The sequence below is a fragment of the Marmota flaviventris genome, chromosome 8, assembly GCF_047511675.1.
Source record: "Marmota flaviventris isolate mMarFla1 chromosome 8, mMarFla1.hap1, whole genome shotgun sequence".
NCBI classification, from domain to species: Eukaryota; Metazoa; Chordata; class Mammalia; order Rodentia; family Sciuridae; genus Marmota; species Marmota flaviventris.
The window spans coordinates 36,896,138-36,968,226 of record NC_092505.1 but is presented as its reverse complement, the minus strand read 5'-3'; positions in this window follow the sequence as shown (position 1 = coordinate 36,968,226).

Below are 72,089 nucleotides of genomic sequence, written 5' to 3'. Positions count from 1 at the left end.
AACTGCATGCAAATTTCAAAGTACCAAATAAACATATCATGTTAGTCAACTTTATGTCACTGTGACCAAAACACTTGCGAGGAACAATTTAGAGGAGGAAAAGTTTATTTTGGTTTATGATTTCAGAGATTCAGTTCATGGTCAGTTGACTATTGCTCAGGGCCCAAACTGAGGCGGGATATCATGATAGGAGGGCATTGCAGAGTGAAGCTGCTCAGTTCATGGAACTCAGTAACCAGAGAGAAAGAGAGAGAAGTCAGCAGAACACTACATAATTTCCAATGACATGCCTCCAGTGACCTAACTTATTTCAGCAACTCAACATCTGCCTATCATTACCATCCATTTTGTCCATTCAAATTACGATGGACTCATTAGGTTGCAGCTCTCAGAATCTAATATTTCCTTTCCTGCATTAAAACAGGAGCTTTTCAGGACACATATATTCAAATCATAACACACACACACAGAGAATAAATATTTAGGTAGACAGTAATATGAAAACACAGGAGAATGAGAAGAAGAGAAGGATTGAAACCAGATTTTGAGATGAAATTTGCACTTCTGTTGGTGGGTAGGGTCTGTATAAGATGGGCTGCTGCCCTGAGAAAGCCCCTTTTAGTGTTAGCAGCTAATCTCAGCAAGGTATGACTGATGGTGTTATCTCCCAGACTCACAGTCAGCAAAGCTGGATTCTTTTCCATTACCATTGAATGGTGTGTTGCAGCTTTCATTATTACAGGTCTAAATGATGGGTTATGCCCTCCAGTGATGCAGTAGATCCTAGAAGTTCACTGCCAACTTCTTTGCAGGTTCTTGTCTTGCAAATCTGAAGAATAAAACTCATGGGGCAATAAAAGGCAAGAGTGAGAGGAGTAGGATTTATTCAAGTTTGAAGAATAGAAACAGAACTCTCAGGGGCAGGAGAAAACCCTCACAAGGATTGCTACTTGAGTGTGCTTGTCTAGGGGTTTTATATAGCATTTGGGTCAATGCTGTTTTTCCAGATGTATGCTAATCAGGGTTTGGAAACATACTAACACCATTGGTTAACCCAGCAATCCCATTCAGGTCTGCCCCACTTCCATTTTCCCATGCTGTTTGGGAAGCTGGAGATTGAGGTCTTGAGATGATGGACGCTGGGTGTTTCAGGCTGCAGCACTGAGTGGAGTGGGCACTGGTACCAGGCCTGGCTGGGCTCAACCAGGTTGTCACAGTGTGACAGGTTTGCACATCCTGGCTTGCTTTGGCCCTGGCTCAGGAGCCTAATGCCCAAGCTGGCATGGAGGGCTCCGCTTATCACCTGTGCTCCAGCCAGCCCTGGCTGCCACTATGAAGCTCCACTCCTGCTTTTTGTTGGGGATTAATCAGCTGACACTAAGGCTCGAAGTCAGGGAGCCATGTCAAGAGCAGGGGGAAGAAAAAGAGAAAATTAAATCAAGAAAAATGAAGAAGAATACAAATAAAATTTGAAATAGTAACATAAAATTGAAAATGTGTAATATAGAGATTCAATGAAGCCAATTTTTCATTTTTTAAGGAGCTAATAAGTTCATAAAATCCTGTCAAGACTGGTTAAGAACAAAAATTACATAGAAAATCTATGTTTGTAATGAAAAAATGGGAACATTATTACATATAATATAAATGTTATAATTGTAATGAGGCTCAATGAACAACTCAATGCTACAAATTAATAGAAGAAAGTTCTTCCAAAACTTATTTTTACCAAAATGACACAAGCAGATATTTCCAAAAATTTAGTGTTATATCTATGAAATAATTGAATTTATAATTTAGAGTTCTTTCAGTAGTAAAAACTGAATAATTAGGTAGCTTCACTGATAAATCTGACTAACCATTGAATGAATAATAACATAAAAAATACACACATTCTCCAAGGATAAGAAAAAATCATATGGTTTTGTCAACCTAATTTATATAACCAGCATGACCAACTTAAAATTTGATAAGTACATTACAAGAAAGGACCAATCTTACTCATAACATGAAGTTAAATATCCAAATAATACTGTGTAACTAAGTCTACAAATATTTTAAAAAGAAACATGTAATAAAAAATAAAATTTGAATTTCTGTTGCTATCCATAAGAATGTGGCTTAATTCCACATATACAATGGTTGAAAGAAATTTGCAAGAAAAATGAGTTGTTACATATGTGTGATTCCAATTACATAAAATATAAACATAGGGAAAACCTATCTGGGTTTTTTGTCATGAGAATTGTGTTATCTATGTGAAGAAGTAAGGGATAATTACCAGATATGACCACAAAGATGTTCCTAGAAATATGATAAATCACTTTTGTTGACCTAGGTCAGTTAGATGAATGTAAACAGTGGTTGCTATATTACTTATTCAAATATTCTAAAAATAAAATATATAACTGGGCCCAGTGTCACATAAGTATAATCCCAGCAAGTCAGGAGTGTGAGGCAGATGATCCCAAGTTTGAGGCCAGCCTCAGAAATGGAGTGAGGATAAAATAATAAAATAAAATAGTATAAATGGGGTACGCAGCAAGGGTTCACTTCCCATGGAGAAAAACTGAGTCAAAGATACATTATGCTAGGGAGGTAGTGCTAATGAGAGAAATGATATTGAGAAGAAAATGAGCTTGGAAATGGGATGAGGAATTCAAATGACTTTAAGGTGGTATTCCAGTATCCTCAAAGAAAATTTGTTTAGACTGTTTGATATTAGCACTTAAATAAAAACGAAATCCTGCTTTTGGCATAAAGCAATTTAAATATATAAAAATTAATAAATTATCCTTTGGACTTCATATTTCAGGGCAGGACAAAAGCAAACCAGCAAAAGAAGCATTTTAAAAAATAAATTAAAAGTAGGACAACCACAATTTATTTCTCCTTACTTAACATTGTTGTCCAACTAATGATGTTGAGTTTAACAATATCTCGTTATAATATGGAATATATACATTGAAGGGTATGTGGAGACGTGAGTCCCTGGTACTAGTTGCCCAATGACTGGATCTGGCAGGGTATAATATGCATTCTAGAGGAAGAAAATACAGTCTCTGTGTTCCCAAAAGACCTCTTGAAAGATTAAGGAATGACTAGAAAGGAATACTATTAAGCATATAAAAAGAAGTAGAAGATTATGCATACTGATGTTGCGTCAAATGTTATTTGAGGGGCAATAAGTGGTACAATCTTGCTGGCAAATGTAATTCATACTGAGAGTGGTGGAAATCAAGTTCACAAGAGATTATTAAAGACTGATGCTGGATTGTACTGTTTTAGCAATTTTCTCTTTCACCAACCTTTTTTATTTTAGGAAAGGTTCAATTACTTATTAAATGGTAGGCACAATGGAACTGACCTTTGCAAAAAATGTTTATTTCTTTTAATTAATTTGGTCTTTTTTCCTTTTGTATATCATAACTGATAGTGTCTATTTTCTCACTAAACATTCAGAAATCTTAAATATCTTTAGGGTACAGGTGGCAGAATGGTGTGGAAAAAATATGAGAAAAATAACAACTTGTCTTTGTAAGTTTCTTGCTTCCAGGACTAGAATATCTCTGAAGCAAGTCTGCTTTCATGAACAGGGATTAGAGCAAACCTTTCATCTTCCAGAGGCAGAGAGGATGGGCTGCATCCTGTTCTTTCAGAGTCTTATTATTATTGGCATCTGTTGTGTTCTGGTCACTGGTTATATTTGATCAAATCTCCACCAAGAATCAGTAGTTTTTCAAGTAATTCTTCATTTTATTATCAACATTGCCACCTACCAATTAGACTCACTTATCAATATGATTTTTAAACCTAGCCTCCCTTTTTTATTATCCCTGGACCTCTAGCTGAAAGATCACAGTATGAAAAGGCCTTCATGCTTGTCTTCACATTTTCCCAAACTTCTTCTTAATACCATCCCTTGTGCGAATAAGATTGACGTTTGTCCAAAATCACTACAACAGATGGATCCTGAAAAGCTTTCTAAGTTTAGACGTGTTTGTTTGCTTTTTTTATTTGCCATATAAACAGAAAGGGAAAATATGAAAAAGAAATCTCATTTTACTAGCATCACAATATCCATTTTATTTCTACAAAGGACTATTTAATATCACCTCTTCTATGGACTGACTAGAGGAACTTGCTGTTTTAGTCAGCTTATTTGCTGCTGTGAGTAAAAGACCTGACCAAAACAGTTGTGGAGGAGCAAAAGGTTATTTGGGGGCTCACAGTTTTAGAGGTTTCAGACAGCCAGTTTCTGGGGGCTTGAGATGAGGCAGAACATCATGGTGGAAGAATGTGGTGGAGGGAAGCAGCTCACATGATGATCAAGAAGGAGAGAGAGAGAGAGAGAGAGAGAGAGAGAGAGAGAGAGAGAGAGAGAATCCATTCTCCATATACAAAATATATACCTGAAAGGCTCACCCCCAATAATCTACCTCCTCCAGCCATATCCTACTCCTTCAGTTACCTTTTTTGTAAATCTTGTCAAGGGATTAATCCACTGATTGGGTTAAGGCTTTCAAAACCCAATGATTTCTCCCCTAAACCTTCTTCCATTGTCTTACACATAAACTTTTGGGGAACACCTCATATCCAAACCACAACACTTGCTAACATTGCAAATGTTGCCTGACATATGCCATATTTACTTAGTTCCAAATCTGAGCTTAAATAGTCTAATAATTTAACTTATGGTCCTTTTGATAAGCATGTTGCCCTAATTCAGATTGACCGCAGTGACTTACCTTTTCCAAAGCCCAACAAAAAATGAATGTAGACCTCAAAATATAAGTCAGTTTCATGTTTCAAGTCATCCTTATTGTTTAATAGAATCAGTAGTGATTTTGACAAAGAAAAGCCTATCTATTAAATTGCAGATGATATGGGTAAAGTGCAGTACATACTTCAACATCAATAATGGAAATATTATAATTTGTAATATGAAAATATGATTTTGAAATGTGAGTGATGTTAACTATATTATATCCAGAGTTCTCTAAAAGAATAAAGAAACTGATGAGGAGAACAGTAGATACCATAAAGCATGCTACATCATAAGATCAAGATTAGTGTGTGCTTCCTTCTACTTATTCATTTATTCAATATATGTAGTGGGAGGGAAGATCACATAAATGTGTTGAAGTTTGCTTCTTACAGACAGGTGTTCCAAAATCAAATCTGTTGCTTTCTAGTTTTATAATCTTTTTCAGTTACTTAATATTTCTCTGCTTTAATTACCTTATCTGTAAGATGGCAATAATGGTTTTATCTTAATGTTACCATAAAACTTAAAGCAAATACTACAAAAATATGTAGGAATCTCCCATTACTGCCATTATGCTTTATGTTTTTACTCCATTAATATAAGTTTATCTAATCTCATCAATAATGTTCCTAGCTGCTGTGGTTTGGAAATAGTTTGGGCATACAAGGATATCTGTACTAGACTCTTGGTCCGCAGTGTAGTGATATGACCAGTGGTAATTTTTCTGTGTACCTAATTAGTGATATGTCATAAAGTGAGACTACCTCACATGCTTGACCCCTTCTCCATAGTAATTTCTCTTTGCAATTCTCCATCATACTGTGATGCATCCAAACAGATAAGGGCCACCTGATTTACTCTTTGAGTCTCTAAAACAATGAGCAAAAACCCCCTCCTAAATAAACCTCCAAAATACCAAGCCTAAAGTATCACATTATAGCAAAAGAAAAAGGACAAATACACTAACTGAAGCTGATACATGTTTCTTCAGCCCATGTATTTCTGGACCTGTTTACTATTCCATTTGAGGTATTATGACATTGCAATCTACATTTTTACATGTCATCTTTCTGTCTATTCTTTCCCCTCACTTTTGTCTCCTTTATAGGATTCTATTCCTTCAATAAAATTGCACTCTTTCATTGTATAGTTATTGTGATGTAGGCTTTCTGAGGAATACAGTGATAAATACCCAAGTCTCTCCATTCAAGAGGCAGTTTCTCTAGTGGTATATATATATATATATATATATATATATATATATATAGAGAGAGAGAGAGAGAGAGAGAGAGAGAGAGAGAGAGAGAGAGAGAGAAGTGAACAAAGATGAAAAACCAAGAGGCTGTGTAGAATGTTACAAAGAACAAATAAAAAGATAATGGGTCCATCCAGACATGTCAGATGAGATGAAAATATCAGTGATGAAGTGAGGAGGTTAGCAAAGAGTATGCAGGCATAGAAAGGATGGAAAAGCGTTTAGAGGCAAAGAGAAACTATTCTGAGTTTGAAGGACTAGAGGAGACTAAGCACGGTTAAATTTTTGAATACTGTGTTGGTAGGCAAGTAGGAATAAAGGTGGCATAAAAAGGAGTCAAGTTTGCACAAGTCTGTAGGTGGCCAATCAGTTTCTTTTTCTTACCACTTTAAAGCATCAAGATTGTATTCTAAAAGCCATATGAAAACATTGAAGTGTTTTAAAAACCATCACTGTCTCTGACTTGAGTTACTGCAATCATTTACTACTTCACTTCATTGCTTCCTGTCAGGCCAGGATGATAAATTTAAACATCCAAGCCTGGCCATATTGCTTTGCTGTTTAATAGTTTTCAGCTTATCTTCAGAGTCTAAAGCCTCTGCATTTTCCCTTGGAAACTCTGCATAATAAGCACGTTGTCACACACTTTCCCATAACAACATGAGCCCCTTGAGGGGCATTTTCTAACCAGTGTATGGCTAGCATCCAGCTCCATGTCTGATACATGGTAGTTGATCAAATTTAATAATGTATTTAGCCAACAGGGATGATTAAAATTTGAATTAGAGATATGGATTAAATACCTTTGAGGCCTTTTCAAAGCCATAATTGCACAACTCAGACTGTTTATAACCAAAGTTTGGTCCCTTGGTCAGCAACAGCAACATTGCCTTGGAATTTGCTAGTAAGGTAAGTATTTGAACCTCACACCAGACCTACTGAATCAGAGACTCTGGGGAAGTTCCCAATAACTTGTGTTTTAATAGGCCCTCCAGTTGAATCTTATGCCTGCTAAGGTACCAGGCCACTTTCTATACCATTCATGTCTCTGTGAGGAGTGGGTTTGTTTTGGGACATTAATGGGTCACAGCAATAAAACTGTTGTACACTATTAAAAGGGCACTAAATTGTTTTTTCCTTCTTCTCCAATGTGTACCATATGTGGCATCTGCTCGTGCTAATTGGATTTGTCTTCTTTGAGTTCAGTAAGAAAGTTGTTTTTATGTTTAAAATTTCCAGGTTGAGTTAATTTACTTGATTCATTATTTTTTTTTATAAAACTTCAAGCTGAGTTCAACATCTGATAAAGATTCAGAACCTGTTGTCTTAACTGTTATTTATCAACTTAGCCATGCAAATGAACAAAAAAAAATGTTATAGAGCAGTTTTAGAGCTATTAATTAGCAACAAAATCTAGATAAACAATTAGAAATGACAATTTGGGACCCAGAAAGTAGAAAAAAGTTCAATTTCACATGTTGATTTAGGCATTCCTTTGACATCTAGATCAGTGAGTCAAACAGAACATAAACCAGAACAATGATTTCATTTTTCTATAATCAGCAGGATTTCTGGGTTATGATTTCTGCCTTTGTTTGCTTTCTTTTCACTCATGAGCATGTTGTGACTCTTATCCTCCTGATTGCATTATGAACATTGTTTAGAAAGGTAAATGCACTAGTATCAAATTGAAAGGGTAGTGTCATTGAATACAATGGCCGACATCTTTAGTAGCAATTCCTGCTTCACAATGATGACAGAAAACAAATAATTTCAGCACTGAAAAGTCTTTGCAAAAGACTATAATCGATAAACCACTAACAGTTTCTGTCTGTATTGGTGTGATAAGAAAAAGAAACAACTATAAAAATGTAGTTACTGTAATCTGCATATTCATATTCATATTTTTAAAATATGCTAAATGTTGATGCTTTAAATTAGATTTAATTAAATTTTTGCTCATAAAAAAGGAATTATGAGATATAGTCATTCACACATCATCTGATTCTACAGAAAACATTTTGGACTTGGGGATACATGTGAATCTCCAGAAAATACAGTTGATCCTATATTTTCTACATAAATCAGTTAAAATTCAAAGAGGTATCCAATTTGCCAGAATTTTATTGAGGATTTTTGCATCTAGGTTCATTAGAGATATTGGTCTGTAGTTTTCTTTCTTTGAAGTGTCTTTGTCTGGTTTAGGTATCAGGGTGATGTTGGCCTCATAGAATGAATTTGGAAGTTCTCCCTCTTTTTCTATTTCCTGAAGTAGCTTGAAAAGTATTGGTATTAGTTCCTCTTTAAAGGTTTTGTAAAACTCTGCTGTATACCCATCCGGTCCTGGGCTTTTCTTAGTTGGTAGTCTTTTGATGGTTTCTTCTATTTCCTCAATTGATATTGGTCTGTTTAGGTTGTCTATATCCTCCTGACTCAATCTGGGTAGATCATATGACTTAAGAAATTTATCGATGCCTTCACTATCTTCTAATTTATTGGAGTATAAGGATTCAAAATAATTTCTGATTATCTTCTGTATTTCTGAAGTGTCTGTTGTGATATTGCCTTTTTCATCCCATATGCTAGTAATTTGAGTTCTCTCTCTTCTTCTCTTCGTTAGCATGGCTAAGGGTCTGTTGATTTTATTTGTTTTTTCAAAGAACCAACTTTTAGTTTTGTCAATTTTTTCAATTGTTTCTTTTGTTTCAATTTCATTAATTTCAGCTCTGATTTTAATTATTTCTTGCCTTCTACTTCTTTTGCTGTTGTTTTGCTCTTCTTTTTCTAGGATTTTGAGATGAAGTATGAGATCATTTATTTGTTGTTTTTTTTCTTTTTTTAAGGAATGAACTCCACACAATGAATTTTCCTCTTAGAACTGCTTTCAATGTGTCCCATAGATTCCGATATGTTGTGTCTGTGTTTTCATTAATCTCTAAGAATTTTTTAATTTCCTCCTTGATGTCTTCTATAACCCATTGATCATTCAGTAACCTATTGTTCATTCTCCAAGTGATGTATGCTTTTTCCTTCCTTCTTTTATCGTTGATTTTCAGTTTCATTCCATTATGATCAGATAAGATGCATGGTATTATCTCTACTCCTTTATATTGTCTAAGAGTTGCCCTGTGACATAATATATGATCTATTTTTGAGAAGGATCCATGTGCTGCTGAGAAAAAAGTGTAACTGCTTGATGTTGGGTGGTATATTCTATATATGTCAATTAAGTCTAGGTTATTAATTGTGTTATTGAGTTCTATAGTTTCCTTATTCAACTTTTGTTTGGAAGATCTGTCCAGTGGCGAGAGAGGTGTGTTGAAGTCTCCCATGATTATTGTATGGTGGTCTATTAGACTCTTTAACTTGAGAAGAGTTTGTTTGATGAGCATAGCTGCACCATTGTTTGGGGCATAAATATTTATGATTGTTATGTCTTGTTGGTGTATGGTTCCCTTAAGCAGTATGTAGTGTCCCTCTTTATCCCTTTTGATTAACTTTGGCTTGAAATCTATTTTATTTGATATGAGTATGGACACTCCTGCTTGTTTCTGAAGTCCATATGAGTGATATGATTTTTCCCAACCTTTCACCTTCAGCCTATGTATGTCTTTTCCTATCAAATGCGTCTCCTGTAGGCAGCATATTGTTGGGTCTTGTTTTGTGATCCATTCTACTAGCCTGTGTCTCTTAATTGGTGAGTTTAAGCCATTAACATTTAGGGTTATTATTGAGATATGGGTTGTTCTTCCAGCCATATTTGTTTATTTCTGTTACTAAACATGGTTTGTTTTACTCTTTGATTATTCCCCCCCCCCTTTACTGTCCTACCTTCCACTGTTGGTTTTCATTGTTATTTTCCATTTCCTCTTCCTGTAACGTTTTGCCGAGCATGTTTTGAAGAGATGGTTTTCTAGCTGCAAATTCTTTTGTTTATCGTGGAAGGTTTTAATTTCATCTTCCATCCTGAAGCTTAATTTTGCTGGATACACAATTCTTGGTTGGAACCCATTTTCTTTCAGTGTTTGAAATATGTTGTTCCAGGATCTTCTAGCTTTCAGAGTCTGTGTTGAAATATCAGCTGTTATCCTGATTGGCTTACCCCTAAATGTAATCCGCTTCCTTTCTCTTGTAGCTTTTAAAATTCTGTCCTTATTCTGTATGTTGGGCATCTTCATTATAATGTGTCTAGGTGTGGATCTCTTATGATTTTGCACATTTGGCGTCCTGTAGGCTTCTAGGATTTGGGATGCTGTCTCATTCTTCAAGTCTGGGAAGTTTTCTCGTATTATTTCATTGACTAGATTGCTCATTCCTTTGGTTTGGACCTCTATACCTTCCTGTATCCCAATGACTCTTAAGTTTGGTCTCTTTATGTTATCCCATATTTCTTGGATGTTCTGCTCATGGTTTCTTAACAGTCTTGCTGAGCTGTCTATGTTCTTTTCAAGTTGAAATACTTTGTCTTCATTGTCTGATGTTCTATCTTCTAAGTGTTCTACTCTGCTGGTAGTATTCTCAATTGAATTTTTAAGTTGGTTTATTGCTTCCTGCATTTCTAGGATTTCTGTTTGTTTGTTTTTTATAACCTCTATTTCCCTGTATAGTTGATCTTTTGCTTCTTGGATTTGTTTATGTAATTCATTGTTGAAGTGATCTTTCATTGTCTGATTTTGCTGTCTAATGTCTTCCTTGAGACTCCAGATCATCTGAAGCATGTATATCCTGAATTCTTTATCTGACATTCCATCTGCTGCAGATATTACCTCTTCTAACGTTGAGTTGACCTGCATTGCTTGTGGTCCTTTCTTTCCTTGTCTCTTCATACTGTTCGCATTTCTTTCTGCTTGGTGAAACTGTTGTGTTATTGAATTTTCCCCCTATATATTTATATTGCTCTTGTATAGTTGCAAAGTCTCCCTCGTGGGCGCGGGCAGCAACTCTGCCCCTCTGCGTGCCACTGGGCCTGATCTGCCGGTGGGTCACAGGTCCGTCTACCTTGCAGGCGTGTGGGGCGGCTCTGCACTAAATCTAAATTTAGTGTTTTTAAAGAAAATATTTATGAACATGAATATGTATATATGTGTATAACATATTTAGGTAACATTTAAGACCCTGTAGATAACAGAGAAAAATTGAGAAGTCATTTTAAAACTGTTTGATGATTTGATAATTGCCTTATACATTTCAACTATTTTAGTTGGATTTAGAAATTCTATTTTTTAAAATCTTTACTTGAGGTACATGTTAAAGAGAAGGGAAATACTGTAGCTTAGAATATCTCATACTCCATTTCTCTATGTAACAAGGAAGCCAGTTCATTACATGTAATACCAAACATTCATAAAAGAAAATACAGATGAACTCAAATGCTTTTCTTTATATTTAGCAAGGTAGTATAATTAATTCAGTATACAGTTATAAAATCCTTGGTCCCAGTTACTATTCATGGGATTAGGTTATAACAGAAATAAAATAAAGAAAAATTCTTGCTCAAACAGAGCCTGCATTTTAGTAGAGGAATTTAGCTAATAGATAATACATTAGGAGAATGTATAGCACATAATATGCATGAAGATACTAACCTTTCATGCAAGAAAAGACTTTAAATAACATGAAGGTAAAATTTCAGCTTTTTTGCTGTATCTCAAATAACATTCCATTCTTCACACTTTATCCAGTTTTAAATCTTTTGTGGCTCTAATCCATATGCACATGTAAAATAAGACAGAGTTGGCTCTAAATTAGATAAATAAAGGATATATTAAGGCAAAAGATGAAAAATTAAGATGTACAGGATTAGTGGAGCGTATATTTAAAATAGAAAGGTCAAGAGGATACTTGGAAATGTAAAGAATGTGTGAGAGGAAGCCATATGTATTTATTGGCTAAATAAACTGTTAAGTGCAAAAACAAAAATGCCCCCCAGAAAGAGAGGACCTGGTATGTTCAAAGGGGAGAGAAGGGGCTACTTTAAAAAAGAAGAATCTAGAGGTAGTATAGAAGATGAGATCAAAGAGGCTTCAACCCATTACTGCCTTTCACATTTCTCTCCTGTACTCTTCTTTTCCCTTGAATTAATTGTATATAACTATTTGTTATGTCTACAGTACTGTTGGGATTGATTGTTGAGAGATGGAAGAAAATCAGATATAATATAGGAGGATAAGGCTTTACTGAGAATTGCTTATGATTCAGTGGTGATAGGCTGAACAGATAGCACCTACACCCCTCCTGGTGTTTTAGTGGTGAGTGGCTGGATGCGTGACATGTATCCTTTCCAAATGCCCTCAGGTTTGCACCAGTCACTGCTGAGTGAGGGGTTTTATATGTTAGACTCCAGAAACAGTGATGTCCTCAGCATTAGCTTGCTTATTTTGCTTGTATGAGCAGCACCCCAAGGAGCAACTATTATGGAGTATGTACAAAAAGCAACTTTCCAAAGACAACTTTAGCTTGTCCTGATTCCTAGTGTGTATGAGAGAAAGTCACTGACCTTCAAGATAGCATTTTTCTAGTCATTCTGGCCTAGATGCTCTCGTTGTTCCATTGGGTTGGCTAGACTTTTGGGAACTGAGTGGGAAATTTCAGAAACATGGTTTTTCACTACCCTCCTTTCGTTTAAGGGTGATGCAACATTATATTAACTCATGATCTTAGTGGTCATACCTCTCATTTATAAGGTAGGTAGGCATGGTGACCTAAGACTTACAGAGCAGATAGAAGTAGGCATGGCTCCAGCAAATTCCCCATGTTCTGCAAACTTTCAGACTTGGCCCAGAAGAACCCCTAGAGTTATTTTCTATTTAGACCACATCATATTATTTCTACCTAATTTTTTTCCAGTATAGAATCCCTAGACCAGTCTTTAAAATTCCATGGGATACCAGATATTAAATTAAAATTTTAATCCATGCATATAGCTTCCCATGATAAACTGCTGATTAATCTTTTTAAAAAAGTGTTGGTAGTTGTGAATTGATGGTAAAATTCAGCTGATACCTGCCAATATAAGTCGCAGGAAATAAGGTACATTGTCTGAAATTCAGCTAACCTCTGTCCTGATTTTTTTTTAAAACTTAAATCCAGCTACTTATTTTTGGGTGTATGTGGCCAGAGCTCATGACCTTAGTAGTAGATGTAATTATAGGTTTTAGGATCACAAGTACCTATATTTGGATTAAACTTTTGCCTTATAACTTTGTGAAAGTTGGATAATCTCTGTATATTATAGTTGTTGAATTGGGATAATGCTATCAAATTCATGGAGTTAATAAAAAATTAAAATGGAGTGATATATAATAATGCTATATACCTTTATTGTTTATGATAAAGATTAAAAGAAAAATACATTTAAGTACTCACCACAACATAGTGTGGTAAGCATTTTGAAAATGCTGGCATGATAATTAATAAAATGTTGTTTGCCAAATGCTGAATTTCTTTTAACATATTAGATATGCATTTTAATTAGTAAACATATACACATGCTTTTCAGAAATGTAGACTTCCTTTTATGTTCTTTTTAATTTAAACAAGTTAATTTCCTCTCACAACATCCTGGCCTTTGGATTATACCATGAGTTTGCAGAGGAGCAGTTGGCTGAGAATTAGAGTGGATCAACTGCACAGAATAGAGGTTGTAAGGAGTCTGAATACTAGTGAACAGTCACACTTTGGGAGTGTCAGGGGTTCTAGTTTTCCCAACAAATTATTGCACTGTTAATAACAGTGAATAAATACCACTCAATAGGAATTTAAGAATTTTTAAGGTACCTTCACTTGTGCCTTTATTTATTTCTGACAGAAACTCTGATTCTCAGTGTTCAAGTGTTTTCAGTTTCTCAGTTCTTAAGTGAATGGCCCCAAACTGAACAACAGCAAGTTTAGCTAACATAACTAATACCTGCTAATTCCCAGTCTGAGGGAATTTATACCACAGTATTTCCACTTCCCTGTGAAAGATGATCGCTGGCTTCATATATGAACAGGTATTGTAGATTTCATTTATCCATGGAAAATAATCTAAGGAAGGTAAATCTTAACCAACTGATAAATTTTATTAGTCATCTCCAAAAGATATTGGTATGCATACACTGTAATTCCTAGGTTAAATTTGAATTAATGGACGATAATAAGAATACACTAAATTAAATAGTTGGAGGCATAGAAATCCTTTAAAGGTTTGTTAAAATTGATGGTATTGTGTTTTAGTCAGCTTTATCACTGCTGTGATTAAAGCACTCAATCAGAACAATTATAGATGAGGAAAAGTTTATTTAGGGCTTACAGTTTCAGAGGTCTCAGTCCATAGAAAACCAGCTCCATTCCTTGGGGGCTTGAGGTGAGGCAGAATATCATGGTGGAAGAATGTGGTGGGGGGGAAACAGCTCACATCATGATCCGAAGGCAGAGAGATAGACTCCACTTGCCAGATACAAATGTATATCCCAAAGACATGCCCCTAATTCTCACCTCCTCTAGCCACACCTTATCACTTTAGTTACCATTCAGTTAATCCTTATTTGGGGATTAATTTACTGATTGGGTTAAGACTCTTACAAACCAATCATTTCTTCTCTGAGCCTTCTTGCATTATCTCATGTGTGAGCTTTTGAGAAACACATCACATCCAAACTATAACATTTCTAATATTTACTTGAAAAATACATAATATAGTATATATGTTTACATATAGTTTTACATAAATGCATACTGAGATGAAAATAAGTTATAAATAGCATTGCCCCTTTATAAAGGATCTTCCAACTCTCATTAATTTTGCTAGAGTTACAAGTTTGAACTTGGAATTTTAAGTATAGACTTTCTCTACAGAAATATATTCAGAAATTTTTACTTAGGGTAAAAGATTGTCTTAATCAAGAAAGACATGAATATGTGTGTTAATATGTATGTGTATGAATACATATGTCAGAAAGATGAGGAAATAGTAAAAGGATTTAAGGTAATTGAAAAGTGATGTTCAGAGAAATTAGGCATGAATTGGTCCAGGTACAGAGGAACCAGGAAACAAATGGTTCAATTAGTTAGTGCTATAGGACAGGAGAATTTGCAGATGTAGACTGAGGGAAGAAGAAAACTCTTTTTGCCAGCTTAGGAGAGGCAGGGAAGAAAAACAATAGAACAAAGAAATGAAAGTAAAAAGAAATAGGAAGGAGAAAAGAGTTTGGTTGGAAGCAGTGACTTCTGAGGGACTTTTCCCATCTATACTATAACTGCAGCAAGCAGATGGCTGCTCCTGGGCAGTGGTTGCCTACTTCCATGCAGATATTTTGCTTTTCTTCCCCTTTGCAAATGCCTTAGTTAAACTTACAATTGTTTTAAAATAGAAAGATCAAGTTTGGGTGTACATGTTTGAATCAATTATTAAAGATAACTGTTCTTAGAATTTATCAGAAAATAAGTAAGAATGCACATAAAAATGTATAAATAAATACAGTTCAGATTAAACCCTAAACGGCACATAAACAATTCATTGATTCAATCACAAGTCAGCCTACTGAAAATATTAATTGCAATGGCTTTTAATGAAACATGGTCATCAGAGCTTGTGTACTCTCTATTAGAAAGGAATGAAGAGAATATAAACACTAAGTACATTATGTAAATTTTTATCTTTTTTGTTTTTTATTGTATGAATCACAACTCAGATATCTGTAAGCTGACCTAAAATAGAGCAAAGCCATTCAATAAATCAATTCTTTAAGCAGCAAATCTTTAAAGATACTCATCAACAAGAATTCCATCAAATAACCTTTGAAAGAATAAAGTGCATAATGAGAATTAAAAGTTTCAGCAATACCCATTAGGGTATTCTACTGCACCATTGATTTCACTAGTATCAATTGCTTTCAGTTAGCTGAACTCTTGAGTGTTTATTGGGAAGGACTAATAAACCACAATCAATTTTCTTTTTAACCTCACAAGGGTAGCTTTAATACATTAAATGTTCTTCTCTGCTTTCCATTTGAGACACATAACTAATAGGAATATCTTGAATAGTAACTTTTATAAGTCTCTTCTCTAAAAACTGAAAATAAAGAAAAACACATGAATTTAATTGGCCTGTGATTCAAATATTGATACTTTATCCCCCACTTTAGATCTTCAGGATTCTTGTGAAGCTATTAGCATGTGACTTCCTTTTGTTTGAGGTTCAAAGAAACAAAGCTATTAAAGGCATTTGGTGTTGTCAGATAATAAATGCAAATTGCTTCAGTTATACTGAGGTGCTAATATTTATAATGGCTAAGGAATAGATGGCTAGGTAGTAGATAGATAGATGAATGGCTCATATCCCAAGACCAATGCTCTTAGATGCTTGTTAATTTCAGAGGAAAGTTGTTTTAAACTAATGATCTGAACTCTTAAAATTTTTGTTTAAGGGGGCCCTGTCAATACATCAAAAAACAGGTATATTGTCTGTATTTAAGGTTAAAATATATTTATTAAATGGAATAAAATGTTAGACTAAAATTGATAAGAGTAGTGTTTAGAGATTATAAAATTATCAGAGTTTGCATCTTGATTTTCAATTCAGATTTACTCTAAGATAAATCCTTAAGAATTAAACATAAAACTTAAAACAGAAAATACTGCAGAGATTTAGAATATAATTAATCAAACATTTGATTTTGTCCTGAAGGATATAGTTTGTTTCAAAAACTTGATAACACGAGTTTAATTATTTTTTTGGTTTCCAATCCAAATGGTAGTATCTTGTTGAATTGGAGTCATTTTTCAAATTTACCTGGAAATATTTCTATTAAAGGCAATTTTGAAGAATATTAACATTATTTCTACATTACAGGTGTAATTACAAAATAAAACACTTTCTATTATTAATTTAAAAACAGAAAATACTGACTTACTGCCATCAAACAAAAACCTGTGAAAATTCCAGTCAAAATCTGAGCAGCCACCTTCTGTTAAGGGAAACATAAAATTGATACATCATTGTTAGAATTTAGGGTGGATAGATTTTCGTTCATAACTATCAGAGTTTAGATATTTCATATTGCAAATAGGCATCCCATGAATCTATTAAAATCCTGGTTTACATTGGAGTTGCTTACTAAAATGTCTGAACTTTGTGAATTAATTCAAAATTTTGTACTCCTTGGACCTAGAATCTGTCTGGTGGATAGTAAAATCCTGTAAATGCCCTTGGCTTGGACTTTTAAAACAGTCATTATCAGTGATTATTTTATAATACTCTGATTGTGTGTGGTGTGGATTTGTACATTTACAATAATATGTAACAAATTAGGACAAAAATAATGTAATATTATAATACAGTATGATTCTCAACCTGGAAAAATCTCAATGGGACACATTCATTTATGTGCCAGAAATTATTAACAACTGGTTCCCTGCTTACCTCTTCTCTCAGACTGCTTGGTTTTATGTCCTTTCAGTGAAAGATATGTATAAAATATATGTATATATACATGTATTTTATGTACATATGTATGTATATATGCATATATATTTATGTACATATGTATATTTAGATTTAAATATATCTTTAAATTATATGTATATTTGTATATATACATACAAATATACATATAATTTAAAGATATATTTAAATTAAGCAATATAACATCAAATGTAGATTTCAACATGGAAGCATATTAAACGTATCATTGATGTATTATTATGTGTGAACTAAGCTCTCATTAATTATCAGCAAGAATTGATACAAGTTTTTGTAATCTTGAGATATAATCACATGAAGCTGATATCAATATGTTCACAACTAATCCCAAAGAAAACTTTCAAGGACAATAAACACCACCAGGACAAGGATTACTACTGAGAATTTACTCATTGAAATTGAGAGACTTCATCTACTTTCCATAAATAAATATCACAGTGGTGACTAACAGAAATGTAAATTTCTATCCATGCTGAATAATACGCTTTTAGGAAAACTGTCAATTGGTAAAAAGTAAAGCAGTTCATTTAAAGTGAATTTAGTCTATGAGCTGATAACATTAGGGAAGTTGTCAACAATTTCTTCAAAGATGAATTTATTAGTCTTTAGTCCTCTCTTAAGCTTTCTTGTCCTCTGAAGCCACACAGACTGCTTCTGCCTGTAGGGAAGAATATTAGGATGGTTACAGAATCTTGAGTGCTTCAAGAAATGTCCACTATAATAAACATATGCCCATGGTCAGCCCTTCCTGTAGTGGATGCAAAAGACTGAATCATAGTTGTGATAACATAATGACTCTGCCTTATATTGTTTCAGGTCATGCCCTGCATGTGTTCCCTTTTAATTCATGCAGGCCAGCAATCCATGAGCCACTGTGGCATCACAGGGCTTTGCTGAGTTTGTTGAGGAGGGGCAGATGGTAATAGTAACTAATGGTGCATTTACTCTAATAGAGCTGAATATTTAATCTACCCTCAATCCATTTGACTGAAACATGCATTCAGATAAGCCATTTAATCCTGTGTGTGTGTGTGTGTGTGTGTGTGTGTGTGTGTGAGAGAGAGAGAGAGAGAGAGAGAATGCACTGTTTGTAGATTTTTTAAAAATGCACAAAAATATTTCACAGCAAATATCTCTGCTTTCTTACTCATTTACCTTCTTTCCTCAGCCTACACACAATAGACCCATGAACGTTTTCCCTGACTATTACTTGAAGTGGAAAATTAAAATCATAGATTTTCTTCCATATTGCTTCCAAGGCAGTAATACCTCTGGTCTTAAAAACTGTCTCAGAGGACATGCTGGTAATATTAGTTTGGTAAGTTAATATAGTCCTCAGCATGTAAATTTTTGAAGGCAAAGCATCTGAAACAATGCGATTTGCATCGTCAAACCAGGAGTGGATGGCTTTTTTTTTTTTTCATATTTTATGCCTGGATTTAAACAAATGAACAAACTGTAACCACTATAAACCATTTGTGATAATTTAATAAAACATTTATATTTTATATGAACAAACAGAATATATATAACATATGAACACAATTCACCCAGGTGCATATTATATTTTAATGTATATTAAAATACATGGATGTTTTCATTCATTCTGTAAAATCTGACACCTACTTATTGTGAAAGTAATAGACCACCAATTTTTTCAGAGGACCCTTGACAGAATTAATATGCACACAGCTACTTGTAAAGGAAAGATACAGGGGATTAAGAGGTTTGCTAGCAAAGAGTTTCTAAAAATATTTGGAAGTGTCTCAAACAGGGATGGAAACAGAAAAATCTCATAGAAGAGGTGGCATTGGAGCTGAGGATTTAAATAGTACCTAACAGAACTACAAATGGTCAAATAAAAGATTATAGGTGGTCAAGTTACAAAAGACTGGAATATTTATGACACTTTCAGTAACTATAATTGATTAGCTGTCAAGAAAGTTTCAATATGATCTAAATTTTGGACTCAATTCTGTGGTCATAGAGAAAGGAGAAAATTTATTCAATGAGGACATTTAGGTAATTAGCTTTTTAAAATTATTATTATTTTAGAAAGATATTTTGACCTAGAGAAAAAGTAAGAACCTACAGGCAGAAAGAATAGTTAGAAAGTTATTTTGACAGCTCAGAAAATAGACAATGAAAGAAGTCTATGGGGTGAAGGAGAGTCTAGTGCAAGAGGGGAAGATGCTGAAAACATTGAGGTGTGAAAGGATAGCAGATGTCAGTTTGCTTTTACTAGCAAGTAGACACGCTCCACACACACACATGCCGTATGACTGCACACATGCAGTGAAGAAATTTGAGCACAAATTGGTTTTTGTTTCATTTTGCCTTACATTTAGTCAGGCTGTTTGTTTTAATGGTGAATTCAACCAAATAACAAATATTTACTATAAGTTATCTGGGTGCAAAGATCCATTCTAGAAGCTGAGAATCAGAAACTTAGAATTCCCTGCCAATACAGAATTTACATCCTAGTAGGATGTCAGTGACATTGCTTCACTTTAAGCCTAGAAGATAAATCGATGGAGGAAATTTAATTTAGAAGACTTTGGTCTGTAATAACAAATAGAATCTACTTTAATAGGGCTTTTCCCTAAGAGGGTAATGATTTCTTTGTAACTAACTATAAATAAATAGTATCCCATATCTGCAGAAAAGACCTGCAGAAGCAAAACTCTTAAAGTTTTGACATGATAGGAACAGAAATAATAACACTATTAAATTATTTTCTAACCAAAAATCACCTTTGAAAACTTGTTATAAATGAGAATTGTAAAGAAAATTTTATTAGACACTCCCCCATAATCCAGGTTGAAAGTCATGTAGAAAACAAATCATCTGCATCTGTACGTTCTATTGTAAAGATTCTAAATAAGATGACTTGCATTAAAAATATACAACAAGGGCTGAGGATGTGGCTCAAGCGGTAGCGCGCTCGCCTGGCATGCATGCGGCCCGGGTTCGATCCTCAACACCACATACAAACAAAGATGTTGTGTCCGCCGAAAACTAAGAAATAAATATTAAAAAAATCTCTCTCTCTCTCTCTCTCTCTCTCTCTCTCTCTCTCTCTCTCTCTCTCCTCTAGCTCTCTCTCTCTCTCTCTCTTTAAAAAAAAATATATATATACAACAAGTGCTGGGGTTGTGCGTCAGCAGTAGAGCGCTCGCCTAGCATGTGTGAGGTTCTGGGTTTGATCCTCAGAACCACATAAAGATAAATAAAATAAAGGCATAAAAATAGTTTAAAAAATATACAACCAAACTTCTAAACTCCTTGTCCTACATGAGTACACTATGCCTAAAGCAATTTGTATATACCTAGGTTAGATAAATCTACATATGCATATATAGATATATACAATTTCTCTTTCTAGATCCTAGAAGTTTTTTATTGGATTTCTTTTTTTTCAAGTACATCAAATACAAACGAAAAAAATCATTTTTACAGACCTCAGGCCAGTGACCCAGGTGAAAAGAGAAATGAAACAAAGCTTCCTTGATGGAAGAATAAGAGCTTTCTCATCATTCTTGGTCAAGCTTTGAGCCATTTATAAAAAGTGATTTATTTTTTTGAGAAAGAAAGCATCCAAATTACTCAGTGGAGAAAAGATAGTTGGAGAAGTAGAATTTGGGGAGACAGACATCCAGGTACATGGCCTTTTGAATCATTACATACGACATGTCTAGATGCTAAGAAATGTAAAGGAAATTTTAAAGGGCATATAGAATTCCTGAAGGTACCTCTTATTTCTCAATTGTTTTCACTGGTAAAATATATCTTTTCAAATCACATCATGGGGGCTTTCATATACCTTGAAGCTAAGTGAGAAATTTTACAACAAACTGTCATCAAGTACTTCTGTAAACACATCAAATAGCCTATATGTCTCTACGCGGTTTGAACTGCTTACTACCTGGATTTTTGAATCTTGAGTAATTAATGGATTTGTTCATAATTCTTTCTCATCCCCTGTTCTCTCTTCAACAAGTTCCAAATATGCTCCTGATCTATGAAGATTATCTACTTCACTGCCACTTTCATTCCCATGTTTTCAGGTGAGTCCTCTGTCAATATTTAATCTAGGAGGTTTTACACATGTACAAATGAAGTAAACCCTGAAATGACCCCTACCTGGAGGATCAATTGTGCAGGATAAGATGTCAAAATAGCAAAGCTTATAAGATGCTCAAGTTAAAAAAAATCTTGGAATGGTACTTTGTATTTCATAAATATTAATTACATAATATAAAACATAGCTTTGTGTAATTGGTATACAGAGGGATTTTTCAAATATTCGTATACAATAGAGTGTGAGATCAATACATAAAATTGAATGGTGTTTCATTGATGCCCCTCCAGCTTTGTCTTTGGTCTCTTTTTATATCAATGTTTAAATAAGTTTTCTCCAAGTAAGTTTCAAAGGGAAACATGAAGAATGAGCACAAACTTTTTTGTGTATTATCAAATAGATTTTCAGATTAGTTTTGGATGAATGCTTTTTAACATGAATACTATATTTAGGTGCTCAGTACAAAAGGTCATTCCATAAGCAATGCCTGACACAACGGTTTGTCTTAGTTTTAGAGAATTCAGAATTCTATTGCTATCTGAAATGACTTAATTTTGACTGGCAATTCTACTATTAGACAAAAGGAAATTATACCCTTCTCACAATATCTTTAAGAGGCTAAAATTCGTCACAGCCATGTTGTGTTTAATTTTATTTAAGGCCTAAATAGTTTAAATGAAACCATTAATTATCATTTTAGTTAGCATCTATTTAGATCTTGTGCATATTTTTATAATTCATGCAATGCCAATAATAACCAATAAGAAACCTAAATTAGCATCACAGTGTTTTCATTTAATTTTTAAAAAGGTTTAACTAACAAAAGAAATGATAGCAATTTCTTCAATTCTGAAATAAATTTTATAAGGATAAAAGTAAAATAAAGTTACCATGTGATTTTTGAATGAAAATGATACCAGTTGAATTTTTTTCATAATAGGAGTTATGAGTTCTATATGTCACCATATCATTTAATGTGTCTGAGATAACTTCCCATCTGATTTTGAAGAAGCTGAATCTCAAAGTGCTTTTTAAGTCAAAGAAAAAAAATAAAATGCAAGCTTCTTGAATCAAAAAGAACAGGACTACAAAATTTGTGGCCTGATATTGGATTGGCTATTTAGAATTAGACTGTGATAATCTTCAGTTCACACATATCCAAGCCTCGTTCAAGTCTTACTTGACAATCTTAACTGAGTAATGGAGTAGTCATAGATACAAGCTGTTTTTGTATAGATGATGTTATTTATGTATGTTTTCCTTGTGTTTAAACAAAGTGCCTTGTTTTGTATATAGCTGATGGCTTACTATAATAAACAGTTGATGAATTTTTGTTTCATCAAGAAATAATTAAAATTACAATTAATTTAGGATAAAATCACAAAAGACTGTCATCTTTTTAAATAAATTCATAATAGTGGCAATGACTGGGAAGTCTTAACTCAATGTTTGTAGGAACTTTTCCACTGTAGGTATGTGCATGTGTGTGTGTGTGTGTGTGTGTGTGCGTGCACGCACACATGCAATAACACATAAAAAGTTTTACTTATTTGTTCCATGTTATAAAGTTCAATCTAAAATGTTATTCTCATAACACTTATTTCAGAAAATAATTTAAAGAGATAGATAAAATTCTTAAAAATAATAGTAAATGTTTCTTATTACGTTAATAATGTTAAGGTTGATAAAACTTAAAAAACAAATAACCAGCCACTGACAGAGACAAATACTCTGATTTACAGGACTGATGATTACATTCAAATTTAAATCTATATAATTCTTTTAAAACTTGTGTCTTTTAAAAAATCAAGGTTTAATCCTCTATTTCCTCTTTCTGATAATAATTATATCTACTTTTCCCAGGGGTTTAGGCAATGCTAATTGACTCTTTTTCCCCCATCAGATATATTATGAATATTCATGCTAAAATGAGAACTATTAAAACAAAGCATGAATTATTTACTGCTGCCCAGAGATGTATTAACTTCACGGAATATTACTAATTCACAAAGGCTTTGAACATCTACCTAAGGTCAGTTGCACATTCATAATACATGATTCTAAAAATAATGTTCCCCAAAGTGTGCAATTTTCACTTGAAAAAGTCAATACAAATCTACTATAATGAACAGTAAGATTGAATCTGGGTCAAAAAAATGTATTTCTATTTTCTCTGTAAGATAGGAATGAAATGGTAGCTTAGAGACACACCTCTGTAGAATGGAAACAACATCCCTGATCCAGGGACAGTGTCCTCACACATGGATATTTTACAGCAACTGTGAAAGGTTGGGATTATGTTTTGTGCTGATATGCTAATAGCACTAATGTCACATCATAAAGGGGTTCAGAAACTCCAGCAGTGTAAGGTTAGAGAACTTTGCACAATGCAATAGAGGAAATATCTTCTCTTGGTTCTCAACCAATTCAGAAAGTTGTAACTGTGCCAGAAATCTTCCCTTCCCTTTAGAGTTACTGTAGTGCACTGGGAAAGAACACAGATCCAAGGCAGACTGTCTCATCGTGTTTGCAAATTAATGAGTGTCTCTGAATTCTCACTTCCATTCATTATATACTTACATCCTAGTAATGATGAGTGTATGAAATGAATTAATGCATATTAATCACTTAATGTTGCTCCTTGTGGGCTAGTATGAATTTAAGGAATTAAACACTGGGATCATATAATCAATCTGATGTTTAGACAATCTGATAATTTAGGGAAGCTACTTAATCTCTCTTCATCTCAGTTTCCTCAGCTATATGGAATATGGACTGAGTGAGTAGTTTGCTGCTGTGTTTTAAGGGAGTGGATACATGTGAAGTGTTCAGCACAGTGAATAGCATACCATGGCATACAGTCCAGGTTATTTTTTGAGGGTATTATATGACTGAGCTGACAGTCAGCATTTCAGCTTTAGGAGGAAGAAAGTAGTTATTCTATCTGATGAATTAGGAATGACTACTTGAATAAGGAAAACACAATGAATAAATAGGATGAATACTGGAAAATTCACATTAAAATTAAAGTACCATTTATTCCAACTTACCAGACACAAATCTGTATCTTCAGTCTTTAAGAGGAAGTAAGAAAAAAAAAAAAAAAAAAAACCCTGGTGACTATTTTTTAGAGTCTTTTATAGAATTTTTAAGAACAGCATAAGACAAATTGGCTATTTTCAATTTTATTAAAGAAATAAAAGGAAAAGTTTATTAAAAGCATTTTTGTGTCAGTATTATCAAATTAACTGAACGCATATATTTGGAATTTCTATGAATAAGACATAAAATCCAATTAATTTATCCAGTCACATAAAACTATGTAATGTCTATCTATATAATTACCAGGTACTTTAAAAAAATTTTCAGTATATATCACAGAACTAAATAGATAAAAATATTTGCCATAATAGATTTTTCTAGAAGAGTATAATAATAAAATAATTAAATATAAGTTAGACAAACAATTTGTTAGAGAAAAATATAAGGAGGAAAGCTGATAAGATGTGGTTTTAACAGAGGGGGTCTGCAATTTTATTTTATTTTATTTTATTTATTTATTTATTTTCTTCAATTTTAAATAGCGGTGCTGGAAGGGCCTTGCAGAGAAGGTTCCCAGACACATGAAGGATGTAAAGGAAGATCTGTAAATCTCCAAGAAGTGTGTTCCAGAAAGGGAGTACTGCAGATGCCAAGCCTTCAGGGCAGTGTGGGTCTGATTGTTGAGAAGGATGACCAATTCTGGAAAACAACTTGAGTCTGCAGCCTTTGTAGGGGTCCCCAACCTGCCAGTCTCTGTTGTCTGCCCCATTTAATTGAGAGCCGACCACTGGTTTTGAAAGTGTTTCTCTGGAAATTCCAGTAAGCCATAGGGACCGGTTAAGATAACATGAGTCTCACCCTGGGGTCCCTGCCATAACCAGCCCAGGGAAAACTGTTGTTTTTCTCATTTCCCTATAAGCATACTAAAGTCCTAATACCACCCCCACCTCCAATCATTTTGTTCAGGAGCCTCTCATATTATTTATAGAATCTTCCTTTTCTCACAGAGAAAATATTGCCTCTTAAAGAAGGGAAGCAAGCAAGAAAAGGAAAAAAGAAATAGCTAGTAAGTGCCACAGGAATGAATTTGTTTGAAAGCTGTTTCAGCTTGGTATTAATGTAGTGATATAAGGATTATTTATTATAGTCTTATGTGGTCTTATCATAAGGAAAGAAGAGGGAGATGAACATTTTATCTTAGATAGCATAAAATAGCTCACGAAACTGCAGAGCAATAGAGAATTGTTATCAGTGGTAGGAGCCTGCCTTCTGGGTAAAATGCCTTATTAAGAAATCCTCCTGATATTATTATAATTAGCATCCCATTTAATAGGTTCCAAAATTCTCTTTACCAAGTATATTAAATGACCTGCATAATATGGAACTTTCAAACATGTTTCTTTAACTAAAGAAAAAGTCCAAGTAGAAAAATATGGTTAGTTAAATGTTTTTGAAATGATAGAAATAAAATAAAAACCCCCAAATGTGGCTGTCAGTAGGTGGTAAAATTTGGAATGATTTTTTTCCTGTGTGATTTTATGCTTGTGGAATTTCTCCAAAGTGAATGATAAAAAAGTACAAAAGCAAATAATTTAAAGGCCTTTATGTCAGAGATGTAGAATAGATAAGTAAGTTTAAATCTAAACAAAATATAATAAAGCAAAACAAAGCTGTCAATATTGTTCTATTCCAAATGGCATTCAGGGCATTTTTTGTGAAAAGAATTTGGAAACTACAACTTTTTACAAAAATAGTGATAATAATACTTGTGGTAACAACAGCAATCCCATGAGTCACCTGACTCCAGCTGAATGATTTGAAAAGGAGCTCAAGCAATGCCTGCCTGGTGCAGTTTGGGATCAGTTCAGGAACCATTGTTATCACTGCAACAACCAGATGTCACTGCAGACTGTGAAAATGTCAGAGAAAAAGAAGCAAATCTAAGTAGTGGTAGAAATGAAATCACACCCTTCAAATATATTCTTTCCCACCCCGAAGATTGTCAATTTGAAATCCCTTTTGTTCATTTTCAGCATTTACTCTGACTGCAATCTATGGTCTAAAAATATTTCCATTTATCTCGACCTGGTGTCACAACTCCTCCACGAGCTCATTAAGTTCTGAGGGGTCTGACTAAAGCAAGGTAACTTCAGTCTGATTAAAAAAAAAAAAAAAAAAGAAAGAAAAAAAGAAGAAGAGGAAGAAGCAAGAAACCTCCTAAGGGTACTGAGGGTTTGGCAGGGGCGGGAGGGTGCGGGGTGGGTTGATGGGGAATGTTATTAAGTTGCAGCACCGTCTGTAGCATATCATTTTCTGGATAGATAGAATAATGCATGTACTGATCTCAGCTCTGCAGGAATAAGATACTTTTAGTGCAATCTGTTTTTCACCACCACTACAAACAAGCCTACTGAGGGCTTTTTCATTAAAAGTAAAAGCCAACCAATCTCTAAACTTAAGCTTGAAATTTGAGAGTACAATCTTCTAAAATCAGACACTTTATAATAGGGGAGTGGAATCCTCTTTCTGGGACTAGTTTTCTATACACTCTGGCTGGAGGGTATTTAAGTTTTCACAGTGAAACACTGTGACCTGAAAAGAGAATCCTATTCTTCAAAAAAAAAAAAAAAAAAGAGCTTCATCACATATACTTATGGTACATTATTATTTTAGGACTAAAACCAATCACATATGCATGAATCATTCTTGTTCATTTATTTAATTAATAATTAATTCAATTTTAAATATAATTTAGACATAAACATAATCATAATATCCCTATGCATCACATCTGTTGATTTATCTTATTATGAGAACTCCAATCATATTTTGGTGGTGCTAAAAAGGTCATAAACCATAACTGTGAAGTGAATGCAAAATAAAACTGGAGGACTGGTGAAAGAGGAAATTAATATAGTAAATTGAGGCAATTAAAGGGTTCATAGAAGGTGGAGATATAGAAATCGGAAAGAAAATGATTCATTTCCTCCCATGAAACCACTTGTTCATAATTTCATCTGAAATTGATTAATTGTAGATGCCTTTTTTGCAAAAGCAATTCTCTCACAGGACACTTCAGAACAGTAATTTTAGAGAGAAAAAAATATTGAAAAGACATTGGATTTAGGGTCTCAGTTGTTTTATGCTGGTGGTGAGTTCTTAGGCCATTCTTCTCAGGACTTCTGCTTGCAAGATGAAATAAGAATACCACCATGTTAACATGAACACATGCAAATGGTAAACCGTTGACATGTTAAAAATGTAAGGTCTGGACCACCATATGCAAGCTCTCAACCCATTGGCAAAAGTATGTGTATTTTAGTGCTCATGGGCAGGGTCACACGATGTATAACTTGCAGATGTTGGCATGTCACTCAAATTCTGGAGACCTCAACCCCCCCAGGAAGCTGTTTGTCCTTGTGTTATTTCCCAAGGTTAGAGTATTTTCTCTTACTATTGTCTTAATTCCTTGCTGTATAATTTTTTTTTCTTTTTTTAGAAAGCAAGGATTTTCTGTAGCAACTAAGAAAGGTAAGTATGAGTTTATAATTAAGTGCGCTGGCCAGCTTAGGTTCAATAAAACAAAAGAATCTGAATTAGGAGAAATAAATTATTTCTTTCTTATAATTAGGAACCTACTCCCCAGAAAGGAGAGCAGAATGGGAATGAATATTTCTGATTCCTCACTTTTTCCATCCTCCTTACCTCTTTTACTGTATAAATTAACAGATTTGCATACATAAAATATACCTCAAAAACTCAATAAGAGCATGGTTTAAAAATATGCAGCTAATTATATGAGAATGTTCATCTCTTTTCCCTATAAGGCAAATGAATATTTATCAAGTTAAATTCCAAGATACTTATTATCTCGCTTGCATTTTGAATATAATTACATTGGAAGGCAATTGTTCTGATGGGTGTAGGCAGAGATTAAAAGATTTGTATGCACTTTTTAAAAATGCAAAATAATCATAGTTGCTTTATCATTAATGGAGTAGTTCAATCCTTCTCTTCAGCTGAAAAATAAGTTAGCACTAAAACACAGTAGCTATAAAGATATTATACTCAATGAAGATGATAGAATGAAATGCAATTATTTTTTGAGGAGCTATTTAATCTGCTATTTTTAACCTCAAATTTAAAAACAACTGTCCTTTAATTATTCTAATATGTAAGTTAGATAAATATTATAAAAGTGAACAAAATTTATGAAATTTCAAATAGTCAAGATTGTCTTTAAAGAAATTTAATCATGACAGAAAAGTAAAGTCAGAATGTCATGTATTTATGTGCATATAATTTCTGTGCCTCTCACACTAAAAGTAAACAGCATCACAATACAGTTATCCATGTGCAACTTATTTCCCCATCTAATTTTAAGCTTTTAGAAATTATTATTTATTATTGTATTGATTTGAAGCTTCTATCAGCCTTATTGGTATCTAATGCATGTGTCAAATCCCAAAAGTTGGGGAAAAATAAAGAGGATGAAAATTTGAAAAAATTAACAAGATATACAGGAGAATGGATTTAATTATACTAGCGAGCAAATAGCTGGTCTATTATGTATGCTTTGTTATATATAAAATCAATCTCTTTTTTCCTATTTTTGTTTTCTCATATACCTGCCTATTGTAGCAAATTTTGCTGTTATCTTTCCAGATTAAACTTACGTGTAAATGATAAAAGAAGAACGCTTAACTCCAAGCATCATAAATTTACACTTTAATAATTGTAAGGAGTAAAGCTAAAATGTTGGGCACTGATATTTGATAGGAATTCACCGACCAACTGCCACTGAAATACGAAAGTGTTCAAAGTCTCAGAAAGACTGAATAAATTTCAACTGAGATTAACTCTGGAGAACTTTATGGTCAGATAGGAATAGAAATACATTACTGCTTAGAAATGAGTTACACATTCTTATAAAAATAGTATATGTACATGTGGTTTGGTTTGAGCTACAGGGAAAAGAAAACAATCTTTTGGACTCTGGAGCCCTTTTATGAAATTTCTAATTAATTTTGATAAATCCCTTTTAATATGGCAAGGAGTTCCACTTGGGTTTATCAATTTAAGAGTTATACTTGTACTCAGTGGACTAGAATCTGCCCTAAGCTAGTTATGCACAACACCTGCTAGAGCTAATAGAAGTTCCACATGAGTAGCTGATTTTTGCCATAGAGTCATGTGGAATTAACTAATAATGAAATTTGGCTGACACTATCTCAATTTTTTTCCATTTAAAGAGCACTTATTACCTTGCATTGCCCCCTACATAATTAACTATTTTTAATATACACTCTGTACATTTCAGATATGTCATCACTTTTTCTCTGGTATTATGTAATCAGGCAAATAAAATTTAAGGTTTTATCTCCTAATTTTAATTACAAATGAGCAGCAGCACATTAATATTAATTTACACAGAGTATAGGCTTAAGAAAACTTGGACATAGGTAGTATACTACTTCTGCAAAATTCTTATAAAATATGAAAGACAATGATTTTCTGTCTGGAAAAGGGACATAGTTATTGATTTAATAATAAAATTACCAAAATATTGGTAAAAATTTGATAAAAGGAGGGTAAGCCTGCCTGCCCTGCCTGAATTTAGTCACCCACTGTGCTGCTCTCCTTTTTAGGTTCCTATCTTCATCTATACTGAGGGTTCCTTTTGACATACCCTGTCCTTGATTCCTTGTACAAAGAAGTTTTAGAGTTTGCATTGTTCAATCTCTTGGTGTAGTCTTTCCTCACCCACAAACTTACTCTTTTCATCAAATTGTTACCTCAATTATTATGTGTACTTTTCTCAGGATGAGCTAAGAGTATTTCTTATGTTCCTGGGCCTTGTTTTCTTATTCAGAACTGAAGGATCCTCCAGCAGAAGATGAATTCTTTATACTTAGGGTTTCTTTTTAGGATCTTATGCACTTATACATGCTCAGGACATGCCTAGAGACGGAATAATGCAGAGTGATTTTTAGTTTGACAAAAATGAAGTAGTATGAATGTGATTTCATACAATTATTAGCGTGGTACATTTGCTTTGCTCAAAAATACTGAGCTCCATTTTCTTATAAGAGCATAATCCCCATCAGATGAAGAATACTGTCATGCATATTCATCACACATTATCAATGTATTGAAAGAAAACTAGCTGAAGAGAAAGAGATTTTACATCATTTCTACTACTAAAGTACAGTGTTTTCAAATGAAAAATCATCAAATGCTTCTTCATTATGTCACTTTCCATGTTCTGTGTTTGTGTCATTGTATTTTACAGTTATTAGTGTTTATTTAAAAAAATGCTAGATATTAAACACATAAAAGTCTAGAGAGAAATAAAAGTTATATTCCTTTCCACAGGAAATTTCAACTTGTTAGGTATAATAGAAAGTTTAATATCTAAGAAAATACTGCAATGATTTGAAGCATGGAGATAGTAAAAAAAATGTTTTTGGGTTTTCATTTAGTTCAGGGGAATGATGTTATGTGTTGAGATAGAATTGAAGGTTTTTTAAAGGCATAAAAAAGGCATGTTAGCTATCAGATGTAAGAAAAAAAAAAGCATATTAGCTATCAGATGTGGATTAGGGATCTGACTAGAAGTCCTAGACAGATGTTACATATTCTCTGAAGAGAGCATCATAACAAAGGAGATATAAATTAGAGAGTCATCAGCATATTGGTGGTAGTTAAATCCACTTGTGTATACACAACATCAAAGTGAATATAATTGAAGAAGATTGGAGAATCAAGCATGGAAAGTTCCCGGACAATTACTCTCAAAAAGCAAAGCAAGGTGTAAGAAAAAGTTATCTAAGCTCAGAGAAAGAGCCGAGAACAGAGACCCCCCAAATAATAGAAAAATATAAAGGCCTTGGTCACTAGATATTTCTTTTATTATCAAAGCATTTTTATATTCTATATATTTTGTGTTCATGCGTGTATGTGTGTGCACATGTGTGTGTCTTTCTGTGTGTTTCTATGTCTGTGTGGTCTCCTTAAGTCATGTCCCTTTAACCACTGCATTTTTTATTTTAATCTCAGGTGTCTTTCTGACTTTTGAGCCTGCATGGTCATCATCAGGAAATCTTGTTCTTGACTTCAAAACTACTGAATTTATTGGTTATAGCAGAGATAGCAAGTAGTCCCTTATTCTTCAGTAATAAAATATTCAGATTATTTCTGGGCATGTACCCCCATGCATGAAAATCTGGCCTTGAAATTAAGTATTGACCACTGGAATGGAAGCAGAAATTCTATGTAACTTTCTGTGTCCATGCATAGCCAAGACCCACAAAGGCAAGTTTTGTCCTACTTGTGGCAAGTGATATTAAGTTATGAGAAGGATATAGGAACAGCAGCTGTACAAGCAGAGAACATGGTCAAAGGAAATTTAGTCCCAGACCATGTGAAGAACTCAAACATCCAAGAATATATTTTTGCACTATTATATGAAATAAGCTTCTGCCTTACATAAGTCACTGCTATTTGGAGTCTTCTGTCACTAGCCACCAAAAAGTAATTCTGTGTAATTATAGTATATCTACTACAAATTTCTTTTAATTTTATATTCCCTGTTTTTGAAGGGTTCCATCAGTAATTCAGGGATGCAAAACAGCAGCTTGTCTTTTTCCCTTATCCCTCAGGAAAACAACAGAGGTATTGTCTCTGATTCCCTTTTCATTTGTTGCCAAGATCATTCCAAAGTGGGTCACCTCTTGCCTCCAGTTTTGTTCCCCCTTGATCCCAGTATTTTTACTTTGCAGCTATAGTGATGTTGCCATAAACTAAAAGTTTTGTCATCCCATTTCTAAAATTTATTTAAACATCATATATAAATTTCCTGGTATTATATTTCAGCTTCTTCCTTATCTGCCTCTTACTTACCTTTCTAATCTCATTATTCAAAGATCTCAATATATTCCCTGCACTTCTACCACGTAAAATCCTTTGAAGCTCATTTGTATTTCTTGTATTCTGTAACTCTTTACTTCCTTGTGAGAAAAGCATTCTCCCTCTTCGTTCTCTAGCAAAATTCTACCTGCCTTCAAATTTCTATTTAATATTCTCTTTCTTCAGGAGTCTTTGGAGGAAGACAAGTTCCTTGTGCTATCCACAATGCCCCCCCAGAGTCCTGATGACATTTCCATTCAGCACAATTTCATTCCTCTGTATATTCTATATCATAGGAGCTTTACAGAGTAATTGATACTCTACTCATCCATCTACTTCATTAAATCTTAGGCTTCTTTTGAGCAGAGATTTGTCTTTCATTTCTAACTACTACTATCTAATAATTTTTAACATTCAGTCATTCACTTTTCAGAAAATATTTATTGAAAGAAGCCATGAATATATGAGAGATTACATAGTGGAATTCAACGATTACTATTCAGTTTGAATTTTAGAAAAGTTCACACCCAAACTTAGGGGTGGACCTAGTCATTACACATGAAGCATGAACTAAGAAATCAGTGATCTAGTTCTGTGTGCATGACAAAGGCATTTTGGTACAACATAGGGAGAAGAAAAATCAGACAGGAGGAGATGGAGAATGAGGGAGAGAACCAGTGATATAGCATAGTAAATGGGAGGTATTTTTAAACGTGTGTGTATATGTGTATGTGTGTGTGAAATATATATATATATATTTCAGAAAATGGGGATCCTGACTACATTTGAAGACAAAAATATTAAAACATATACCAAGTAAGCTTTAAAGAGGGACAAACTGAAGTTTATCTCTTTGAGGCAGCTTTAAATTCTAGTAGTTTTATGGAATGTACAGTTTACAAAACTGTACCCCATACACAGTATTTTTAGTTTTACAATAACATTAAAATGAAAATATTGTAATTATTAGTTTATAAATGCATAATGAGGATAAAAGAAGTCATTACCTCTGTAAGTTTATTAATAGCATATTCATATATGAGATGCTATGATTTTTTTTTTAATTTTGAGAAATCTGAAGATGAATGAATAAGGATTGAAAAATACCAGGAGTAGTATGCAGTTTTTCTATTTAAAGAAAATTTTAAAAATTGCTCATTACATTTTATTCACCAGGTTTGCAAAATCATGCATAGTTAACTGAGAGTTAAAGAAATTGAGATGAGTATTTGTGTGTACTTATCTCAGTCATTTTTAATAGCTTAATCTAATTCTTATTCTTTCTCCAGGTTTGAGGAAGACATAGCCATTTAATTCAACTTGTACTTTTCTTAACATTGAAAGCATTTAGGGTTACATAAAAAATGTGTCAAATGATATCGAAGGTTTTGTTCTGTGTGAAGAAACCTTTTTTTTGTTAAGGTCCTGTACTCAGACTTCCATATATGGATCCACCCTAGGTCCTTGGAACTTGAGGGCATCTGGGTGTCAAGAGCCCTTCAGGATCCTTTTACTTAGCCTTTAATCTTTTCTCTAGCTGAAGAGATTTGACTACTTCCAACTTAATAAGCATGTTGGATTTGGTTTACTTTATAGTTCTTCCAATTAGCTTTCTGAGTGCCTTTTTGAAGCCTTTAATCTTGTCTAAACTTGTAGGAAAGTAGAGAGAGGAAGAAAAAAGGAGACTCCTATTTAAAAAAAAAATTACAACTAACTGTGTCAGTACACTTGACTAAACTCATCTCAAACTTTGAGTATGTGAAACAGTTTAATTATATGATATTATTTGATATTATTCTAAGTGAGCACCATTTTATTAAAGATTGGATAGAATTTGACATTGGATTGAAGGAATGTTCTATAATGAGACCAATGAGAAGAAAGTTTCAACAGTCTTAATATCAAATACAATATTTCTTTAATATTTTAAAAATCCTTCAAAGTTAATGCAGATTTTCATTGATTCCATTGTATCTTATTTAAGCTTATGTGTAGCTATATATAAGTGAACATATTACATTTTTTGTGAGTGTGAACATATTACTTTTTAATGACCATGAGTAAGAATTAAAGTTTGCTGTTCTCTTTGTGCTTAGTAAAGCAAAGTAGTCTGTTATCTAAGATAACTAAATAATATCATTACTAATAGCAAAATTCATTAACTAATATTTATAACAACTCCATTCGTCTGAGAGTATCAAAACAAATTTTAGACTATCTTAGAAAATTGAATAGAAACAAGAAAGTTTCATGAATTATACATCTGCTTCCAAGGATATAAAAATTCATTGATAAATTATATGTCAGAATTTTAATAAGATAACTGCTTTAATTATTAAATTATGTTAATTCTTCCTGGTTAGGAAATAGTTACTAAATAGTAAATAGTTACTAAAATAGCTAGTAGTAGTGCATAAACAAAACATTAAATTAATTATCAGAAGTATTTTACCTACTGGAGGTAGCTCATAAATTAATAAAAATCCATAGCATTAGGTTTTTCAGCCACAAGAGTAATTGTACCTGCTGCAAATTTGCCAGTCTATACACTTATAGAGAAAGATCCAGTAAGCCTTTAAAATTTTAAAATCAGTGTTTAAATATATAAATGGAAATACACAGCTATCAAAACAAATAATGAAGAAAAAATGTTCATGCTAGAGAAATTTGAGAGAATTTTGCACTTGAGTTGGGGCCTTGTTGGAACCAGCCCAAATAGGACATTCAACATCAATTTTGCAAGTGGTTGTCAGATTTTAGCCACTCACTATACCCAGAGGAGATGTCCCATCAATGGAAAGTAACTCAAAAAGCTCTGCCTGTAGGTCAGGTGAACACTTAGGACACTTTATATTTGTCAAAGCCATGAGAAGAGGAAATAAATAACTGATGAGAATTTGAAGTTGCAATCCTGTTTTACGCATGCTTATGGGTTCCAAATTAATACTACATCATAGTACAGGAATCCAAGCCAAGGAATTAACATAAAATAGAGGAATTTACATCCTTAGAACTCTTGAGAAAGTGGACAAAATAATCTGTTCAAAACCTTTTACAACTCAGGGTTGATAGAACTACTGTCAAAAATATAACTCACTGAAGAAGAACTAAGAATATTATTTAGAAAAAAAGAATACCTGAAAAAAAGTAAATGCAAGTAAAAATGGAAGAAAAATGGTTAATAAAATATAAAAAAAAACACAAAACATTTCCATCTAAACAATTGGATATGATGAAACCATTTAAAAAAATACTAGAACATGGGTATATTTTAGATTATTTAGGAATTCAAATAATATGTATGGATCAACAAAATACTAGAATATATGAAATAAGAACAGGTAGCTTTGAAAAAGAACTAGCACAAATTATATTTCAGAAACAAGGGGTTATTGTGATCAAAAACCCTAAAATTTCATTATAGACAAAAAATAATTTAGTATCCTTAATAGCCAATTACATTCAAAATGAAATAAAAACAAGGAGATATAGGTCTAGAAAACATTAAAGAAGGATTAGGAATACAATGAACAAAGAAGCAGGTCTAATGCTTGTTAGAACTTTCAGACACACAGTAACATGAGAAATGGCAATGATATTTAAAGAGGTAATTATTGGTGATTTGAAGAGCTTGAAGAAAGAAATATGTCTATAACTTATAAGTAGCATATTGTGTCTCAGATAGTGTGAACAAGAACCAATGTAGTCAATTAAGTAGAACTTATAGCTGCGTGTGATGGAACAAACCTACAATTCCAGAAACTTGGGAGGCCAGAAAGGAGGTAGCTCAGTGGTAAAGTGTATTGGGTTCAATCCCCAGTACCTAAAAAAGTAAAGTTTTACACTTTTCTTCTTCCTTTCTTTTCTTTGGAAGTGTTGGAGCTTGAACCCACATTCTCATGCATCCTAGGTAAGTGCTCAACCACTGAGTTATACCCCCAGCCCAAAACACAATCTTAAAAAATAATTAGGGGAAAATGAACTTTCTAAGGATTATTTGATTCGAAGCAGATATCATATCAGCAACAAATAAAAAAGGGAAAACAAAATATTATCTTGTGGAAAAGGAAAACACTTGTCATATGTAAAGTATGCAATTCTATCAGTCATTCAGGAATGAAGGTGAAATAAAGCCATGTTCAGAAAACACACGAGATATTAGAATTTGAATTTTAGGAGACTCTTAAGTGAGTAAATTGAGTTTAGAATCAGAGTATGTTTTCTCTGATGATGAAATATTTGAGCTTAGAAATTGTTTGTATCTTATTAAGCTTGGTATCTTCTAAAGTCCTTAATAAATTCAGAATGAATGGAGAAATGAAAGAATGTATGCCTAAAAAAATAAATGGATAGCTAAATGCTAAAACTACATGCCACATAGTCAGTAGTATGATTCCTTATGATGGATTTATTTTTAATGGGATGATTTTTCAATCCATTTTTATCATTTTTTTTTTTTCATTTCTGCCTTTATTTCTAGCCACCTAAAGTTGCCTTCATTTCTAATTTGCATCAAATGTTTAAATTCACTCATTAAACATTTTCCTTTGCGGTACTTCCCATTTTATGGTATCCATTTTGACTCAAAATAATTTTTATTTTATAAGATACACTTTAAAAAAAGCATTTTAAAGGAAAATAAAAACTTTCAATAAAGCAATATAGTGTGATTCCTCCTCAGTAAATATTTGATGAAAACATGCAATTCTACTTTGCTCAATAAAATCTCCAGCTAAAATCATTACATGGCTGTTCTTACAAAATCACCCTGAAGTTAAAAATGCTTGATTGTTGCCAGATACAGTGTTGCAATTTCTCAAAAGCCCCCAAGGGGGATGAGGATTCCCTAGGAAACAAAGATCAAGTGTTACAATCTCAAAACCATAGAGGACAAGCAGGTCATATGAATGAATGAAGCAGGCTGGCTTCCAGATGCAATTTCTTTGCTTACTATCCACTTTTATTAGTAGAGGAATACACTTTAATGTTTTTCTTAAGACACATGGCCTTTTTGGTCCACCTTTTATTTCTCTACTTTTGAAGAGATATTTTTGTTCTATATGAAAATATAGATGCAAGAAGAGATATCACAAATAGCTGACACAAATCAGTGCAAGAAGAAACAACAGGAGCAGTAGGCTTTCAGTGTAAGTGTCTGTCCCATTGGAAAGAAATAGGCACAACTCAGATCTAGTAGTCTCAGAGAATTGCAGGCCCAGATCTGTCAGTTATACAGAAAACCAAAAACCCAAACATAGAAGTGTTGCTGGGACCCAACAACACATATTTGCTAACTCCTGGTTTGCACATCATCCTTTAGATCCTTAACGAAGTGTAATAGTTATATTTTAAGTAATTTGCCCCAGAGGAATAGTGGAGAACCTTGGCCTGTGTGACATAGTCTTACACTGTTGAATTTCAGCCATGTAGCTCAGTTTCTTGATGAGCCCTGAAAATTGCTGCCAAGGGTCTTTGTGTCTTCCTCACTTCTGTTGTCAGATTAGTGGTTTCCCACCAAGGTCTACATCATAATTCTTATAATCTATTAATATATTATGCTCAATGAAAAAAAAGGAGATTTAAGGTAGCAGATGGAATGAAGGTTGCTAATTATAATCTCAAGATAGATATATATTATGCTGGATTATCAAGACCAAAAGTAATCAAAGAGTCTTTAAAAGTGGAAAAGAGACAAATTAGAATAATCAGAAGTAAGAAAGAGGCAACTAGCCATTGCTGTCTTTGAGGATGAAAGGATCCAGAGTTCAGGAAGTCTTTAGAATGTAGAAAATGCAAGAAAATAGATCCTCTTCTGAAGTTCCAGAAAGAAGTGTACCACTGTCAGCACCATGGTTGTTGACTGGTGAAACCCATTTCAGACTCATGACAAACAGAATTTTAAGATAATTGACTTGTGTTGTTTTAGAGTATTTATATTTGCAGTAATTTTATAGCAAAAAGAGGAAATGCATTTTTGACATAATAGAAAGCTTCTTGTTAACTCATCTTTAATATTAATCTTCTCATGCTTTCCTCTTGTTAGTATTATTGAAAACTGACATATCTAATTGAATATCCCCTTTTACCTATACATGTCCTAAAATATCTTGGATAGTTTGAAGTCAGATTTTACTTAGATATCCAACATTTACCATTTACCTACTGCCGCAGTCTAGCTGGGCACAAAATCACGAGCCACTCACAGCCTTGTAGATTCAAACAGCAACTCTTTATTCTCAAACTGTCACCGGCATTCTACACTGTGAACTTTGATTACATAATTTATAAAATGCTGACTTCATTGCCTTGCAAGAAAGATAAATTTAGATATTGCATGTAAAGCTAGTATAGTAACTGACTCATAGTGAAATACAAAGAAACAACTAGGTAATACTGATTTTATTAGGTGATAAAGCTCCATAGTACTTCTTTCCTGCCTCATTCCAGAATACATATGTGAATCTCTGACCCAGCCTTTGTTTGTTCAGTAACATGAATATTCTTTCTCTTCTTTCAGACTGATCTCCGCCTATGGTCAGCTAGCCGGGCTGGCGACCTATGCTGGGTTCACAAAACCTGGCTACATCAATAACTGAGAAAACTGCCAAAGAAGCACGCAACAACACACAGAAATACCTTTTCAAAATCCAGGATGGCTCTTGACCTTAAGGGTCCATTGGAAAAGAGAGAGAGAGCAAGCCTGAAACCCTCCTATTTATTAAGGGGAAAGACATTCGAGAAAGTTCAACACAAATAAGGCAAAGGGTCAGGTTTCAGGGGGTTGCTTGGTGATGTCTTGCAGTCAGTAGATTGACTGACATCTTGGAAGACCACACCCATCTCAGGTGCTGTGTGGGATGAAAGGCAGAGTGAGAGGAGAGTGTCCACATGTGTTGCATGGCCCAAAGAGCACACAACGCCAGGCTAGTGCTTCCAAATGCTCAAATGCTCATAGCTCACGCACACAGCCCATGGCTTGCTGGCGACATCTGCCAATATGCCAAAATTTATTTATTTGCATGGCCCTTGTGTGTATCCTGAGACTGAAATACCAGACTACTTAATTCAGCTGTCACAGGAATCTCAGGTCTGAATATTGTCCATGCTCTGTGCACTGTGGTTAAAGATTAGACAATTTAAAGTTATCTCTTTTCTGTAGATACTCATTCACTCAAAGTGAAATATTACACAACTCAACAATGTGTGTTCATTGTACCTTTATAACAATGTGCCAAATTATTTTAAAGCATGTCCATCTTATCACTCTTGGGTACAAGGTTTTGAGTACACTTGATAAAATTTTTGGTTGAATCTTAATAATATATCTAGGATAGGAAATAAGGCCAATCACTTCAATTTTTCTTCTTCTTCTTCTTCTTCTTAAATTTCTGGTTCATATTCAAGAAGGCAGCAGAAAAAGTGAGTAATAAAAATAATCATAAATATTTACTGAGTATGTCTATTATTCAAATGTATTGTTCTAAGAATTTAATTCTTATTAACTCATTTAATAGTCTTCTTTTTTACAAAGGGAAACTAAATCACAAAAAGGTTAAGCATCATGCCCAAGGCCAAGATATTAAATAAAAAATTCAGATTCTGAACTCAGGCAGAAATTCTAAAGTGCAAAGTTTTAAACATTGATGACCAATAAAAACAAACCTCAAAATGATATTTATCTCAGGCATTTAAAGTGATTATGTCATATTACTTAATAAATGGAATATCTTTATAAGCTTTTAAGATAGAATAATTTGTTATTAATGTTGTCTTCCAGGAGAGCAAATGTGTTACAGAGTTAAAAAATAACAAGTATGATTTATTGAAATAGTATTATCTTATAAATAAAAAGAGAATAATGAAATATGTCACAGAGCAGCATGATTACTGATAGAGGGAGGTGTTGAAATTTTATTATTTTTATTGAAATATATTTAAAATGTCAACCTAGTAGCTATTTAAAAAGGCATAGAGTTCAGATGAATATGAAAAAGTTAGAAATTGGAGAGACATCAGCATTGACAGATACCTAATGTTTTTAATAGCTACACAGTAAATTTTTAATTTCTTTTTCTTTTTGACTAGGATACCAATGCAATTTTCACTGCAGGTATTGTGATAAATGGTATTTATTCATCAATGATCCATTCTGCTCTTGATTTTCTAAATGTTTCATTTTTTATAGTTTTTCTATTAATTTCAATAAACAAAAGATGTTCAAAACCCAAGTTGAGTAGAATCTTGGATGTTTTTCTAGTGTAACCTCATATAGAGTAAATTGTGTTTCCTATGTCTTTTTTATTTGTATAGTCATCCATTTCTGGAGAATCACCTGGAACCGGGTATGTATATGGAGATAAATACATATATTTTTACATAGCCATCCTGTTGTGCCTCAGTCTGGCTGGGCACAAATCACGAGCCACTCACACAGGAACAAACTTTATTTCCGAACTCCCCCAAACGCCACTCACGCGGCCTTCCAGCGACACCACACACCAATTGGAACTCCCCCACCGGAACTCCACCAACCAACTCGAACTCTTCAGGAATCCCCAGAGAGATCAACCAGAACTCAACAGGAACTCCGGGAGAACTCAAAAGTCATCATCTTAATGGGTCACTGGCCTAACCTCTCAACCACTACTTCTGGCAAAATGCCAGGGGCCATTTCGACTCAGCTGTTGAGTTATGTAATCCTCCTAAGTAACACTTTCTAGAAAGGTAAGATTTACCCTTGAAGCAATATTAGTGCAGTTTGATATATATATTTATAAAGTTATCTCCATGGAAAGAAAATTTGAGTATATCTCTTAGATAATAACTATAAAGTTTGTCATCCTCTGTCATATGAAATGACTTAATTGTACAGTAGATAATTACAAATAGGCAATAAAAACTACAAAGTGGCTTAACATTTTGGTAACCTCATTTTGGCAATCCAATTATAATGGATTTATGTAATATTTAATGTTTTAAATGTTTCTTCTGATACTGTCTAAATATCTTAAGCAGGCTATTTTTTAAAGGCAAATTTTTTTCAAAATTTCTTTTCCTCATGCATCATATATATGATTTGCACGTATTAGCTTGCAATATTATAAATGAGCCTTTTGAAGAACAAGTAATATATAATGCCTTTAGGGAACAGAAGACACAGAATATGCATGGGAAATGCTTAATTTATGAGATACTAGAGTTTCAAAAGTCCTTTTTTAAAACATCACAGAATGACTGCATTTTGTGGGACATTTCTTCTTTAAGGAGTGAAGACCAAGATGTAAAAGTTGGGTATTAAAATAAAAAAACATCACAACTCCACAGACTTGAGCTCAGACCTATCTGTAGAAAAAGTTAAACTAGGTGTGTTTTCAAACCAAGGCTTATAGTGTAGATTATATTAAAATAGGAGACATTGTACTTGTGTAGATCTCATTTAATAATGTCCTTGACTCTTACTGAATAGGTGAGTATATATAATCTACTTCACTGCTTTGAATCTGTTTTCCATTTGCCAAATAAGTATAATACTTACAACGTCCGAAAATGAATATTACAATAAGTTCAACAAAATAAAATTAAATGTTCTTTCATGAAAATACTGCCTAAGATCTAGTACACAATGAAAAATTGAGTTTTTACTGGTAATAGAGAAATGTTTTCTGTTTTTAAAACTATGCACTAAATTACAAAATTAGTGACCATATATACACAACAATATAAATGTTACTGGAAAATTTTAATCATGTTTTTAATATTTAAAATTATTTTAAAATTGTTTTAAACAGCAAATTGTGATCATAAGCATAGAATATAAAAAGTACAATACACATACTCTTTTAACTGTCATGCAAGCCACACTAAGTAAATAGCTGGCACCCGAGCTGTCACCCTGCAGTTCTCCATGAGGCAATGAGTATTTGAGAGTCAGTTAGCTTTTTGAAGACATTTTGTCAGTAACTCTGACTCAGAAACATTGGAACCAAATAGACTATCTCTCTGATTCTCTTAATCTTCTTTTTATAAGAAGCAAACATAGTATGCTAGGCAGAAAAAAAATGTATTTGGTTTGATTTTAAATGTTTCATTTATGAATAAAAAATTAAGACATATTTTCCCCTGAGCTATGCCACAGGCATTCTTAAATTATCTTGGTGGATTTGACCAGAAAATGTGAAATATCTAGCAAAGAAACGAATTTTATGATAGAAAAAGATTAATATTGGAAATATATTAGGACTAACATTAAAAATCTGGAAATAGATCAGATTGTAGAGAATTTTGATTACTAAAGAGATTAGCTTGATGACCATATCAGTAGAAAAATTCTGAAAAACATAGGTCATAGAATACCATGGTAAAGAGAATACTTAAGGACTATTGATCATACTGGAGGGAGGGGCATTATCAATACTGAGTATTATTTTTTCCATTCATTGTATTATATAATAATGAGTCCTGGGAGAAGTTGTTATTTTTAGAAAATGAATCTGCCTCCCATCCTAAGCAAAGAGTTATTCTACATGCATGAAAAATAAAATGTATTGAAATAAAGTGTTAATAATATTTTAAAAGTAAACACAAATAATAAGTAATTCTAGGTATAGATAACTTCCATTTTACTTGGATAGGATTGCAAATTTTTGTGAACAATTGTTGCAATAGCCTTAGATAATTTAGATACAAATAAAAGGACCCCCAAACATATGCACACTTAAAAACTTAATTGTGATCTTTGAATGAATAATTATGTGATTATCCATTGCTAATTCATATTTATATGAGTGATAGTCTATTAAAATGTACAATAGTTCAATTTAGGGGCACAAAGGGACCCGGCAAGTGAAGTCTGCTGGTCAGATTACAGGAAGTCTCCTGTCTTAGCCAGAGGGTTTCTAAGGGTTTCTGTGCATCAAAAACCCATGAGTATCTACTTCCTACATAAAATGCTTCAAACAGCTGCTTACTTTCTATCTATAACTTTCCTTTTCCATGTTCTTTCATTTTTCTGATTACATTAGAGGAAATCCTTGATTAGAAGCCAGTGGTCTTTAACACCTGCTAATCTCCCTTTGAACAAGGAGAGTGTTTGCCAGGCCGGGCCATCTGCAGGCCACAGAGGGCTAAAGTGGCACCAGGGGGGCAGGATGCAGTGGGTATTCAAATACGCATATCCTGAGTCTTTGAATCAAGAGGGTTTCCTTCATTGAGCACTTGAGTGGGGTCTCCTAGCAGCTAAGGAAGCCCTGTAGATGTGTAATTAAAGGACTCCATTATGCCCAAAACACAGCGAGACTGTAGCTACTCCTAATTCCCATAGAATTGAGCCAGCTCCTTGTGCCCACTGCAGAGTTTGTGCTCATTCTCCAGGAAATGCATGGCCACCCATCCACTGTGGGAAGATAAGTGTGAAGGGCTGTAGTAAGTTTCACTGCCCTGGAAAGCAGCTTATATATTGTTGAAAAGAATGTGGTGTTCAAACCAGCAAGCACCTGGGCGCTCCTAATATCCATGCTTGTCAAGCCTGGCTTAAAATTTAATGAGATCTTTTGGGAAAGAACGTTCTACATATACTTTTAATACATGCCAAGTCTTAGACAACACATGAAATAATGAAAAGTCCACATTTGAGTTGAAACCTAGAAATTATTTTTTCTGCCCTCTTAATTTTCTCAGGGGTAAAATGTAGCCAAGTCAAGCAAAGTTAATTATTTCAATGTTTAGGTGAAGTTCCTAATTTTTGTTTCCCTTTTTTCACCTTCATTATGACTTGAAATTCAATAAGAAAATACTTGTTGCTTATGCATTATAAGCTAGGTACCATGTGACAGTTTGGAGAAGTAATGGAGACTAAGATAGAAATGACCTATGCATTCATAAAACTTAAAGGTTAGGAGTAAAGGACAAAAATATGATAAGTATCATGGACAAAAATATGATAAGTATCATGATGAGAAACAGTTATTATGGGAAAAATTTCAAATAAAGGAGTGTGAATAACCCAGATCACAGTCAGGTTCTTATTATTAAAACAGTACATTTTTAAATTAAACATATAGACATATTTGTTAAATTTATTTACAAGACATTGTTGATTTTTATTCCTGAAATATTATGTATTTCCTTCAAAGTCTATCATGAAAGTTCAAGAAAATATTTTTCAACCTCAGATTCTTGTGATTAAGGGGACATGTGTTCATTAAAAACATATTCCATGAGGCTGGAGTTGTGGCTCAGTGGTAGAGCGCTCACTCAGCATGTGTGAGGCCCTGGGTTTGATCCTCAGCACCACATAAAATAAATATATAAAATAAAGTTGTTTTTTTTTTTTAAAAAAACATATTCCATGAATGCACTAATTCAAAATGTTGTCTCAGGATAGTTAAAATATTTTCACACCTGATAGAAACAAGTGCCCTTGTTTTGCTTTTTCTTTAGAATTTACTATACCAGATGTTCTTTCATGTGAAACATTTTAATGGTAAGTAAAGAATTTGCTTATTGTAGATTATAAATGTAATACTAAAATCATGATTTGGAGGAAGATTGTATCACACAGTAGATGGATTGGTTTTAGTCTATATTTAGATCTGGTGGCAATTTTGATAATATTAATGTAGTTTTGAGCACTAGTTCTTAAATATATTTGGGGAGAATGAAGTCTCCAGACTATTTGAATATGAAATTAAAACTCAGAATTACCTCCTTAAAAATGTATGCACAATTTTTTTCACAGGCCTCATATTCTAATAGAGGTCCTAAGCAGATATCTTAGGGTTTTATCATTGTCCTCAATTTTTATCAGTTTATCTTGTATAAAAGGAAATGATTAATATAATGAGTGGTTAAATGCCAGAAAGAATAATAGAAAATGTAATTTGTACCCTGACACAATAGACTTCAAAACATAATACTGAAGATATAGGAGGGAATGAAAGGAAGAAATGATTCCACTTATTTCTTCATACCATCATCCAAACCTCAAGTTATAGTATTAAGATTTAGTTTCATATTTATAAATTATCTCTGAAGTAGAAAGTATGAAAGGAATATGACAGGCATCATGTGCCTGCAAACAGTCATCTGAGCAACTATTTTCTTGCCTGCAGACTTCCAGCTTAGAAGAAAAAATACAGGGGCACATGTCTCTTCAAATATTTCAGTCCTCTGTGTCGAGGTAAGAATTAACAGCAGTTAGTGCACTTTTTTGTTTGATGACAAGTTCTTAAATGCAAGCTTGGTGCCTTATTTAATTATTTATTCCTAGCACCAGGGTCCATAAATATTTGTTGAGTGAAGGAATATATTGTACAAGGAAGAAAACCACAAAATAAAGAGCAATGTTCACATTATTAGTTGAGGGGAACTAGTGAGCTTACATGTCTGGCAGTGCTCCAGTGGCCACTGAATTTTCATTAATCAGGGAACTTGAATAAGAAATTCTTGAATTGGGAATGAGATGCAGATAGATGATTCTAAATCCCTTCTCCATTTGTAGGAATAGTTTATGGTTCTTTCATAAAATGGAGTCTTTCTTCAAAGAATACGATAGGTGAACAAAGAAAATTAGGGATTTATTTGTTTTCTCTCAAATAATTCATATGGTAAAAATGATGGTACTTTTTTCTATGAATTTATTAATGTTCCAAAACAGCCATTTAAATGAAAAAGTCATATCTCATGATAAAAAAGTAGTAAAATAAAATATTCTCTTTTGGGTTATCAGTATCAATCACTGTAAATCTTGTCAACGGAATGCTATGAAAACCATACAATTATAATTTCATCTCAACTGAATCACTCCCAAGGATCTTGGTTCTAGAAAATCGTAAGCAATCAACTCAAATGAAAGCTAGAGATTGCTGAATCCACAACAAAAGATTGGAAAATCAAACAGGAGAAAAATATACCAATGTTAAGTTAATGCTTCTACTCAAGTGGATTAACAAATAAATTGATTTAATTTAAAATATTCTTATGGTAGATATACATTGAGTTATTTCTGCTTGAATTTTCAACATACCTCAAAATGTAATGAAAACAAATTATTGCATGGATTTACAAAACTTAATGAATATCAGGCTGTTTGCATGCACAGTTTTTTATATTAGCTTTCAATTCAAGCATACATTTTTTCATTTCAAAATATAGTTTGGTCTCATAGTGAATTGTAATTTGTGTGTGTGTGTGTGTGTGTGTGTGTGTGTGTGTGTTATAAATTCTTCTAAGAAGTGGTGTTGATGAATTAAGATGCTAAAATCTAAAATTAAGTTTAAGGATAACAAAAAATATAAAAGAACTGAAGAAAAGATCGTTTTGTAAAATTAGCACATTCCAAAGGCAGTTAACCCAAATGATCTACTGTTTTTAATATTCTTCTCTTAACCTATCTTTTAGGGTTTTTTTGTTATGTTTTTACTTCAATAGTGAAAACATTGAAGAAGAAGAGTCCCTTTATATTCTAAAAGGAATAAGTTATGGATGGGGTGAAGACTGACCATTCACTGCATCATTATGTCACTCTTATAACTATGATATCTCATTTTTTAATGACTGGACTTGTCAGTATAGACTCCAAAAAGAACAATCATTATCTCTGCAATCTACGTTGTATTAAGGTTCATTAAAAATTGCTCTGATTCACTAAATATTGTGTGTTAACATGTTTTGGCTATATACTTTATTTCAGGATAGCAGATGTAACTCATGATAGATAGCCCATCTTTCAAAGCTTTCTCAAAACTCTGTCAATTTTTAGTTTTTAAATCAGCTAACTCCTTAAACAACCATCATAGAACTAGTTTATAAACTCCAAACACCAAATGATTGAATTGAGAACTAAGGACAATGAAAAATACTTGGTGAGCATCTGTTATGTGCTTGATGGTTGAGCATTTACATAAAACAAAAGCAAAGAAATCCTCAATTTGATTTCATAAATATTTACTGGTTTCACACTTTTCTTATCTTAAATTGGGCTTCCCAATAAGAAAGAAGGGTATTAGCTAATGAGTTCTTACAAATTTCTGGTCTACTTGGCAATTAAATTTTCAGAATGCATTAATCTATAATCCTTCTGGATAATTAACTAGTCAGTTATTTTTACATTTGATTTACATGAAACTATCCATCAAAATCTAGTCTTAGTGTGAAATAGGAAAAAAAACAACAGCCTGTTTTTCCTGTTGTAGTCCTAAGACAAAGAACACTTAGGACAACAGATGTTTAAGATTTTTCCCCTCCCACAAAGCAGTTTTCCAGTGAGAACTTCTGGGGTGTCTTTACAATTTCACTCAATTTTGATACTTTCTGAGTGTGAGTCATCCCAAAAGTTAATGATTCAATCTCCAAAGACTGACTATCCTCACATACTTTAAATACCAAAGCAAATCTAGACCTACAGTAGGCTGTATAGTTTGGAGACCCCCATACCCCTTCTTTGGATATGATGAATTCTCTAGAGTTGCTGGCAGATCTCAAGGATACACTTCTGCTTAACATTTTGTTATATTAATGAAGTGTATGATAAAGGATGCAGCTGAACAGCCAGAAAAAGAGATACAGAAGGTAAGGTTTACAGGAATCCTGAATACAGGAGTGTCTGTGCCCATGTAGGTGGCATGTACCAATTTCTTAACACATGATGGTGTTCACGAATTCAGTTGACCACAGGGTTCAGAGATTTTATAGACTTTGTCATATAGATGTATAGCTAATAATGCAGTATCTTCTGAAGGAGTAAGTGCTAGGCTTCTAATCATGACTTGGTCCTGACACTGGCTTCCATGCAGGAGCCCAGAAATAGCTGCCTCATTAGAACACAAGATACCCAGACAATTCTAATAGATTTTGAAGCTCTGTTTTAGGCTCCATGTCAAAGCACAAGTATTAGAACAAAAGATTTTCAGCACCCCTACCTAGAAGAGTGGTGAAAGCTCTGCATCAAAACTGGGGGCAGAGACCCATATATGTATGTCTTATTACTTCACACTCTATAAACAAAAAAAATGAGTTTCAAATTTCTACTGTGGATTTATATATTCATTTAACATTACACAGAATATGCAAATAAGTAATGAAAACTGAAAGATAAAGTAAGTCCAGAATATAAAACAGTGACATATTCTGGAATTCCTTTCATTAATGATGATATTCCATTTAGCATTGAATTGATTTTCAAGGATTGCATATTACAGAAGAAAACCATGACAATTTAACCAGGAATTCAGAAATCAAAAAGTTACAGAGTTTTTCTGGTGGATTATCTCTAGTGCAGTGTGGTTTTAACGAGGAAACATAGGGCTGTGAGTGTAGCTCACTTAAAGAGCCCTTTCTGAGCATGTACAAAGCCCTATATTTGATCCTCAGTAATAATAATTATAATAATGCATAAAATAAGTAAAACAAAAGAAGAAACATGTAGAAAACGTTATGAACATTCATACCTTCAGATAATATATATGCATTTCTTAATTGTCTACCACAGAGATGATTTTATCACCATCTCCACCCTACCTTCATTATAAAAATTCTTTCTGTCAAGATCACATTGTGAATTCACAAAGAAATAACAAACACAAACTTACTTAAATTTAGAATGATTACAGGTCAGGTTCATATCAAGATATATTAGAAAAATATCCATGGTCAAAGACAAGATAAAATGTATCTGCTTACCCACACCAGAGCAGTGAGTAGGTGCAGACGCCCTAAATCTATATTAGGAAAATAAAAGTGATGTAAATGCTTTTCATAAATGACAAAAAGGAGAACCAGGCTCACTGAAAAAGGATAGAACTAAGGTAGTGTCTCTATGCCTATGAAAGGGGGTTAAAACCTACAACTGTTGTTGAGTGTATATCTAGCATTGAGCTGCTACAGGGAGTAACAGGAAGAGCAGGGAAAGCCACATGATCAAGCCAACCAAGGACTAGAGAACAGAATGAATCTCTGTATTGTCAATATAAACCCGGATTTTTTTTCTTTTTATTTATTGGTTGTTCAAAACATTACAAAGCTCTTGACACATCATATTTCATACATTAGATTCAAGTGGGTTATGAACTCCCATTTTTACCCCAAATACAGATTGCAGAATCACATCAGTTACACATCCACATTTTTACATAATCAGAAACCACACTTATTAGGTGCAGAGAAACTTTAATTTCAGGCATGAAGGAATGTCTTGGTGTTGTGGGGATGAAAGAAAAGAAAATTAAGAATAAAGAGGAACAAGGAAGAGAATGGAGAAGGCAGACTTTCAAGATAAGTTCACAGCCTAAATTTCACAACATACCAGAAGACTGAATTAATGAATGATAGTCATCAATCTCAGAAAATGGTTAATTCATCACAATGAATTAATTCCATTGTGCAATTTGAAAAGGAAATAAAATAAGTTAAAGAACTCAAAGAGATAAAAGTAGAAATAGCAAAAAGAAATAATAATAGTTTATATATCAATAAGAATAAATCAAATTCTAAGGTGATTTTAAAAAGCAAGCAAACAAGCAAGCAAACATAGTATAGATAATGCACACATATATGTGTATATTCATGGTTCATGCAACAGAAGAAACACAGGTTAGGTTGGACACAAATGAACACAGTGACAAACAGAAATAATAATTAAAATGTGAAAATGAATTTGAGAAATGGAAAAGAGATTGAGATTATTCAACAGATACCTAACAAAGTTCTGGTAGAGAAGAGAACATGGAAAAGAAAAGCACAAGTCAAACATCATTAGTTGACAATTTTCAGTAATTTGAGGAAGTTATTAATCCTGAAAGAGAAAATAAACATTCAGTGTTGAAGAGAAAAATACATGTAAACTCAGGAATTATATATTGAAATTATTACAGAAAATAAAAATTACTCAGTAAGTAAACTGGCAGCCTAAAGGTACATGACATGTAAGCAACAGAATTTGCTTACATGGGGGTACTGGGGATTTAACACAGGGATTCAAACCCCTGAACTACATTCCCAGCATTTTTTTTTTTTTTTTTTTTTTTTTTGAGAGAGTGTCTTGCTAAATTGCTGAGGCTGGTTTCCAATTTGCAATCCTCCATACTCAGCCTCCCACGTCACTGGGATTATAAGCTTTTGCCATTGATCCAGGCCAAAATAACTTTTATCAGTAAAAACTGTCTAAGATTTTAGGTAGCAATTGGATTAATATTTTCAAAGGAATGAAAAAAATTCAACTTAGAATCTAAAAGTAGCTTAACTATTACCTAAAAATGAGATAATAATAGAGACATTTTGCACAATAGGGATTATTTATCACTAAGAGATTCTAGCTAAATATCTAGTACCATATATATATATATATATATATATATATATATATATATATATATGAATCAAAAATCACATTGAAACTAATAACAACTACAAAAAACAATTCAAGGAAAATAGAAGCTAAAATTGTTAAAATTTGCTGTAAAGTGAATTAATTAATGAAAATATTAAAAATAGTATATATTGAACTCAACAATACAGTGAGATAATTACAACTCATAGGAGAGTTAAAAAGTACTAAGGCTCACATCTTTTGAGGGAGAGAATTAACATACTCAGCAATGCTATGTCTACAAAATTTGAAGGTTCTTGACAAAATATTGAAAATAATTGCTAACATAATATAAATAAAACCCTGAATTTCCAAATAAACAGGAAGAAATAATCTAAGAGAAATCCAGAAAAAAAATCAAAGAAAGAAAAAGAAAACCACAATTAAGACTAAAATAGAGTAAAAATGGATTCAAATGTATCAGAAATAAACATTAAAAACAGACTATAAGTAACATTAAAATGCACATTCTAGTCAGTTTTTCATTACTCTGAACAAAATATCTGACAAGAAAAACTTTGAGGAGGAAATATTTATTTGAGTTCATGGTTTTAGAAGATTTGGTTCATGATTAGCTGGCTCCAAGACAGAAATATTATGACAAAAGGGCATAGCAGAAGAAAGCTGCTTAGTTCTTCCCAGCCAGAAAGGAGAGAGGGAAGGTGGGAAAGGAAAGTCAAAGGAAAAGATAAACCCTTCTAGGACACACACCCAATGATCTACTTCTTCCAAATGGGTCCTACAGCCCAATATTTCTTCCTGCTATCAATGGATAATCCATCAAATGGATTAAGCCACTGAAGAGATTAGAGCCTAAAAGTCCCACCTCTGAATCTTGCTATAATGAGGTCCATGTTTTCAATACATGAGTTTGATTGGACATTCCACATCAAAACCATAACAATGCACAATTTAAATATTATGGTTTTAAAATTTGAGCCTTATGTTGTTTACAAAAGATACAATTTAAATAAATAATCAATAAAAGAATACAGAAAAATGACAATGTAAAGATTAACAATAGATTCACTTATTTTTAGTAGTTCTTACAACAATAAATTTTAAACCTGTCTCATTGAGTTTAATATAAGATATTATTTGTCTATTTTATACAAGTAGACAGTAGATTGTATGAAATGAATAAATGTCAATCAAATTTCTCAGTGATTCATTGCAACTATTAACCACAACTTATTCTTACTAAGCAAAGTGAAAATTTATATTCAAATATGCATTCATTATCAAAAAAATAGAAGACACTCTTATCACATCTTTCTTTACTTGTTTAATCATTCTTTTGGTTCTGAAAACATATTTATAGTGTCTATTTAAAACTATATTGTTTTAATGTAGCATCTCTTCACTGTTATAATTTCCATTGTCTGCTCTTTATTCATAATATGGTATATATTTTCTGCGTCTTTGCTTGCCTTCTAAATTTCTGTTGGAAATTAAAACATTTAGGTAATACAGCTTATCTAGATTATTCACAGATTCTGTATTTCTGAATTGACCTATTTGATAAAATCTGTCACCCTCAAATCAATATTTGCTGTGCTTTTGTGGTTGCTATTGGGCATAAGCAGAGCAGTAAAATAGTTTAGTAATCCAATGTACATGTTCCCATTTGAGGTTGAACAAAGCAAACTTCATTGTTTCGCTCATGTTTTGTAAACAAATGTCCTTTGCACAATCTATTTAGAGCCACGTTTTTTGGTTTCATGTTTGTGATTATACACTTTAAAATGAATCCCCCAAGCATAGTGCTCAAAGTTTATCTAGTGTGCCTAACTGCAAGGAAGTTGTGATGTGCCTTTTGCAAAACATACATTGCCGAAGTCTGGCTGGGCACAATTCAGGAGCCACTTGTCAAAAGAAACAAACTTTATTTTTAGAACACACACACCACACCACACAGCTCCTCAGGAAAAACCCTCAGAGCCCAACTGCCACCACCGGCTTCCCACAAGCCTCTCAACCTCCCCCACTCCTCCTGCCCTTGAGGCAGATTGGCTGGGTCGTGTGGGCAAAGCCAAAAAAAGTCCCCCAATGAGCAGCTCTGTGGTCTGAAAGGGCGGGGAAACAGCCCAATGAGCATCACTGCAGAGGAGCCAATCAGTTGGCAGCTAGAAGTTTGCTGGGGCCGCTGTGAGCCAATCATCAGCTGGCAGCTGGAAGTTTGCTGACAGCTGGAAGTTTGCTGGCAGCTGGAAGTTTGCTGGGGCCCTTTCGGCTGTGGCTCTCAACATCACATGTGTTAGGTAAACTTTGCTCAGATATGGTTAATAGTGCCACTGACTTTGAATTTAAAGTTAATCAACAATGAATATTATATCAGGTGCCTTTAAACAGAAATCTCCAAGAAAAAGGTTATATATTATATATTCATTGTTTGATTAAAATGTTGTGACCAGACATTTGCAAGAACCATAATATGCACACACACATACACACACTCATTTATATACAAAATATATATTAAATTTGAAATATACATAAATATACATATAATTTCTCAGGAGTATATAAGTATAAAATAATTCCTTATTTGTGTTTAGTTTATATAGCATTTGATTAATGAGAATCAACTGTGTGTGTTGAAGCATCCTTGTGTGTTGGTATTACTCAACCTTTGTCATTGAAGGTTTATTATTTTTTATTATATTTTATACTTCTGACTTAATGACTGCCTGGATTGTTTTACAGAACTCTGTCCCTCCTACCCACCTATCATTTCTGTCTAGTGTGAGGCCTTGATGTTGGTCACCAGTGGGCAAAGTCTTAGGTATGCCAAACAGTCACTCTTGGAGGACAGTGGTTTATCAGGATTCTTTTTCACTCGCTGTGTCTTTCCCTGAAAAGGCTAAATCCCAGGGCTAAACTCCACTGATTGAAGGTTGGTTGATTTGTCATTTTTAACAATGCCTTTGGACAGAAATTGACTCACAGAGTTCCCTTAAGGAGATAGATCCTGAGGTCAGGTTTTAATAATTATTATGAACCCAAGAGGTTTCTTCCAATATGCCTCTTTCCCTATTTCCCTCAACAGAGTAGCAGACCATCAGTTTATCCTGTACTTCCAATGACTATACATCTCCTCCCAATTGCCTCTACAACAATATTCATTGATTTTGAGAGTGATTTTAGGCTTGATTTTCTCCATGCATGGTTGCAAATTAAATCATATCTTCATCCTTGAGGGTAAATCTTTAGTCTGCTTCTCTTCCTGGCCAAAATATCTGAGCAACTGCCTTGGTGCTGGAGGTGAGAATGATAGCATTCTTCTCTCTGAGCACCATATATGTTTTTGGAGATGACTGCTTTGTAGATGAACAGCATAGCAGTTCTGTGTATCCTTTGCTAAACTCTCTCAGTGTGTCTTATCTCTGTCAAATGTAAGGCAGGGGAAATTAGGATTCTAGGAATCTCAGCTGTGCTTCTTCAAAGGTAACACCTTTAAACTCGAAGTGATAGGTGAAAAGAGACCAACTTCTTCAGCTTATTGCTATAGAACTTAGCCTTAAGAGAAGGTAAGTAGGGGCAAAATAAGAAATGCTGATGTGTTGTCTCTCTTAGAGAGATTATCCTATGAGCAGAGAATGGAAGGTAGGGTGCCCCTATGCTCTTATTTATATGAAATGGTGTGGACCCTTATCCTGGATCTGGAGGCTTGAGGGAATTTGTGGGACACAGACTTTCATGTAGAATTTGAGTAGTTCATAAAGCACTCAATCTATGCATGCTAGTGGTTAGCTGCTAGTGACCTCAATTATTCTGTCTGAGATAAACTTCGGGTCTATAATTACATATAATCTACCAAGTATATGCCAGTAGTACTCATCAGTCGTGACAACTACAAATATGTCCAGACACCAATAAATGTATCCTGGAGGGGGGGACTAAAGGACCCATAATTGAAAATCACTGTGTTAATGGATAATCTTTATCAAGAAGAAAAGTGAACCCAGGAGGAAATTGTGAAAAGAAAAAAAAAGTATAAATTAATTTCTAAATTAGTCAAATATGTTGGTAAAATGATGATATTTTCTAGCTTATGTTTGACTTTATAGAAAGTAAAACAAGTTATAGACAACAATAACAAGGAATATATACATGTGTGATCAGTAAGGTCTGGATAGTTTTTGTCTTGTTTGGAAGGAAAAAAGAGAACAAATAGAATAAAATTCAGATATGTGATTTTGCAAGGACTGTCATTACATGCATGTAGCTTTTCTGACAGTTTTGGTGGCCAGAAATCTGAGGTCAAGGACAGGGATGTCAAGGAAGGATTTGCCCTCACTCCTTGGCTTGTAAGATAGTTATCTTCATCTATTTTCATATTATCTTCCTTCTATACATTTGTGTCTAAATTTTCTCTTCATAAAAAGTGTAAGAATAAAAGGAAAATAATGATAAAAGATACATTGAGAAAGCTTTTCAAAAATGGAGTTAGGAGGCTATTAAGGAAGCAGTAGTTTTTCAGGTCTTCAACTACTGCTTGATGTGAACTTTGGTTCACCCTTTGACTGAAGGCATGTAGAAGGACTGGACAGATTGGCTAATCACATTGTGCTCACAGAGTCAAGAAATATATCAAGAGGTTATCAGACTCTTGTTTTATGGACATTTTTACTAAGTATACACAGTTTTTTACTTATCTTAACTTTTTCACAAAGTCCCTGTTCTTTCTCAATATTCAGTAGAATTTTCTTACAAAGGAATTTTTGCTATTTGTAATAAATCATCTCTACTTGCCCGTGCATGCTATCCTTGTCCGAGTTCCTCATCTGATTCAGAGCTATCTGAACTTGTGTCTCCCAAATTGAAAGCTGTAAAACCTTCAACAAAGTACTTTTTACCTTTACAATTTCTGAGTTTGAATTGATTGATAAAGGACACAAGTCCTATTGGATTAAAGCCCACCAAAGAACACACTTAAATTTATTTTCTCCTTTAAGAAATTATCTCTAAATATACTCACTTTCTGAGGTTTGAAGGGCTAGAACATAAACCTATGAATTTTGGGGAAATACAATTCACCCCTAACACTAGGTAATGTAAATTATATTAAAGTGCTACAGAGTTTCCTCTAAATTAAAAAAAAAAATGCAAATGGAAATGAATATTGTGAAAATAATTAAACATCAGATAGTTTAATATATTAGAATCAAGTGAGTACTATATAAGTGTATTGAGGTTGTGGCTCAGTGGTAGAGTGGTATAGTGCTAGTCTATCATGTGTGAGGCCCTGGGTCACCCTCTGCCAAAAAAAAAAAAAAAAAAAAAAAGATAAAAGAAAAGAAATAAAAAGCATATTGAGGAATGGTTGGTAATAAAATTAATAGTCTCTTTGGATTAAGATATTTGGTGGTCTATATTTTAGAGAAATATTTGAAATGATGTCAAAAAACACTGTTTTTAAATATTGAATCTTTAATTTTTGTAGCACTGATCAAAAGTATAAGTCTTAAAATAATCAGAAAGATGCCCCATGTTTTTTTTTTAAAAAACAGGATAATGTTTTGATGAATCAATCAATAAATAACTTCCAATTTGGAATTCTAATATGTAATAATAAATTGACTTGATAATTTATGGTCTAAGAATGCTTCACTGACAAGACAGTAGATCTGTGTCATAAATATAAATACTGATCAATTTTTTTTATTGATAGTCTTCAAAATGCATATTAATGACTATTATTTTCCATTTTATTTTCTAATGTTAATATTTAAAGACATTATTTGTATTTTCCAAATACTCAGACATTGTATATAATTTCTTTACTAAAAATCAAATGAATGCCTTATGCATTTTAAAAGATAGATTTGAATACCACACACACACACACACACACACACGCACACACACACATTTTTCTAACACATTAATACTTTTCAAGAATAACCCCCACAAGTATAACAACAAAACATTATGATGCTAACAGGCCAATTATAACACAGTCTATAATTGAATTTACAAATTGCTATGTTTTGCTTTTTTGAGACAGGTTCTCACCATGTTGTTTAGGCTGGCCTCAACTTGCAACCCTCATTCCTTGGCCTCTCAACTAGCTTAGGACTATAGGCATGCACACCACACCAGACTCAACGGATTGCTATACTTTATTACAAATGCAAAATGAATAAATAAAGTCCATTTTTCTACTGCTAAATTATTTACTCTCTATTTATATGATCTAATAGTTTCAGCCCCTCAAAATTTATATTTTGAATCCTCCTCATCAATGTAATGGTGTTAGGAGATGGGACGTTTAGAAGGCTAATGTATCATGAGAGCACAACTCTCATAAATAAGATTAGAACTATGATAAATGAAAACTCCAGAAATCTGTCCTCCTATATACCATGCCAGGATACATTGAGAAAGCTCCATCTCTGAACCTAGAAAGTGTCCTATGACAAACATGAATCTGCTAAATTTTGATCTTGGACTTACCAGACTCTAACACAATAATAAATAAATTTCTTTTGTTTATAAGCTATGCACCTTAAGGTAGTTTGTTATAGCAGTTCAAATGAGCTAAGACATTTATCATTCTCTTTTGTGATATATTTTTATTTTCCCTTTTCATTTATTTATACTTCCTCCAAATTCACTAAACCAAGAGAGTCTATCAATTAGTTTCAATGACATCAAACAATTTAGTAAAGTTTTATTATAGCGGAATTCTAGTGTATTACCACAGTAGAATTTACATTTAGTCAACAATTGACTATTATTTATTTATTCCATCATGCTATAGGATGCACAGAAGGAAAAATGAAGCATGAATGAAATCCTTTCCCTCCAATCCCCAACCCAAATCAGTAAGAGTCATTCCTGTGCTCTTTTTATTTTTTTTCCCTTGTGGATTTCCAAGAAGTCATTGTCTAATTAATGAGCTCATTCTAAGTTTTTCCCATAGTGCAGACACAATAATTGTGAAATTCATTGGATCCATTCATCCATTTTTATGGTTAAGTTTTGAACTTGACTGGGCTAAGGAATGCTTGAATATCTGCTTAAATATTTTGGTTTTTTTATGTGAAGGTGTTTCTAGAAGAAGATAGCATTGAATTATTATAAGTAAAGTGGATGACAATCCCCAGTGTTGATGCATATCATCCAATCTATTGAGGGCCTAAATAAAATAAAAAGATGAAGGAAGGTTTAACTTTATCTCTGCTTATTTGAACTGGAACATAAATCACCTTTCCTGTTGTTCTTAATTCCGAGAACTTCACAATGACCTAGGGATCTACACCATTGGCTCCTTGGTCTGAGGCTTTAAAACTAGACCACTGGCTAGGCATGTTGGCACACGCCTGTAATCCCAGTGGCTCTGGAAGGTGAGGCAGGATGATTACAAGTTCAAAGCCAGCCTAAGCAAGTTATTGAGGCCTTAAGCAACTTAGCGAGACCCCGCTGCAAAATAAAAATAAAAAGGACTGAGACTGGGGTTCAGTATTTAAGTGCCCCTGGGATCAATCCCTGGTAGCAAATCAATAACAAAAAGCTCAACCACTGGCTCTTCTGGGTTTCTAGCCTGCAAATGGGAGATCATGGGCATTCTCAGCTTCTATAATGAGAAAGAAAAAACAACTTATATTAATTTTTTGTATATATAAATTCCATTTCTCTGGAGATTTCTAACTAAAACATCTAGATATCTTCTGTTAGAATAATTCCAGGAGTGTACCTGACTTAATCTCACTTCAGTATCACACAAGACTGAAACTACAATTTTGGGATGGAAGGTTACTCCGAAGATATCTCAAATTTGTATATTATTTTGCTTATAACTCTAACAAATCACTTAATTTTTTATTAATGTTTCAATTTCCTTTTGGCCATTGTCAATAGTGTCAAGGATTATTGTATCATAACTAAGTATTTTACTGATGGTGATGGCTTTATTAAACAGTTTATCAGTTCCCTATATGCTAGCTTCTTTAGAATAGTTGGGTAGATCACATGGCATTAATGCAGTGGACAATGTCTGTTTAGCACTTAAAAGCGTCATGTTCTTCATTATTTTAGGTAATGGAATACCTATGAAGATAGACCACTGGTCTAAAGACAACCAAGCAGTAGGATATGAATACTTTGATGCAAATCCATTTTCTTTATTACAAAACCAAATAAATTCAATGTTGTACTAATGAAAATCTGATCAAATCATTCGGAAGTACTTGTAAATTAATTAACCAATGAAAAAACTGCATGTCATCGCAAGAACATTATTAGAACATTGTTTAAATAAACTTAATCAATGTGTCTAGTGTAGTGTTTAGTAAAAGGGATTTTGGAGTTATATAAGAAAGACCTCAAATCTTATCTATGGAATTTAATGGGGTAACTTGGAAAAACATTAAGCCTCTTGTGTTAGCTTTTTAGACCTGAAGACAAAACACCTGAGATTAAAAAAAAAAAAATGATAATGATCCAGGTGTGGTGCTGCATGCCCCTATCAGTAACTCAGAAATCTGAGGCAGGAGGATTATGAGTTCAAAGTCAGCCTCAGCAACTTAGTGAGGCCCTAAGCAACTTAGTGAGACCCTGTCTCTAAATCAAATTTTAAAAGGGCTGGGGATGTGGCTCAGTGCTTTAGTGCACCTGGGTTCAATCCCTAGTATTCCCCTCCCCCCTGCAAAAAAAAAAAAAAAAAGGAAAAAAGTTTACTTAGGTTTCAGTTTATGGTCATTTGGCTGAAAAATATACTGTACAGCATACTTCACTTCAAGGAAGCCAGAAAACAAAAGTCAGAAAGAAAAGGGCTGGAGTTCCAATATACACTTTGACAACAAGCACCAAATGATCTCACCTCTTTCCAATATACCTTACCTCCTTATGGTTCTCCTATCTTCCGATAGCACCACAGGGTCGGTACTAAGCCTAATTTAATACATGGGCCTTTGGGAGAAAGTTCATATCTAAACTAAGCATGAGGTTTGCTAGTTGTAAAATGGGAATAATAATATACACAATATTAACTTGTATGAAGATATATAGGGTTGGGTGGAGAGGAGAGTACTTCTTGTGTTTATCATTTTTGAGCCTATTTTCATTTTTAATGATTAGCTTTATATTTTGCCTTTCATTTAGGAATACTTTAAAAAATACAATATCAATAACAACAATAGTAATTTATTATATTAGTCACATGACACTGAATATGTAGGTTCTGTTCCAAATATTTTTTTTTTAATTTTTTATTGTTGGTTGTTCAAAACATTACAAATTTCTTGACATATCATATTCCACACTTTGATTCAAGTGGGTTATGAACTCCCACCTTCACCCCATACACAGATTGCAGAATCACATCAGTTACACATCCATTGATTTACACATTGCCATACTAGTGTCTGTTGTGCTCCGCTGCCTTTCCAATCCTCCACCATCCCCCCTCCCCACCTCTCCCCTCCCCTCCCCTCCTCTCTCTCTACCCCCTCCACTGTATAACCCTGAGGGTCTCCTTCCATTTCCAAGCAATTTCCCTTCTCTCTCCCTTTCCCTCCCACCTCTCATCCCTGTTAAATGTTAATCTTCTTCTCATGCTCTTCGTCCCTACTCTGTTCTTAGTTACTCTCCTTATATCAGAGAAGACATTTGGCATTTGTTTTTTAGGGATTGGCTATCTTCACTTAGCATAATCTGCTCTAATGCCATCCATTTCCCTGCGAATTCTATGATTTTGTCATTTTTTAATATTTTAAAAACAAGTTGTTTGTTAGCCACAATAGCTTTATGAAGTAGGGGATAATAATAATAATAATAATAATAATAATAATAATAATAATAATAGATTTTTTTGATGTTTTTGTTATTTGTACTAGCAATTGAACCCAGAGGTGCTTTATCTCTGAGCTACATTCCCAGTCCTTCCTTTGTTTTGAAATAGTTTTGCTAAGGTGCTGAGGATCTTGGTAAGCTCCTAAGGCTAGCCTTAAGATTGCAGTCCTCCTTCCTCGGCCTCCAAAATCACCGGGATTACAGGCATGCACCACCATGCCTGACTTAAGAATGTAGTTATTTTAATTCTGCAGAGGAAGAAATTGGAGCTGAGAGTGATTATAAAATTTCTCTGAGTTCTTACTGAAAGCAAGTGGTTGAGTGGAGATTCATTTCACCTCTTAACAATCATGTATATTCCACTCAATACTAGCTTTCCAATACACATTATTTCTTCTTGGTCTTGATGAGATTTGGTTTCTGGAACTTATAATCAAAGTTCCAGTGTTTACCTCACACATAGTATTTAAAGTATTTTTAAAAACTAGAAGGTGTAAAAGAAAAAACTAAAAAAGAAAGAAAAAGATGGAGTATTAATCATAATCAGTGGTCAAACTACTTGCCAGGGTGATTATTTTTGCCATTATTATTTATCATTATTAAAACTGAGTCTTTTACCTTGTGGCATGATAATATGTGTCAACATAAAAATTCTCTAAATTGTTTAAAAACAAGCTTTTATTTTAAAAAATTCAAAAGGTATCAAATCATGAACAAACTACTGTTGAATACCAACAGAAATGAAAAAAGGAGACATAAAATAGCTCAATGAGTAAAATCAGATATCAGCATATGTAAGATTATAGAACTAAATAGTTGATGAAAAATTGTCAACACACAGTATAAGAATTGAATGAGTTCTCTCTCTTCTTCTCTTTGCTAGCATGGCTAAGGGTCTGTCGATTTTGTTTATGGATAGGCAGAACTAACATCATCAAAATGGCGATATTACCAAAAGTTCTCTATAGGTTTAATGCAATGCCAATCAAAATCCCAACGGCATTTCTTGTAGAAATAGAGAAAGTAATCATGAAATTCATATGGAAAAATAAACGACCCAGAATAGCAAAAACAACTCTAAGCAGGAAGTGTGAATCAGGCGGTATAGCGATACCAGACTTCAAACTATACTACAGAGCAATAGTAACAAAAACAGCATGGTACTGGTACCAAAACAGGCGGGTGGACCAATGGTACAGAATAGAGGACACAGAAACCAATCCACAAAACTACAACTACCTTATATTTGATAAAGGGGCTAAAAGCATGCAATGGAGGAAGGATAGCATCTTCAACAAATGGTGCTGGGAAAACTGGAAATCCATATGCAACAAAATGAAACTGAATCCCTTTCTCTCGCCATGCACAAAAGTGAATTCAAAATGGATCAAGGAGCTTGATATCAAATCAGAGACATGCCGTCTGATAGAAGAAAAAGTTGGCTATGATCTACATACTGTGGGGTCGGGCTCCAAATTCCTCAATAGGACACCCATAGCACAAAAGTTAATAACTAGAATCAACAAATGGGACTTACTCAAACTAAAAAGTTTTTTCTCAGCAAAAGAAACAATAAGAGAGGTAAATAGAGAGCCTACATCCTGGGAACAAATCTTTACTCCTCACACTTCAGATAGAGCCCTAATATCCAGAGTATACAAAGAACTCAAAAAATTAGACAATAAGAGAACAAACAACCCAATCAACAAATGGGCCAAGGACCTGAACAGACACTTCTCAGAGGAGGACATACAATCAATCAACAAGTACATGAAAAAATGCTCACCATCTCTAGCAGTCAGAGAAATGCAAATCAAAACCACCCTAAGATACCATCTCACTCCAGTTAGATTGGCAGCCATTATGAAGTCAAACAACAACAAGTGCTGGCGAGGATGTGGGGAAAAGGGTACACTTGTACATTGCTGGTGGGACTGCAAATTGGTGCAGCCAATTTGGAAAGCAGTATGGAGATTTCTTGGAAAGCTGGGAATGGAGCCACCATTTGACCCAGCTATTCCCCTTCTCGGTCTATTCCCTAAAGACCTAAAAAGAGCATGCTACAGGGACACTGCTACATCGATGTTCATAGCAGCAAAATTCACAATAGCAAGACTGTGGAACCAACCTAGATGCCCTTCAATAGATGAATGGATTAAAAAATGTGGCATTTATACACAATGGAGTATTACTCTGCATTAAAAAATGACAAAATCATAGAATTTACAGGGAAATGGATGGCATTAGAGCAGATTATGCTAAGTGAAGCTAGCCAATCCCTAAAAAACAAATGCCAAATGTCTTCTTTGATATAAGGAGAGTAACAAGAACAGAGTAGGGTCGAAGAGCATGAGAAGAATTTTAATATTAAACAGGGATGAGAGGTGGGAGGGAAAGGGAGAGAGAAGGGAAATTGCATGGAAACGGAAGGAGACCCTCAGAGTTATACAAAAGTACATACAAGAGGAAGTGAGGGGAAAGGGAAAAATAATACAAGGGGGACAAATGAATGTCAGCAGAGGGGGCAGAGAGAGAAGAGGGGAGGGGAGGGGAGGGGAGGGGGGGTAGTAGAGGATAGGAAAGGCAGCAGAACACAACAGACACTAGTATGGCAATATGTAAATCAATGGATGTGTAACTGATGTAATTCTGCAATCTGTATATGGGGTAAAAATGGGAGCTCATAACCCACTTGAATCAAAGTGTGAAATATGATATATAAAGAACTATGTAATGTTTTGAACAGCCAACAATAAAAAATTAAAAAAAAAATAAAATAAAATAAAAAAAAGAATTGAATGAACTATGTTTTAAATATGAAATAGTTCCAACAAGCAAATTTGCTTAGTTTTTATTTTATTTAAATTAATGCATAAACTCCTATACTTAGGGAAAAGATGTCCTATAAATTGTTGCCCTAAATGTGACAACATATTTGCAAGTTATTAATATGCTTATTAGAGTAACATTGTGTATTTTCTTTGAAAATATCTTCCTTGTTAAGAAAAGCTTCAACCTTTTGCTTTTTCTGGGTGATACAATCCCAAGGAGCATTGATGATGAACAATTTTAATAGAGAGTATGAAAATACCTTTTTAAAAGGATACACTCCAATGGAAATAATTTCTTTTCCAAAAGACAATGTGTTTTTCAGTCTCCTTTTGTTGTTTTTGTTTTTGTTGTTGTGTTTTTATTCAAGATGAAACAAGTAAGTCTCACTTCACCTTTTGCACTCTCCATTTATAATAATGTAGAATTCCTGGTCAATACAAGCAGAGTCACAAACAAATTACCACTCCAAAGCTTCAAAAAATGCTTACCATACAAGCACACAGAGCCACACATACAATGACATTATAAAGTAACAGACATAAAAGATAAGGGTTTTGAGTCACTTTTTTTTCAGTTTGTCACTTCTCTAAATTATTGAAGTTTCTGAAGATATGTGGGTAGTTTATTTATGGGTACATCAAAACAAAAACATTAATTACTATATGATTTCTTTTGGAACATTACGTATCAGGTTAGGGTACATAATCTTTGTGAAGCTGAGGGAGAAACAACAGAATACAAAAGAGTTTGTTAGTAAAGCACATTTTCATTAATAGATAACTATGATATTCCTTATCAAATATCAGTGAAAATTTCCTACCTGTACCTTTATCCACTTATCTTCTCCTTGCCAGCTGGGTTGAATTTAGCTATGATTTATAGGTACAGTAGTCCCTCCTCCTCCTTGGGGAATTATTTCCAGGACATCCTGTAGGATGTTCATTTCTGTATGCTAAAATCCCTGGTATTCAGCAGCATGGTATATATCCATATAACATATGCACATTTTCCAAATACTTTAAGTTCATTTCTAGATTATTTTTAATATTAATACAATGTAAATACTATATAAATATTTGTTGCAGTGTATTGTTTAGGAACCTGGGACAAGAAAAAATTCTGTACATATTTAATGTAGATGCATTCTTCCTTCAAGTATTTGAGTATCTTCATTTCACAGTTGGTTAAATTCATGGATATAGAACCTATGGGGTAGGAGGGGCCAACTTCACAAATCATAAATTTCCTTTCATTTCACCATGTCTATCCTGTAGAAAAAGAGCTTTAAAATCTTAAAAGAAATCTCAAATTGTTGCAAATGTAGCATGGACTGAATAATTTGTAGCATTTTAGGTCATCTTAAATAAAGAACACCATTCAAATAAGTTGGTTTTCTTTATAGAGATATGATCCTTACCCAAAACTTATGACTTCCATTATATTTTTAATATTTCTGGGACTTTCATATAAAAATAATTTTTAAATATGTGGTGCCTTATAGTTTGAATAGGTGTATAAATAAAACCTATGCTTGCATAGATATTCAAACCATCTCAATTCTGGAAGCATTTTTAGTTAAAGTGGCCAGACACAGAAGAATTAAGCAAAATCAATAAAAATTACCTTAAAGAAGATTTTCCGATTGAACAGGGGTCTATGTTTGGTCAGAGACATTCATCTGATAAAGTGCTAATAATATTGTTTCATTAACCTAATCCAAAATACATGCCATTGAATACCCATGTAACTCAATTACTCTATATTATTATAAAACACAAAAGCATCACAAAAAGTTAGTATTATTGGCCTGAACAAGTGAGGTAAACCACATTTTGACTTGTGTTTCATGTACTTCTTTCAACAAAGAGAATGGGTTAAGTCAAATTGTCTGACTGAGCTAAATTCCAGTCCCTAAATTTTAAATTAGTAAGGTAGGTAACACTCACACCTGCACCTTGAAGGGATGTTAATATTGAGCAGTATCTTTAAGGGAGAAAAAAGCCCTAGGGGAAGGAAAAGCACTCAGGGTCGAAAATTCTCTGAATGGACTACACTAAAACTACTTTTTGAATAATCTCACAGAGAACAGTTTCCATTCACATGAATATCTGCAGAGAAAACATAGAATCATAGTTATGCAGATATGAGTGAGAACTTCATTAAGGATGGGTTCAAAGTAAAGGAGAAAAGATCCACCTAACATGGCTTCCAAGTATGCATGCAAAAATCAAAATCTGGAGCAACTCAGTAACAAGGACTGATCAGTTGTGTGTTTGTAATTTCAAGTAACACAGCACCAGAATTACTCTCCATGTGTGCACATTTGGTGATAGACTTGTAATAGGTTTCCGATTCTGATATGTTGGAAAGGATACTATACAACGGACATATTTAAAGATAACAAGTATAAAAAGAAATTATGATCTCAGAGTTGTGAAAATGGATAAAGATTCAAGCAACAATTAAACATTGGGGATCCTCCTGTTTCCAGAACTGCCTTAGGCCACATTGAGTTCTCAAGGCCAAGGAGGTAAATCGATAGAGAGCAATGCCCCATTTATTTTGCATTGCTGGGTAATGAGGTGGTTTAGCAAAGAGAATTTTCCACTGAAGTTATACCTCTTCAAGAAATGTTTTCATGATAGCTAGTTTCTTCTATCAGCATTTATAACCTTGTGGTCTTCAACCAGTATTTATGTATTTAATTCTTAGATTCTCATCTGCAAGTGTGAAAAGTCCATTTCTATCTCAAAAGATATGGTTCTTAAAAGTCTTCTAAATGGTATTATGTTTTCCTCCTTTCTTAAACAGAGTAAATGATCTCTTTTTATTTTTTTTTTTATTTTTGTTATTCTGGGGATCAAACTCAGGGCCTTGCACATGCTAAGTACATGCTCCATAACTGAGCTACATTCCAGTCACCAAATTTAAAATTAGTAAGGTAGGTAACACTCACACATAAAGAGTGAGGTTTCTGTATTTTCTCTAATTAAATTATTTTAAAACAGGATACTGAAGAATCATCTGCTTAACTCTAACAGTAGGCTTGGGAGATCCACTCTCTTTGGACACCCAGAAAAACAAAGCTGGAGAGACCTTCTGGCTTCTGTCATCTAATCTCCTAATGACCTCATTTTAGGATGAGGAAATTGAGTATTATATTGGTCAAAGTTTGGTTTACACATTAAGTGCCAGCATGGTATCCTGTAACAGGAGATGAGAAGCCATGGCCCTAAGTCAAATTTAGTCTGTCTTCTGATTTTGCAAATAATGTTTAATTACAGCACTTCCAAGACCATTAATTTATATATTATCAATAGCTATTTTCATGCTACAGCTACAAAGTTGATGGGCTGACAGAGACCAGAGGCAGAATGAGTGGTCCACAAACCTGAAAATATTTACAATTTGTTTCTTTACAAAAAACACTTGCTGACCCCTGCCTTAAATCAACCAGTTCACCATCCACTGCATTCCCAACTTTTCCCTAGTGTACATTATTCATATGCAGGATTTACCTTGTACATAAGTACCAGTAACACATGGACCTAGAAAACTTATAAGGAGAAGCATACCTTATTGTTTTATCATAAGAACAGCTATTTCTTTGTGTTCAAAATATCTAAAGATCACACAAATTTGTATTATCCGGTTATTAGAAGACTCTATGCCACATCACTCTACTCCAAATGAATGGAGTGGGAAGTATGCAGAAAAAGTACATCTCCCTTTAATCTTCTTCCTACAGCTAAAGTTTAGATCATATAATCTATCAGAGGAGGTAAAAATCTTGTGGGTTAGTTACAAAAAACATGCAGCCACACTGTTATCACAAGAAATTTTGGTAATAATTTTTGTAGTGTGGTATTAATTTATAAGAGCAAACATAAATCACACCCTCTTCAGAACTGAAAATTCATATAAATTAAATTAAAATGAGGAATTAAGGGATGTCTATCTCCCCCCACTATGGCACAAGTCATCTCTACAGAAGCATGAGAAACTCCTGCTCAAATTCAAAACACTTCATACAAGAGTTCTCATGCACAAAATACTGCTTTTAATTGGTTCTTAACTAAATTAATTAAGCTGGTATGACTCACTCTCCAGTCACAACTCAACTTGAAAAACACAAAGGAATATGGCTGGGATAACAAAAGCCAAGAGTCCTGAATTACTCCTGATTTTCATATTAACAAGGGAGTTCAGCCTAGAGAGAAAAGGTTAATTTGTTTTTTAATAGGCTTTTGAAAGACGTGATCCGGTCTAGTGTGATAATTTATGGTTAATCATATGTTTAGAGGCAAAAGGGATTAATCTTTTAATATTAGAGCCATTTTTGTGTAACATAAAACAAAATTCTCTTCATAGTAACTTTGAAAGTCAGGTTAGACTTTCTGTTTTTGAGCAAAGGTGGCAAATTGACAGCAGGGAAAGGTAAATTCTGTGTGAGTAGCAGCCTAGAAGAAGACCAGGATGGCAGAAGCAAATCCCGCACAAGCTTCTTTCCCAGTCTCTCTCTTCCTCCATTTTGCCACACGTGCTAACTTAAACATTACTTCCACTGGCCTGTGTGTTGGTGATGTTGCACTTTAAACAGTTGAGGAAGGGCTGTGTTCTGGACCTTCATGCACCAAATGAAAGGGAAAACAATCTCCATCAGTTATTGCTCCATGATATAATTCCCAGAGCAGCAGTTTACTAAACTGGACGACTTCCTTCCCCACATAGGGATGTTGCTGAAAACTCCGACAAAGAAAATCACCAGCATGGGAGAACATCATTCAACCATGGAAGTCCTCACAAGCTCATTGAGGACTCTTATGAGTTGATTTGTATCCTCCCCAAATAAAGATATGCTCATGTCTCCAGTAGCTCAGGATGTGACCTTACTTGGAAATACCATTTTTAAAGAGGTAATCAAGTTGAAACCAGGTGAAAAAGGTATGCCACAATTCAACACAGCTGGTATCATTATGAAAATGCAAAATGTAAACAGAAAGAGTACGGAGTCAGAGGAAAAAGTTTATGAAGATACACAGGAATGGCCATGTTTTGGGAGTGATGAATCAAAAAGCTACTCCTAAGATTCCAGGCAAATACAAGAAACCCAAAGAAACAAGAAAGCGTTCTCCCTGAGAGCCATCAGACAGAGCATGGCCCTGGCAATTCCTTGATGTCAGACTTCTAGCCTCCAGGAAGGTGAGACAATACATTTCTGTTGTTTTAAAGAACTTGCTTTTTGGTACTTGGTCACAGCAGCCCTAGAAACTCATAGAAGATATTAGGCACAATCATTTTCTTTCACAGCCTAGTGTCAGCACTTCAGGAGAAGAGTAAGAAAGGTAGATAGAAATAAACAATGTTATATTGTGTGAGACACAGTTTAGAATTTAAAAATCAATCTCTTGTGGCTGGAGCAGTAGAACAATTTCAGAGATGGGATACCTCATTTTGTCCATTCCTTCACGTTGATTAGACCTGATGAAACCTGATGCCTTTGGCGACTTTGCTCCTGTAAAGACATGAATCTTTTATGAGTAGATTGGATACATGAAAGCTCAGATATAATGTTGTCACTTTTCTCTTGTGAACCAGCATTGGTACATGCACAGAGATAATAGGTGAATCTGATCACAAAGGCTCCAATTTAACTATCTTCCTGATGTAGAGTTGTGTTTTAGAGAAAAAGATAAAAAAAAATTAGGAGAATTTTTTTAATTTTGATAGAGACTTTATATGTGTGAAAGGATCTTTAAATTTAACCTGCCCAACCTTTTCTCAAGATTATAGGACTTACTATACAATGAAAGTGTAACTTAATTTGACATTCACTTACAGCTCAGGCACTTCTGTTAGCACTGCTAAGGCCACTCAACTGTAAATTCCACACTTCCCCAGGTCTGAGAGAAGCTGATTGCCTAGGTCCCACCCCTTCATGTATCTGGCTCCAGATTCATGTCCTGACTTAGTTTATTTATTTATTTATTTATTTATTGAGAGAGAGAGAGAGAGAGAGAGAGAGAGAGAGAGAGAGAGAGAGAGAGAGAATTTTAATATTTATTTTTTAGTTATCAGTGGACACAACATCTTTGTTTGTATGTGGCGCTGAGGATCCAACCCGGCCGCACGCATGCCAGGCGAGCGTGCTACCGCTTGAGCCACACCCCCAGCCCCTGACTTAGTTTAGATTGCATATCTTTGGCACCACGGATTTATTTTATCTTCTATTGCATCTGAGTCTTCAGGAAAAATCAAACAAGTTAAATAATAAATGGCATCCAAAGCCTTTTACTTAAGTTGCTGTGTTTTCTTAATCCCTCCTGATTACCCTGATCATATACCAGCTTAAAGTAACGTCCACCACGACAGCAAAAACAAAACAAAACAAAACAAAACAAACACACACACACACACACATTCTTAATCCTCAGTGTCAAATCAATCCTTGATCTCTACCAAACTTACTCATTTGCTTCTTTCATCATTATGAAAAAATTTGTAAAAATTCCCAGTTTTCTGAATTGCAATCTGAACCTTATATCTTTTTGTTGCATTTTATAGCTTTTATCTTTGGGCTCATATAGTCAATGATGAAATAACAATCTAGACCATTAAGGGAAGAACACAGATTTTATCCTGGAAGGCCTAATTGGTAACTTTATTCTGTTCCAATGCCAAAGGCTACACATATGTCAACTATATTTTTAAACCTTATCTAGTTCAATGTTCACTATGACTAAGGATAATTCTAGTACTAATCTGGAAAAAAATATGTAAGGGATATCTTTTAGACAAAATACACTGCTTATTTCAAGAAAGGATGAAATGGAGAGGAAAGACTAAGGTATTTAAATGTTCCAAATCAGCCCTTCACAACATTGAGATGACAAAACTGCCAGAGCTTTTTCTCAGTGAGTAAATAGTTGTATTTAGATGTATGAAAAAACTTCCTTATGAAAATATTTAAATATACATAGATATATCTCATAGTTTTCAAAGCACTTTGATGCATCTATTCCATCTGTGTAGTCTAATGGAAAAACTATAGCTCCCAGTGAATTAAGGGCATTCCCAAAGTCAAATAGAGAAACTGATTGAATCAAGATTCAAATATAGAAAATCCACTGAGTCAATAAACATTTATTGATGCCTACTCTATGTTAGACTTGTGCTAGGGGCAAGGACAAGAATATTCTTGTTATACATTTATATCTTTGAAGCATATGCTCTAAATAGAACAGAAAAGTAATCATTTTTAAAAGTTGTTGTTGATTTTTTTTCCTTTCTAAGCAGAGTCACACAGTTTTTATTTAGGCAATAAAGTTGTTTCAAGTTCAAAAATATGATCAAATAGCATTAGATGTTTCTTGAAAAACATTTCCGAAACTGTATTAATTTTAATTTGTGTCTAACAGGAAACATAAACATAATTTTTAAAACAAGTTCACCTTAGGAATCACAACTGCACTTTTCTTCTGGGATACATAGTTATACTCTCTGTTAGTCAGCTTTTTGTCACTGTGACCAAAATACCAATAAGGACAACTTAGAGGAAGAAATGTTTAATTTTGGCTTCAAGCATTCTTTTTTTTTAAGCTTTTATTGTTGGTTGTTCAAAACATTACATAGTTCTTGATATATCATATTTCACACTTTGATTCAAGTGGTTTATGAACTCCCATTTTTACCCCGTATACAGATTGCAGAATCACATCAGTTACACATCCATTGATTGCTTCAAGCATTCTTAAGTCTTAGTCTGTAGTCAACCAACTTTACCAATTTAGGTCCAATATAAGGCAGAACATCATGGTAGAAGTGCAGGGTGGAAGAGGAAAACTGATCAGGTTATGGTAGCCAGAAAGCAGAGAAAGACACAAGAATTCGGGGACAAGTTGTATAATCACTGAGGACATGCCCTGCTTCCTCCAACCATACCCCACCTGCCTATGTTACCACCCATGAATATATTCAGATCTTTTTAGGTTACAGCTCTCATAATCTAATCACATAATCTAATCACCCTGCACTTTCCTGTATTAACACAGAAACTTTTGGGTATAACTCACATCCAAATAATAATATGTACACAAATAGATTTTGTATTCAATAAAATATTCTGATTTAATTTGTAAACAATGTCAATAACTGTCAGGAGAGATAATCTATCAATATGTTTTTTGTCTGTGTTAAAAAGAATAACCTGTTAGTTTTCAGTGATCCAAACAGAAGGCATAGGTGCAGAATACCTTAAAATAAATCATTCTGTTAAAATCTAACCGCATAAGGTGGAAACACATTCAGTAGGATCTTATGAATTGCTTTTATCAGGGAATTGAGGGGAAAACATGTCAAATCTAGATAATTAAGGTATTAGAATGCTGTTGAAACTAAGTCAACTTTCCATGTTATTCAGTTATGAATACACTAGTTTCCCTTCTTTGAACTAACCCACAGACACTCAAGATGTTTAATATTTTATACTGTAAAATATTACTTGAACATTTATTTTTATTAATTAATTCCATCCAGTTTCCATTTCACTCATTAAGCTCTTGGCTTTGTAATTCTGTAGGATTC